At 33.5% G+C, this 72,089-nt stretch overlaps 1 protein-coding gene across 2 annotated transcripts; it reads left to right on the plus strand.

Annotated features, from left to right (window-relative positions):
- The first annotated feature begins 6,830 nt into the window (after window positions 1-6,830).
- Window positions 6,831-45,026, plus strand: LOC143057891 (A disintegrin and metalloproteinase with thrombospondin motifs like). Of its 2 annotated transcripts, XM_076231350.1 has the most exons (17): window positions 6,832-7,297; window positions 10,586-10,794; window positions 16,324-16,407; window positions 31,588-31,795; window positions 32,586-32,680; window positions 33,675-33,705; window positions 34,444-34,525; window positions 35,322-35,415; window positions 36,509-36,586; window positions 38,122-38,273; window positions 39,654-39,694; window positions 40,279-40,384; window positions 40,608-40,784; window positions 42,428-42,566; window positions 43,200-43,331; window positions 43,702-43,753; window positions 44,253-45,026. In XM_076231350.1, the coding sequence occupies exons 1-17, from the start codon at window positions 7,204-7,206 to the stop codon at window positions 44,672-44,674; spliced, it is 2,196 nt and encodes a 731-aa protein (XP_076087465.1). In that variant the 5' UTR covers window positions 6,832-7,203; the 3' UTR covers window positions 44,675-45,026. The 2 variants fall into 2 exon arrangements, with proteins under 2 accessions (XP_076087466.1, XP_076087465.1); XM_076231351.1 differs by lacking the exon at window positions 43,702-43,753 and having other exon boundaries at window positions 6,831-7,297; window positions 44,253-44,446.
- The last annotated feature ends 27,063 nt before the right edge of the window (window positions 45,027-72,089 follow it).

Consider the following 72,089-nt stretch of genomic DNA (forward strand, 5'->3'; position numbering starts at 1 on the left):
CTGTAGAAAGTTTGGACTTCAAAAGTCAACATAATCATTGACTTTATAAAGAAAATTCGCCTTTTTAAAACATTGAATGTTTCACAAATAATACGCGACAACAAAGCAAAATCATTTCTTAAAACACTGCAAAAAAAAAAAATTCTGATTGATGCAGTGGTATTGTCATAAATTGCACTGGAGTGAACAGTGGTACATCAAACGTCGAATTCCCTCACACAATGTTATAGTGCCTAACAAGATTGTGTGAGGTAGACGAAATTGACCTTAAAACGATCGTATTGTCTTTTGATGTCCAAAAATAGGCAGATCGTACATGTACATATAAGGACTTTATCTAATGACTACATAAATTTGGGATTTATTATTATTATAATATACGAATGAAACTGAAAAATGTATTTTTTTGTTAGGATAAACAACAATTTTACCTGGTGTAGCCGTGCGTAAAATGTTTTTCTGCAATTATCTTCGACAAATGGCGTTTTTAATGGAAAAGAACGTAAAAAAACAGTAAACTTCCCCTTTTTTCTCCGCAATAGACTTTCAAAAATATTTTATCTAATGTGAATTCGGAAAATTATGTGAAAATATTAAACAGTGGCAATTGTTACCTTTCATACCTTAAGTTTCATTGATAAAACGTAATATGGACTGGTCCAGTGTCCAGTATGCAGGTCATTTAATTTACTGTACACATTCACGCACGGTCTGATTTAATCAATATACTCGTACGAAAAGCATGAACAGTTTGAAGGTATCAAAAAGAACTTAATCCAATCAAATTGTATAAGATTCAATAACAATGTCCAGTCCAGTCCACATTAAGTAATAGGGGTAAACTGGGTAGGGAGAACATGACAGATATTTCAAGTTGATATTTATGCAATAACGAATTAAAATTTGTCGACCAAAAGTTTTGCTACAATTTCAAAAATATATCGTTCTGTATTGGTATAGTTTTCGGGCCTTTCATTGGCATATTTAAAGCTATAAAAAGTTTGAGCTTCAAAAGTTCACACAATTATTGACTTTATACAGAAAATTCGTCCTTGTAAAACATTTAATAGTTCACAAATGGTACGTGATTTTAAAGTAAAATTATTTCTTAAAACACTGCAAAAAAATTCATTCATATTGATAAAGTGGTATCGTCATAAAGTGCGTTGAAATGAACAGTGGTATAGCAAACATCGAATTCCCTCACAAAATGTTATCACACACTATATCACACACTTTTTTTTTTTTTTTTTTTTTATAACCATTACATAACAACACCTTTTGGTTTTAAGTACGCTTGTAAACATACAATTACCGCTCCTAATACGTTCGTTCGTCGAGATAGGTTCGTTCGTCAATATCCTGGTCATCTCTATTATGAGCGAACCGGTTAAACCCCGCCCAGTCAAGTGAAATAAATCGTGTAATAGTTTACGAAATAAGATTGAGTTCATTCAAAATTTCACAGAAGAGTTCGATATTGTAACATACACTGAAATGCACTTAGATCCAAACATAAATAACGAAGAATTAATGATAGATTTATTTTCACAAAATATATTCCGTAAAGATCGTAATAACGCCGGAGGAGGCTTACTTATTTATACAAAAGATGATATATCAGTCACCAGAAAAGGTGTACTCGAAAACCACATTGACGAAACTGTCTGGGTGGAGATCAGAGGTAAAGGTCAAACTTTTTTATTATGTTGTACTTATCGACCAGAATGGTCAGGTGTTGAATATTGGACACGGCTAAATCATGCTATTGAACTTGGTTATCAGTATACAGAAAACATTGTGATTTCTGGAGACTTGAATTCAGATTTGTTTTCGTATAATAATAACTAGATCACACCCGCGAAATCGCGGGCATACACAGTTGTAAACTGTTGTAGGATAATTTTTTGTAAAAAATATTATGTCTGGAGAATTTCATAAAAGGTATCAAAAGCCCTCTCACTTTTTTCCAAAGTCCGTTATCTTTTTCCTTTCTGTTAAATTCAATTATTTTCATGTTTTTGGCCTCAGACCACAATTATTCTTCCTATTTGCTACAACGCATTTTTTGGTAAGTCAACTCAAATTATCAAATTAAAAATTTGCACCGCTTCAAACATGAAATAAATCAGTGCAACTGCTTATATATCTTATAAAATTGAATATGCTTCTAGGACAATTCATGAGTGCTTTTTTCTTTTGAGAGCCCTACATGTACCACGTGTATTTTAAAACATGCCAATGGTAGGATTTGAATCTTGTAAAAATGACGGAGGCTAATTTGAGGGGTCACAGGTCGGAGGGGTCCTGATCCCGAAATTCTTCGCTTAACAACATAAAACCCCGAGGTACCGAATTAAAAGAAATTTATATCCCGACATCCCGAAGTTCGAAAAAAAAATTCCCGGAACACGTAAATATTTTGATATCAATCCCAAAATCCCAAGCTTTAAAACACCCGATCCCGACGTCCCGAAAAAGTCCTGCCTCCTTCAAATCTCTACCCTACTTTCATTTTGGCCAAATCACTACTTTCACTTTCAACAATAAATGTTTATACTCCATTTAAGGGCATTATGTTTTCTAGTATGTGCGTCTGTTCGTTTGTTCGTTCGTTCCTTCGTCCGTCTTCAGGTTTAACTTTTTTTCGAGGTAGTTTTTGATGAAGTTAATGTCCAATCAGTTCGAAACTTAGTAAATAATTATGTTCCCTATATTATAATCTTTCTAATTTTTAATTCCAAATTAGAGATTTTACCCCATTTCACGGTCCACTGAACATAGAAAATGATAGTGCCGATTTGGCATCCGTGTGCTATGGACACATTCCTTTAATTTTTTCCACATGTTTTACTTATTTCAATATATATTCAACTGGTATGACCCCTTAAATAGTAATTTCAAAGAAAACAGTAGACAGAATACAGAGAGTCTCTATATATAGTTATATATCATAGTAGTATAATTGTAGTTTACCATAGTAGTACAATTGTAGTTTATACATGTGGATAAACGCGAAAAACAATTGTCCTCTCTAAAAGGTAAAATATTTGTGGTTCTTGTGATCTAAAAACCATGAACGCTCTGATTGGCTTATTTATATTTCATTTTTGTTATCCATCATACGATTAGTTGTACTTGTGCATGTTTAAAACCGGAAAACCTATCTATAACTTAAAGTCATAAGAAACCTCAAATCAAAAAAAAATAATGCATATGATTTTAATAACTCAATGGATAGTTTTCATTATAAAACTTATGTACATATACTTTTTTCTGAAGAAAATTCTTTAATTTATTCATATTTAGAAGAAGTTTACTTTATTTGAATAGCTTCCTTCCAGCAAGCTATTCCCCCGACATATTTTCCGTATGCAAGGTGACCTCAGTGTGACCCATCTCGTAAAAATCCGGTGACCACAATACGCATGGATGTCCTTAAAATAAACTATTATCTGAATTTACATGTTAAACACGTGCTCAATTTCCATGCTTTTTTGTTTATTTTTCGTCAATTGTTGACAAACAGGTGACAATCGTTAAACTTCGGCTTCAAAACACGAACTTTAATTACCTGCCATATTTTCACAACAACACTGACCGATTGAGAAAAAAATTGACAATTATACGAAATTTACACGAAAAAAATGATAAATTCGAGCACAGAAGACGAAGTTTAGGATGTTTGTATGCATTAGTTCAAGAATTGGAAGAACATTATTTTTCACCGGTCACTCGTTTCTTATGACTTTAAAGTCAGTCAAATGACGGAATCAATATCCGGACACCTTTTTGTCGTTTTTCTACCAAATAACTTAATCCGGATAATCATAAGAATGGATTACAAATGCGACTATGCATGTTACCTATAGGACACAGAGGCAAGCTGATTAAATTATTGTGAAAGGAAGAGAAGCGACACACAAAATGAGGTCTTCTCGTTTAATAGTATAGATAAGTTATATGATATAATTCATCAATTTAATTTAAAACAAAGTCGTTTAAACGGGAAATATGGTTATATGAAAAAAACAGATGTTGATAAGTTTTCAAATATGTTGAATGCAATTGAATGGAATGAACTCTTTTCCAATGTTGAGGAAGTAGACGAACTGGTCACTATATTCACTGAAAAAATCCTCAGCATTGCAAGAGAGAGTATTCCAACTAAAATAGTAACTATACGTCGCAATGACAAGCACTGGTTTAACAGTAATATCAGAAAAGCAATTCGAATAAGGGATAGATTACGAAAAGAATCAATTAAATCTAAAAAAAAGAAACGGATATTAATAAATATAAGAAACAGAGTGATTAAGTGAATAATATGAAAAAATAAGCGAAAGAAAATTTTGAGAAAAACTTGGAAAATATAATACTAGATAACGCTTCAGATTCTAAGACTTATTGGAAAATTATGAAGATGCTGACTGAGCCAAATAGAGGATCTAATAACATACCCCCATTAATAAATATTCTTAATGATGATCGTTTCGAGGAGTTCGCCGATAGAGACGACGAGAAATGCGACATTCTAAATAAGTATTTTTGTTTCATTTCATCGCTAGCAGATGTTGATGCTCAATTACCCGATTTCGACAAAAAACTAACAATTTATTGAATGATATAGTGATAAGTACTAGTGAAATTGTTGACATCATAAAAACTATAAATCCTAAAAAAAGCGTCAGGCCCGGATGTCATTAGTCATAAGATGCTTAAAATTTGTCCCGGAAAAATTGCAATTCCATTATGTATTATATTTAATAAGTCCTTGCAGCAGTGCAAATATCCTTCCAGCTGGAAAATTGCGAATGTTATATCCTTATTTAAAAAGGGGGATAGTTCATTATCTTCTAATTATAGACCTATATCACTCATTAGTTGCATAGGCAAAGTCATGGAACGTGTTGTATATAAATATGTTTACAACCTCTTACAAAGATTTAAATTAATTTATGAGTATCAATCGGGTTTTCTTCCTAAATGTTCAACGGTTCACCAACTGTTAGAAATATATAATTGCATATTGAACTCACTTGAAAAGAAAGAGATAAGTTTTTTTGTTTTTTTGCGATTTCTCCAAAGCCTTTGATAAAGTTTGGCATGATGGTTTATTACATAAAATGAAGGCTTATGGTATAAATGGAAATCTGTTAAAATGGTTTAGAAGCTACTTAAGTGATAGAATACAAAGAGTTGTTATCAAGCAATCTTCTTCAAAACTTTGCAGTATTTCAGCTGGAGTTCCTCAAGGATCGGTCCTTGGACCATTACTTTTTATAATATATATTAATGATATTGCAGAAAGACTTATTTCTCTGTGCAGACTCTTCGCAGATGACACATGTTTCAGCTATGCAGAACTTGATGCTTTTCAGATAGAAACCGTGGTAAACCATGATCTGGAAAAGCTGAACGAATGGTTCAAAAAATGGTTAATGTCTTTTAATCCAGATAAAACAGAAATTATGTTATTTTCTAATGTTGAAACCCCAAAAATGAACTTTATATTCAATGATAAAAACATACCTTTTACAAATATTCATAAACATTTAGGGTTACATTTAGCAATGATGCTAAATGGAATGCTCACGTTGATAATATTATCTTAAGCACGTCTTAACATATAAATATGCTAAGGAAATTGAAATATAAATTGAGCAGGAAAAATTTAGAAAAATTCTATTTAGTTTTTATAAGACCTTTATTTGAGTATGCAAGTGAGGTTTGGGATAATATTGGGGTAGGTTATGTCAAAAAACTGGAGCAGTTGCAGCTCCAAGCTGCTAGGATAGTTACGAGGTTACCTATACTCACAAGCTCAAGAGTAATTTATGAAGAACTTGGATGGGAAACATTAGCTGAAAGAAGAGAGAGAAGAAAAATTCAAATGTTTTATATTCAAAATAATAATGTTCCTGAATATTTGTCAAATCGAATTCCCCAAAAAATACAAAGTATGACGGTCTATCCTCTACGCAATGGAAATGACATCATCATTCCATTCTGCAGACTAGCAGTAACTAATGATTCTTTTATTCCATCAACCATACGTCTTTGGAATAATCTTGATTTATTGTAAAATAGTTCATGTCAGAAACTTGTCTCAGTATTTGAAGAAAACTGTTTATAAAGTGTTTCAGATCAGTTCTGCTGGAAGTTCCTAACAGATTTTCTTTAGAGAAGTAAGAATTAATCCATTCTCAGTTTTATTTATCACCAGCTTAAATACTGAGGGAAAGATTCTTTGGACCGAAAAAGCTATTATTAGTCCTTTTTAAAATCTCTGCCTGAAATCATTAAAAACCCATTTAATTCAAACCTTTTATTCTTAATAAATATATCTGAGTGTTAAAAAGAAGTCTGTTCAACCAATAATATCAATACCGAACTTTCCATTTTCTCGATAAACAGATTATATTATACTTATAAATTGTAATCAACAATATGAATTTAAATGTATAAAAGGAGTATGTGATACGATAATACTATGAATGCCTATATTAAAAAAGACAATCCAGCAAGATCCAAATGACACAGGTACTTAAGTAATCAAATTAAGGTTCACAACAGTACTTTTTTCAGTTCTGTGTTGTCATCAGTACTTTTTCAGTACTGAGACATATACTGTTATGACTAGATGTACATGTAGTACCTTGATTACGTCACAAACTATAATTTTACAGTTCTAGCTTTCATCTCTTTACCTGCAGGTGAATTACAGGTACAGCGCATTACAATATAACAGCCATTCGTCTGTGAAACTGATTGTTATCAAACTTGGTATGTAAATAGTCATATAAAAAGTTAAAATATAGAAACGAACGACCGATAGCCCGCGGACGGTGGTTTTTAAATCTCTATAAAATTTTAAGTTTGTTTTACTTTAGACACCATGTATCTGTCTTTTCTGAAAAGAAATAGAACATCTAAATTCACCAAATTTTAAAAATTTATTTTAAAATAATAATTTGAATAATAATTCGGAATTATCTTAATAACTTTGTGAAAATCGACTAACATTTTTGATTGGATTTACGTATTACAGTATTACAAAAAGACATTAAAATTAGAGATTCGGTTGAGAAGATAAAAGGAAATACTCAAAATTATAGCACAAAAAGACGAACTCGTTACTCGGTGAATCATTGCAAAATGATATAACATAAACGAAGGAAGGTTTCTATTTGACAAAGGGATATGTATTTGGACCTTATAATTGTATCTTTTCTGACTTCTGTCTCGGGTCTTCCCTTCGGAAGAGATTGGAGTAACCTCGGAATAAAATCTACAGGTTGGTGTTTATTTATTTATTTAATAATTTTAATTCAATTTATTAATTTATCTATTTTAATTTTGTTCATTAATTTACAAATTAAAAAATATCCAATAGCGACATTTGCAGTGACAAAATGCCTTTATATATTATAATTGGTTGGGGAAAAAACTTTACGAAAAAGGAAAAATGATCTCAGCTTCCCAATACTGAACTTTCCATTTCTATATAAAGCGTGCCAACATGCCAGCAGTCACGCCTGTATATATACATGTAGGGCGTATCTCCCAGCTGATACGATATTCCGGGACTTGCATTTACTTTCATGCTTTTATTGACAGAGGGTTATGTTGAAATAATCCCTTCAAAAACTTACGGACACCATCCCGATTTGGTTGACCGTTATGAAAACTCTGTTACAGCTACACAGATGACGACATTATATGTTCCAATTGACGCCCACAATCATGTCCTCTTTTCTTCCAATGAGACGTACCAAAATAAGTCTTATTGACGCTTTACTTACATGAGCAACACGTGGATAAGGAGGTGCATACTGAAGCTCTCATCCCCGGTCTTTGTTTAGTTATTGCTGCTCATACTTTCTATTTTGTGAATTTTTTTTTATACTATAACCACATTTGTTTGTCGTTTGGTCGTGTATCGGTTTTTGCAATGACATTTTATTATCGATTAATTAGTTTGAATGTCGCTCTTGTATATGTCCTATAGATTAAAATAAAGAGGTTGAATATTTTGAATGCATTTATGTTGGTTATGGATGCGTGTTTAACATCTTGTATCCAATTTACATGCATATTCAGAACAAGAATACGATTGTGTTATGAATTTTAAGATACCTGATTTAAAGTTGAAGACTTGCCGTCGAATTTAAACATGCTAGCTAACTCAACACGTAACAGTCGACATGGAAATTAATTGATTGACAAACATTGCTTGTATCTTGACGTCCAATGATAAATATTTCCAAACATGTAAAGAGTCTATTAAGGACGATCGTTCCAATCCAATTAGAATATATCATTTCTACTCCACGGCAAGCTGACTATAATCTATACTTTCCCTATTTCGCTAAGCGGATAAGTTGTACATATCCCTCAAGCATTGTTGAGTCTTAAATTTAACCTGGTCCCGGACCTATCAAACCATCCCCAGCACTCAAGGCAAATATGCAAGAAACTTGTATGAAGCAAAGGTCAATGAAACAACAACCAATTTCATCATGTTTTTGGTTCATTTTTGTAATGATGATTATAAATTATAATATTATAATAAACATGCATATATAATTGTCTAATTCAAAATACAATCAGGGGTTTTCGGCTTCACTTTTAACAGTGATACATCTTAATATTATAATTTGAAGATTAATATAAAGTCACCTTGGTATACTACTTTAGGCGTACTTCTTGAACGAGTTAATTAAATTTAATCCACATATTTGCATTGGTTTGTTTAATTTTCATAAAATTTTGAATTTACTTTAATCTGTTGACAAACATATAAGGATTGCTAGAAATTTGAACCACAGAATTTAAAGGATATAGGAGTTTGACAAACATTAATGTTGATCATTGCATTGAGAAGCTTGTATTCTTTGTAATAGTATAGTACGGGATTAAAACATTCAGCAGATTTTTTAAGAGTTTCGATGTCCCCTAGGGATCATATGTCTTTTTCTCCTACATATATAGTATTCAGAACTAATGTGCAAAACAGTATACCTATATATGTTCCTGGCAAAACCAAGTAAATTTAAATTTACAATTATAATATACATTTCATGAATAAGACATTCCATGACCAGTCATCTATGATCAATAAATAAATATGAATATCTATTTATAATTTCAATTTGTTTTTGTATAAACATTTCACTTTAAATATGGATGATACATCTTTTAGTAAAAAAATGTATTTTTTAATCGAAATTGTGAAATTATCAGTCGGTTAAAGTGCTCTTAAGAACTCATGTTCCTTGTTACTATGTACATGTTCATATGCAACCGGACTTTAAATAAAGTTACTTAACTTTTACTTAACTTTAAAATGAACGACAAATAAATGTAGGCCGACAACGCAGCATGAGAAAAAAGAACATTTTGCTTTTCATCGTCACCGCAACAAGGTACTTGCTCTTACTTGCAAAATTAGTACCCTTAAAGGAACGTTCTATATCATATCAATTATTATGTCAATATTATGTCTTTCTTCAAAAGCTTAATAGATTTATGACTTGCAATAAAATTTATTTTACTGATTTTTCACAGGATAACCCACTGAACCGACCCATGTACTAATGCACAAGTCTAAATAGAACATTTATATGGCAAATTCATAATGCTAATAAGTTTCAGATAAAAATCTTAAAGGATAGAAAACCACAAATTGTGTCATTAATATCCGGCTGGGATCGGTACTGTAAAGTTCCGCGGACTAGAGGGTACTATCACCAACCCATTCGTGGCGCCATGAAGCTTGCAATGCACACCTAGGGCACTTCTCTTTGAACATGTTACATTCATTAATTTGTACTTGTTTAAATAAATATACTCTATACGTATACGTTTTTCGCAGGACTTCGTGTGACGATTATATGAGTGTCTGGAAAAGGTTTAGGGGCCAGCAGAAGGACGCCTCCGGGTGCGGGAATTTCTCGCTGCATTGAAGACCTGTTGGTGACCTTCTGCTGTTGTCAGTTCTATGGTCGGTCGGGTTGTTGTCTCTTTGACACAATCCCCATTTCCATTCTCAATTTTATTACAGAATAGGGAATGATTGGAAAAAGTGCAGAAAAAATACAAATTAAAGAAGAGAGAGAAAAAAGACAAAAAAAAGAATAAAGAATCATTGGGTGCTGAAATATAAAGATGATAGAAAATAATCTGCAAAAAATAAATAACAGAGAAAAAAGCATGAAAATATAAGATTACAAAAATGGAGCACCCTTTCCATTCCAGATCCTCTGATATCCCACATCCTTGTATACCTGCCTATTTGCAGTTTTTTTTAGACATTGTTTAAGCTCGATAAATATGGTTTTAAACAAAGTTTGATTAAAATAGAATTGATAAAAGTGGGTTTAACAACGTAATCAAAGTCTGTCAATAATCATTGCAGTTTAACATAAGGATTCTGAAGGAAGGGTTTTTATCTCTGTTTATTCTTCAATTTTAAGGTCACAAAATTAGTTTGTAGCAAGTTAAGATGTTAAACAGCCATCCATCAATATCATCATTATCATCCTTTTTTACCATACTTATTTTTTGTACAATTCTATTACAGAGAAAGTTTCGGTGAAACTGAAAACAAAAGACAATTTTCGTTTTAAGAGAAGTGCTAATAGTCACCCCAAACAACTGACATTCCAATACACATCAAAATCTCTTGGCGATGTGTCGATTGAATTAGAGAAAAATAATATTCAGAAAATACCACCAGTATTATTGTACGATGGGAATAATTTTAAAAATAAGACAGATATTAACATAGGGGTAAGTATCTATCTCTATAAGTCAGGGTTCTCACGAAGGATTTTTGAAGGCTAGTCGAGGGACTCTTCATTTTTAACCAAGACGAGTCCGGCAGTGAAAAGTCGAACTTTTATTGATATATGATACAATTTCAGTCTTCATTATAACATAGAACAAGGGAATGACAACAGATTTAGATTATTTTTCAACTTGTGTCCTAAACTGATGATATATGTGCTCAGTTTATACAACAATTTATAATTTTGATGCATCTTAGGACTCATCACTTTTGAAAATGATGATTCCAGACAGTTTTTTTTAAATGAGTCCTGGACTCATGGACACGCCTCATTCAGAACCCTAAAAGGTATCAATATTCTAGACTCGTTAGCCTTGATTCACAGACTCCAGATTTGGGACAGGCATGAACAAAAATGGCGGGGTAAATCCACCATCAACATGCTGTCAACATATGGGGGCATAATTAATATAACATTGGTGTGATAATCTAACATAACGACCTATTCCTCAAAGCAGTTTGAAATTCCGCCACTAATAACAAACGTGTTGGAGATATTATCATAGTACCCTCCAGCGGTATTGTCGAACTACAATTCCTTTTATAAATATGTTTTATTTAAGTGTAACTATGACTAATTTAGGACAGTGACACAGCTTATGTGTATTCACAGACCGGTTCTGTTTTAATGGTTCTAACAAATCAGTTAAAGATATAGTTTGACGTCTGTAAACTAACGCATACGTTTTTCATATATGTATTTTGCAACTTTGTTACATATCCAGATTGTTCGATAATTTAACATTTGTTTATTTATAAAGATTTGTTCATTGTTTTATATTTTATTTCATTATACTGGATCGATTGTTTTCGTGGTGACAATTATATATATGTTTGTTTCTGTTGTTATGCATACTGGGTGCTTGTAAAAGAGGTCGGTCATTTACAAACGTATCAACCGTATCGTATACGTTGACGTATCCGCATCTGCAGATATATCAAAAAATGTTATGTGATCCCGAGCTTATAATTTAATAAAACCATGCTTCATATAAAAAAAACCTAATTGGAATCTCTTCGAAACAATCAAACATACACTTTCAATATTTGTGATAGTGGTGTTTTGTAAAAAAAAATAAGGGGTTATGTCAACTACTTTTACGTGTCCTTAAAAAGGAGCCATGCAATGTAGGGCAGGTGCACAAATATCGTACACAATCCTTTAATAATCTAGTTAAAAAATTTCAAGATCTTACATGAATAATTACACAAAAAAAATCAAATGTACTACTTATATACATGTAAGGAACTTTGAATAATTTGTTCATTTGCAATGTTATCATAAAAGGTAATAGAAAAGTACTGAGTATAACTCTATTTGTCAATTAACAATTTGGTTCTATGTGAGCACAAGTTCATACACAAACAAACGATTTTACAGTATTCACTCCTATCAGGCCTGTAAAATGTTCCAAATATCCGGAATATCTTCAAAAGTCGGGTTACATGTTCCACAAAAACTTGATATTTCCAAATTGTTTTGTAAATTTCTGCATTAGAATTCAATCAGTCGCCCATTTGCATTAGTGAAAGTATATAAAATTAAAGCTTGGGATCACATAATGTTTTTTGGTATATCTGCAGATACGGATACGTTAACGTATATAATACGGTTGATACGTCTTTAAATGACCGACCTCTTTTAAAACTGACTGAAACACGTTCTAATAGAGCATTTGCATTAATCAAGTATTTGCTGGCGTATCCGTATCGACGTATCGTATAACACGTATATGAGGAAAGTATAAAATAAATCAAGTTGGTCCCGATGAAGATATTTTATAATCATTATGCATAAAATACAAAAGTAAGAAGAATCAATCATATATAAAAAGTCACATACATATAATACTTATAAACTCAATATGGAATTAAATAAACAAATTGCTTCTTCGTGCCGCAAGAGCTGCACACAAACAAACAACCCTACTTAAAGTATCCCTATGATGTCTGTACAAAGTTCCAACAACTTTAAAAAGTTTGAGTAACCGAATAACATGCTCTACATATACACGATACTTTCTCACAACACGGTTAAAATGTCTTAAACTTCGTCTACGGGCAAATGGACGTCGATTGATTTGAACTGAAGTAAATCGTGTAATCAGGGGATGTCTCGATGGATATATGTAGTCGCCAAGTAAAAAACAGTGTAGCGGAATAGGGAGCTTTCCATTTTCGGAAATCTCCGACATCAGAGCAAACGATTGAGCATCGTTGGTATGTCCTAATAATCCTGACTCTACATGTCGTATTCGCAATTCATTGCCAATAACAACTTGCGTATGTATACTATGAACGCGACGATGACCACTGTAATACATCTGTTGTATTTCGTTGTTCGGGCGATATATTTCGTGCGAGGTTCCATTTATACAACCTACAACCTACAACCTCGGGAATATTTCTCCATCTGCCCCGCATACCAAAACCATTCCTCGTTGCTTGGCCAAGTAATAGTATGGCATAAATGGGCCGCAAGTAATTGCCAGCTTGCGTGAACAAAGAAAGTTGGTTCATCAATGGGTATGATTTCAGCTACATAAATGTCATCAACAACTGATAGGCGCTGAAAAGTTTCGGAAGATTTCAAGGATTTGCATAGTGAAGTCCATACCGTCATCATTTCTAGAAGAAGAACGAAGAAGGAACCAAAATATTACAAATACCATTCTACGTTGATTCTAAAACAATAAGGAAAATGTAAATAAACATTATAAAGTAGTCTATAAAACACACACATAGCTTTTATGTTCTTAATCTCTCTGATCAAAATATATTTTTATTCGCAGTTGTTAAAACAAATGGGGCATTAAATTGAGCGTTTTGATACTTTTTTTCTGAATCGAGTACACCCATCATTCTTAAATATGACATATGAGGCTCTGAATGTTAACTGTGTCTGATTGTTTGAGTTGATCAATTCATATTGAAGAAGTTATAAAAATCCAAGTTTATAATGAAAATTTTTTTTTTTACTAGCGATATATACTCCCATTTTTTTTTCGTATGAAAAGATCCTTGATTGATGGTAGTGTTTGACAAAAGTTAGAAACTGTCCTCGTCCACCCAGTTTACACGTATCCGCGTACGTATCAGACGAGTTTAAACGAGTGCACCTTACAGACGTAGACAACTTGGAAAATGTCGAATAAAGATATGCGTATGTATTTTATGTATTAACTGTACTTTATTTACGATTTTTATGTATTATATGTATTATACTTAACAATATAAAAGTTAAACGTACTTACCATAATTGGTGCTAAATACAGTTTCAAGTTAAGAAAAGGTGTGCCGGACTTGATTGATACTCTCAGTCCAATTCAGTTGTCGAGGTGGACAACCCCAACCCCTTTTCCGGCAACTTGTATTTCATTTTTATTTTTATTTTGTAAAACACGATAAAAAAAAACATCTACTGTCTCTAGCGTCTCTCATTATCGAGGAATTAAAAATGACTCCACAAATTCATCATATTATTTAAAAGGGAGCGAGTTTCATTTTTCTAAAAACCCTGATCTTCGAAATAGCATACAGGGGGCGGAAGCATGATTGCTATTTAAGGTGCGCGCCCATGGAAAATATACATGTTGGATAAAACAAATTAGAAAGATAATTAAACGAGAAAAAAACTAAAAAAATAATGATTAAATGCTTTCTGATAGGGAAAGCAGGGGCGCAAAATATGAAGAATTTGGTAAAAGTATACTTAATTCCGAAAAAAATGTGTAGAATATACAAATGATGTTCTAGAATAGCCACTTTTTTTTTTTTAAAGATAAAGCGTACAAAAATGAAGCCCTACATACTCCAATCAATACCCTTGTGTCGAAATAACTTTAAATAGCTGGAATTTAGAGTTAACACGTACAGGAACAGATTAAAATATTAACTGGGATAGTAAAGCAAAACACATAACTTGTGTAGCAATCAGTGGTGGATTCAGATTTTTTTTTTACATGGGAGGTAGGTACTAGGGATAGTCTCGCTTAATTTTACGATATTATAAGCAGTTTGAAAATGGGGCCCGGACCATAAAATTCCATGAGAATTTTAAATAAATCGTAGATAAGGGGGACAGGGCCCTTTGTGTCCCCTCTTAACTCGCCTCTGGCAATAAACACACTTTTATTCACACAAAATGTTCCTGTAAATTTTTGTAAGCAAGGTGTGCTCGATTTGATCCTTTCATATTTGTATATGAAAAAGATATACTTATCACACACGGCTATTAAATACGAAGCTTGTATGTTCCAGGTCTAATAAAAACAATAAATATTTAGTGTTTTAACTATATATCAACAACATTTGGTTCATATTTTACATATGTTTAGTTTTAATTGAGGTCGGGACTTAAACATTATTTTATACAAATCTGCCTGATACGTATACGTCGATCCGTGCACGTATCCATAAACGTGAATAATGCAAATACTCTAATTAGACAACAACGTTAATGCAATTGCGAAAACGAAAACGCATACATATTTTTAGCAAAGTTAAAGTTTTAGTGCATTGTCCTGGCTTTTGATAACATTCCACTGAGTGCAAAAGAGGCTACACTCTTTGATTGTAATTTATCTAGAAATGCCGAGCATTTTATTAATAAAAGAGATATTGTGTACATAACAGATAACGGTTATTTGAGATACGCATCAATCCTAAAGAGATGCAAGTGCAGAAGTACGCTCCTTTGTATTGCGAATATTTCAAATGAAATATTTCAGACAAAAAATGACTTGACAGTTTATATCAAAGTTCACATACTTTAACCTGTTGCTTACGGTCTTTTGTAGTTATTGATTTTTAAGTACATATGTCACTTTGTGGCAATTAGTTTAGTCATAAAGATGTGAATTTCAATGCTTGACTTATACATTTACAAGGTTAATGATACATGTTACGACGTACATAAACCTATATAGAATTGTGACTCATTCAATGTATGTCTCGCTTTAACGTCACGATCAAATATATACTTTATATATATATATATATAAATAGTGAACAAAAACCAATAAGACATTCAGCAAGAACGATAATCACTGACTCGGAACAGGCACATGCTAAAGGTCACTGACTCGGAACGGGCACATGCTAAAGGTTGCAAGGTTTGCTGTTGTTTGATCCTCAACCTAACTCAGGACAGTTCAACATATGTCTCGCTATATATAATGTGACGTACAAATATACACTCTTCATATTAGCCTTTGCCTTTACCTATATATTAATGTTTCTCTATTATGTCTCGAAATTTTGGTTGACACCAAATAACTCTTTAAATCACCCTGAGTCTAGACAAGTCACGAAAAATAAAAGATAACCACAGATGTATTACCATGCTATACCAAATTAATCACGGAACTAAACTAAGATGAATGTTTCAGGACTCTATTTCTTTCCGTATCCACTATACCCTAGTTACAGTCAGTTTTATGTTTTATCAATGATTTGAATTTAAATTGCAGGATTTTACGTTGTACTACAATACAGAAAACAAAGCCTCAGCACTAGTCAAGTTTTATAGTGACGACTTATCACGTTATCATATTGTAAGTATTTCTAGTCCAGTTTTATAGTGACGACTTATCACGTTATCATATTGTAAGTATTTCTAGTCCAGTTTTATAGTGACGACTTATCACGTTATCATATTGTAAGTATTTCTAGTCCAGTTTTATAGTGACGATTTATCACGTTATCATGTTGTAAGTATTTCTAATCAAGTTTTATAGTGACGACTTATCACGTTATCGTGTTGTAAGTATTTCTAGTCCAGTTTTATAGTGACGACTTATCACGTTATCATGTTGTAAGTATTTCTAGTCCAGTTTTATAATGACGACTTATCACGTTTTCATATTGTAAGTATTTCTAATTAAGTTTTATAGTGACGACTTATCACGTTATCATGTTGTAAGTATTTCTAATCAAGTTTTATAGTGACGACTTATCACGTTATCATGTTGTAAGTATTTCTAGTCCAGTTTTATAGTGACGACTTATCACGTTATCATGTTGTAAGTATTTCTAGTCCAGTTTTATAGTGACGACTTATCACGTTATCCTGTTGTAAGTATTTCTACTCAAGTTTTATAGTGACGACTTATCACGTTATCATGTTGTAAGTATTTCTAGTCCAGTTTTATAGTGACGACTTATCACGTTATCATGTTGTAAGTATTTCTCGGCCAGTTTTATAGTGACGACTTATCACGTTATCATGTTGTAAGTATTTCTAATCAAGTTTTATGGTGACGACTTATCATGTTGTAAGTATTTCTAGTCCAGTTTTATAGTGACGACTTATCACGTTATCATGTTGTAAGTATTTCTAATCAAGTTATATAGTGACGACTTATCACGTTATCCTGTTGTAAGTATTTCTAATCAAGTTTTATAGTGACGACTTATCACATTATCATGTTGTAAGTATTTCTATTCCAGTTTTATAGTGACGACTTATCACGTTATCATGTTGTAAGTATTTCTAGTCAAGTTTTATAGTGACGACTTATCACGTTATCATGTTGTAAGTATTTCTAGTCCAGTTTTATAGTGACGACTTATCACGTTATCATGTTGTAAGTATTTCTCGGCCAGTTTTATAGTGACGACTTATCACGTTATCATGTTGTAAGTATTTCTAATCTAGTTGTATGGTGACGACTTATCATGTTGTAAGTATTTCTAGTCCAGTTTTATAGTGACGACTTATCACGTTATCATGTTGTAAGTATTTCTCGGCCAGTTTTATAGTGACGACTTATCACGTTATCATATTGTAAGTATTTCTAGTCCAGTTTTATAGTGACGACTTATCACGTTATCATGTTGTAAGTATTTCTAGTCAAGTTTTATAGTGACGACTTATCACGTTATCATGTTGTAAGTATTTCTAATCAAGTTTTATAGTGACGACTTATCACGTTATCATGTTGTAAGTATTTCTATTCCAGTTTTATAGTGACGACTTATCACGTTATCATGTTGTAAGTATTTCTATTCCAGTTTTATAGTGACGGCTTATCACGTTATCATGTTGTAAGTATTTCTAGTCAAGTTTTATAGTGACGACTTATCACGTTATCATGTTGTAATTATTTCTAGTCCAGTTTTATAGTGACGACTTATCACGTTATCATGTTGTAAGTATTTCTAGTCCAGTTTTATAGTGACGACTTATCACGTTATCATATTGTAAGTATTTCTAATCAAGTTTTATAGTGACGACTTATCACGTTATCATATTGTAAGTATTTCTAATCAAGTTTTATAGTGACGACTTATCACGTAATCATATTGTAAGTATTTCTAATCAAGTTTTATAGTGACTACTTATCACGTTATCATGTTGTAAGTATATTTCTAGTCAAGTTTTATAGTGACGACTTATCACATTATCATATTGTAAGTATTTCTAGTCCAGTTTTATAGTGACGACTTATCACGTTATCATATTGTAAGTATTTCTAGTCCAGTTTTATAGTGACGACTTATCACGTTATCATATTGTAAGTATTTCTATTCCAGTTTTATAGTGACGACTTATCACGTCATCATGTTGTAAGTATTTCTATTCCAGTTTTATAGTGACGACTTATCACGTTATCATGTTGTAAGTATTTCTATTCCAGTTTTATAGTGACGACTTATCACGTTATCATATTTTAGAACATACTCGACCTTCTCGTCCAATGAAAAGTCAGTTTTTCCAACGTAGTCGGTATAGTTTCGGTTTGTGCCCTTTGAACTTAAAGACGCTTAACTATGGCAACAGAATACGCATGCTCCAAAATCCTTTCTGTGATTGGACAAAATGCTGTCATGGTGGATGATTTGGTTGTGTTTGAAAAAACGTCTCGTTAATTATATCGTGATGGAAAGCAAGTGAAAAACTATAAATATTTGAACTAGATCTTACAATGATTTATATTTTTATTAAAATAATTGTTTCTCCAATAGCTCTTTGCATCCGTGACAGCTGTTTATGACAATTATATAACTTTTAATGTAAACTTTGTTGTACGAACGTACATGACTTTTAGAACGCACCTACGCATGTGAGATTTCCGCGGGGTTTTGGTGAATGTAAACAGAAAGATACGAGGACCGAGAATACTGAACACAAACAGAGAAAACGTTATTTACATGGTATCTTTGTGCTTATGAAGGTTATCGAAATGATAGTTTTAAACATATACTCAATTTTAAATACGTCGGATATCTTTTTTAAAGATAGTTCTTGTTTACCCTCTAATTTTCATAGTGCATGGTTTTCCATGCACTATGAAATGCTATACATGAATGACTTTTTTCATTGTCAGTTAATTATGAAAGTGAACTCTTAATAACTGCACTAATAAAGTGTACAATCCCCTGAGGCATTTTCCCTGGGAAAAGAGCCTACCGATTAAACATGAAAGAGCAAAGATTAAAACAAGACATTTTGAATTTTAGAAATTTTTATACATTTTCTAATGGTACACATATTAAAAACAATGGGGGTCAGGATGTAGGTAAAATAATATTTATTTATTATATACCTGGCATTTGAGGGTTTTTTTTTCTTTCAAGAAAACAATGCCAGACTGCTGATACATAAAGCAAAGGATTTTTTTTAAAGAGAAACACAATACATATAAAATTATCAATAAAAAGTAAGCATTTAATGTTGAATGGTCTGAATTTAAATGGGTATACAGAGAGTTTTATATTTATAAACAAAAAAATCAAATTTCAAAAAGGGGATTTATATAACATTGTGTTGTTTTTTAAAATAAAAAAAAATCTCAAGATATATAAATATTAAATTTTACCTGAAGCAGAAGAAAAACAATTTATCTATTCGGTCCTCACAAACTATGTCAGTGCTGTTTCATTCCATCAATTGAAATGATGATTACCTATGTTTTACATTTGTTTCATTACAAAAAGTGAACTCTTATAAGCTTTGAATATTACAATGGGAAAGGCTAATTTTGTAAGGTCACTCGAAAGTGTGAATATGTTCTAAATTGGGCTTAAATCTTCATAAAACATGACCAAGTATTGTCTAACCTATAAGTAAGTATTTCTAGTCCAGTTTTATAGTGACGACTTATCACGTTATCATGTTGTAAGTATTTCTAGTCCAGTTTTATAATGACGACTTATCACGTTTTCATATTGTAAGTATTTCTAATTAAGTTTTATAGTGACGACTTATCACGTTATCATGTTGTAAGTATTTCTAATCAAGTTTTATAGTGACGACTTATCACGTTATCATGTTGTAAGTATTTCTAGTCCAGTTTTATAGTGACGACTTATCACGTTATCATGTTGTAAGTATTTCTAGTCCAGTTTTATAGTGACGACTTATCACGTTATCCTGTTGTAAGTATTTCTACTCAAGTTTTATAGTGACGACTTATCACGTTATCATGTTGTAAGTATTTCTAGTCCAGTTTTATAGTGACGACTTATCACGTTATCATGTTGTAAGTATTTCTCGGCCAGTTTTATAGTGACGACTTATCACGTTATCATGTTGTAAGTATTTCTAATCAAGTTTTATGGTGACGACTTATCATGTTGTAAGTATTTCTAGTCCAGTTTTATAGTGACGACTTATCACGTTATCATGTTGTAAGTATTTCTAATCAAGTTTTATAGTGACGACTTATCACGTTATCCTGTTGTAAGTATTTCTAATCAAGTTTTATAGTGACGACTTATCACATTATCATGTTGTAAGTATTTCTATTCCAGTTTTATAGTGACGACTTATCACGTTATCATGTTGTAAGTATTTCTAGTCAAGTTTTATAGTGACGACTTATCACGTTATCATGTTGTAAGTATTTCTAGTCCAGTTTTATAGTGACGACTTATCACGTTATCATGTTGTAAGTATTTCTCGGCCAGTTTTATGGTGACGACTTATCACGTTATCATGTTGTAAGTATTTCTAATCTAGTTGTATGGTGACGACTTATCATGTTGTAAGTATTTCTAGTCCAGTTTTATAGTGACGACTTATCACGTTATCATGTTGTAAGTATTTCTCGGCCAGTTTTATAGTGACGACTTATCACGTTATCATATTGTAAGTATTTCTAGTCCAGTTTTATAGTGACGACTTATCACGTTATCATGTTGTAAGTATTTCTAGTCAAGTTTTATAGTGACGACTTATCACGTTATCATGTTGTAAGTATTTCTAATCAAGTTTTATAGTGACGACTTATCACGTTATCATGTTGTAAGTATTTCTATTCCAGTTTTATAGTGACGACTTATCACGTTATCATGTTGTAAGTATTTCTATTCCAGTTTTATAGTGACGGCTTATCACGTTATCATGTTGTAAGTATTTCTAGTCAAGTTTTATAGTGACGACTTATCACGTTATCATGTTGTAATTATTTCTAGTCCAGTTTTATAGTGACGACTTATCACGTTATCATGTTGTAAGTATTTCTAGTCCAGTTTTATAGTGACGACTTATCACGTTATCATATTGTAAGTATTTCTAATCAAGTTTTATAGTGACGACTTATCACGTTATCATATTGTAAGTATTTCTAATCAAGTTTTATAGTGACGACTTATCACGTAATCATATTGTAAGTATTTCTAATCAAGTTTTATAGTGACTACTTATCACGTTATCATGTTGTAAGTATATTTCTAGTCAAGTTTTATAGTGACGACTTATCACATTATCATATTGTAAGTATTTCTAGTCCAGTTTTATAGTGACGACTTATCACGTTATCATATTGTAAGTATTTCTAGTCCAGTTTTATAGTGACGACTTATCACGTTATCATATTGTAAGTATTTCTATTCCAGTTTTATAGTGACGACTTATCACGTCATCATGTTGTAAGTATTTCTATTCCAGTTTTATAGTGACGACTTATCACGTTATCATGTTGTAAGTATTTCTATTCCAGTTTTATAGTGACGACTTATCACGTTATCATATTTTAGAACATACTCGACCTTCTCGTCCAATGAAAAGTCAGTTTTTCCAACGTAGTCGGTATAGTTTCGGTTTGTGCCCTTTGAACTTAAAGACGCTTAACTATGGCAACAGAATACGCATGCTCCAAAATCCTTTCTGTGATTGGACAAAATGCTGTCATGGTGGATGATTTGGTTGTGTTTGAAAAAACGTCTCGTTAATTATATCGTGATGGAAAGCAAGTGAAAAACTATAAATATTTGAACTAGATCTTACAATGATTTATATTTTTATTAAAATAATTGTTTCTCCAATAGCTCTTTGCATCCGTGACAGCTGTTTATGACAATTATATAACTTTTAATGTAAACTTTGTTGTACGAACGTACATGACTTTTAGAACGCACCTACGCATGTGAGATTTCCGCGGGGTTTTGGTGAATGTAAACAGAAAGATACGAGGACCGAGAATACTGAACACAAACAGAGAAAACGTTATTTACATGGTATCTTTGTGCTTCTGAAGGTTATCGAAATGATAGTTTTAAACATATACTCAATTTTAAATACGTCGGATATCTTTTTTAAAGATAGTTCTTGTTTACCCTCTAATTTTCATAGTGCATGGTTTTCCATGCACTATGAAATGCTATACATGAATGACTTTTTTCATTGTCAGTTAATTATGAAAGTGAACTCTTAATAACTGCACTAATAAAGTGTACAATCCCCTGAGGCATTTTCCCTGGGAAAAGAGCCTACCGATTAAACATGAAAGAGCAAAGATTAAAACAAAACATTTTGAATTTTAGAAATTTTTATACATTTTCTAATGGTACACATATTAAAAACAATGGGGGTCAGGATGTAGGTAAAATAATATTTATTTATTATATACCTGGCATTTGAGGGTTTTTTTTTCTTTCAAGAAAACAATGCCAGACTGCTGATACATAAAGCAAAGGATTTTTTTTAAAGAGAAACACAATACATATAAAATTATCAATAAAAAGTAAGCATTTAATGTTGAATGGTCTGAATTTAAATGGGTATACAGAGAGTTTTATATTTATAAACAAAAAAATCAAATTTCAAAAAGGGGATTTATATAACATTGTGTTGTTTTTTAAAATAAAAAAAAATCTCAAGATATATAAATATTAAATTTTACCTGAAGCAGAAGAAAAACAATTTATCTATTCGGTCCTCACAAACTATGTCAGTGCTGTTTCATTCCATCAATTGAAATGATGATTACCTATGTTTTACATTTGTTTCATTACAAAAAGTGAACTCTTATAAGGTTTGAATATTACAATGGGAAAGGCTAATTTTGTAAGGTCACTCGAAAGTGTGAATATGTTCTAAATTGGGCTTAAATCTTCATAAAACATGACCAAGTATTGTCTAACCTATAAGTAAGTATTTCTAGTCCAGTTTTATAGTGACGACTTATCAAGTTATCATATTGTAAGTATTTCTAGTCAAGTTTTATAGTGACGACTTATCACGTTATCATGTTGTAAGTATTTCTAGTCAAGTTTTATAGTGACGACTTATCACGTTATCATGTTGTAAGTATTTCTAGTCAAGTTTTATAGTGACGACTTATCACGTTATCATGTTGTGAGTATTTCTAATCAAGTTTAATAGTGACGACTTATCACGTTATCATGTTGTAAGTATATTTCTAGTCAAGTTTTATAGTGACGACTTATCACGTTATCATGTTGTAAGTATATTTCTAATCAAGTTTTATAGTGACGACTTATCACGTTATCATGTTATAAGTATATTTCTAGTCAAGTTTTATAGTGACGACTTATCATGTTATTATGTTGTGAGTATTTCTAGTCAAGTTTTATAGTGACGACTTATCACGTTATCATTTTGTAAGTATTTCTAGTCAAGTTTTGTAGTGACGACTTATCACGTTATCATGTTGTAAGTATTTCTATTCCAGTTTTATAGTGACGACTTATCACGTTATCATGTTGTAAGTATTTCTAGTCAAGTTTTATAGTGACGACTTATCACGTTATCATGTTGTGAGTATTTCTAATCAAGTTTAATAGTGACGACTTATCACGTTATCATGTTGTAAGTATATTTCTAGTCAAGTTTTATAGTGACGACTTATCACGTTATCATGTTGTAAGTATATTTCTAGTGAAGTTTTATAGTGACGACTTATCACGTTATCATCTTGTGAACTATGTCCAGTGCACGATGTTTTGTCGATATTGTCAACATCGCAATGTCAACTTTATAGGGTCGTTATTGTGTTTACATTGTATCCTATCAATATGTTCTATACCTTTCTGTTTACATCGTTCACATCGTATACATTGGGATGTTGACAATATCGTGTCGACATCGTGTTTATATTGTATATATATAGAGTCTATAGCTTTCTGTTTACATCGTTCATATCGTATACATCGCGATGTTGACAATATTGTATCAACATTGTGTATATATAGAGTCTATACCTTTCTGTTTACATCGTTCACATCGTATACATCGCGATGTTGACAATATCGTGTCAACATCGTGTTTATATTGTATATATACATATATATATAAAGTCTATACCTTTCTGTTTACATCGTTCACATCGTATACATCGCGATGTTGACAATATTGTGTCAACATCGTGTTTATATTGTATATATATATGTAAAGTCTATACCTTTCTGTTTACATCGTTCACATCGTATACATCGCGATGTTGACAATATTGTGTCAACATCGTGTTTATATTGTATATATATATGTAAAGTCTATACCTTTCTGTTTACATCGTTCACATCGTATACATCGCGATGTTGACAATATTGTGTCAACATCGTGTTGATATTGTATATATAGAGTTTATACCTTTCTGTTTACATCGTTCACATCGTATACATCGCGATGTTGACAATATCGTGTCAACATCGTGTTTATATTGGATTTATATATATATAAAGTCTATACCTTTCTGTTTACATCGTTTGCATCGAATACATCGCGATGTTGACAATATCGTGTCAACATCGTGTTTATATTATATTTATATATATAAAGTCTATACCATTCTGCTTACATCGTTCACATCGTATACATCGCGATGTTGACAATATTGTGTCAACATCGTGTTTATATTGTATATATAGTGTCTACACCTTTCTGTTTACATCGTTCACATCGTATACATCATAATGTTAACAATATAGTGTCAACATCTTGTTGTTGTTGTTTATACATTTTTTTTCGTTCTTTTTTTTTTAAATAAGTTAACATGGTTAAGCAGTTAGTTATATAGTTAAAAAAAAATACCATTTTTCATGTCAGCGTCTTTTATTGTTAACTATGCCATATAAACTTTGCTCAATGTTAAAGGCCATACGGTTATCTATAGATGTGCCAGTTAGTATGTATGTACTGGAAATTTTACTTATTTGCAATCATACCACTTCTTTTTTATATATATACCTTTCTGTTTAAATTGTTCACATAACAATGCTAACAATATTGTGTCAAAATCGTGTTTATATTTTATATTGAGTCTATGGTACGTATATAAACGTTAAACTAACTGCATTTGTTTGCACTTGTCCTTAGTCAGGAATCTGTCGTTCAGTAGTTGTCGTTTGTTGAATTGTTCATACGTGTTTCTGGTTTCATGTTTTTTACATTAGACCTTTATTTTTCCTGTTCAAATAGTTTTACACTAGTGTTTTTTGTGCCTATCATAGCTTGCTACTCGATAAAAACCAAAACTCCGTATTAATGACAAACCTATAGGGGTTTATTTATAAAAGATGTAACTTAAATAAAAAGTTGTCTCATTTGAACTTATACCGCATCTTCTTATATGTATACATCGCTATATTAACGATGTCAACGATGTAAGCAATATATAAGAGTTCAAACAATGTCAACGATGTTCACACGACATCGTGTTAACCTTGTAAACATCACGATGTTAACGATGTCAACGATGTAAACAATATATATAAGTTCAAACAATGTCAACAATGTTGACAAGACATCGTGTTTACATTGTATACATCGCAATGTTAACGATGTCAACGATGTAAACAATATATAAGGGATCAAACAATGTAAACGATGTTGACACGACATCTTGTTAACATTGTTAACATCGCGATGTTAACGATGTCAACGATGTAAACAATATATAAGAGTTCAAACAATGTCAACGATGTTGACACGACATCGTGTTTACATTGTATACATCGCAATGTTAACGATGTCAACGATGTAAACAATATATAAGGGTTCAAACAATGTAAACGATGTTGACACAACATCGTTTTAACATTGTATACATCGCGATGTCAACGATGTATACATTATATAAGGGTTCAAACAATGTAAACAATGTTGACACTTTATCGTGTTAACATTGTAGATATTGCGATGTCGACAATATTGAATAAACATCCTTCACTGGACATGCATGTTGTAAGTATTTCTAGGCCAGTTTTATAGTGACGAATTATCACGTTATCATGTTGTAAGTATTTCTAGTCAAGTTTTATAGTGATGACTTATCACGTTATCATATTGTAAGTATTTCTATTCCAGTTTTATAGTGACGAATTATCACGTTATCATGTTGTAAGTATTTCTATTCAAGTTTTATAGTGACGACTTATCACGTTATCATGTTGTAAGTATTTCTATTCAAGTTTTATAGTGACGACTTATCACGTTATCATATTGTAAATATTTCTATTCCAGTTTTATAGTGACGAATTATCACGTTATCATGTTGTAAGTATTTCTAGTCAAGTTTTATAGTGACGACTTATCACGTTATCATGTTGTAAGTATTTCTATTCCAGTTTTATAGTGACGACTTATCACGTTATCATGTTGTAAGTATTTCTAGTCAAGTTTTATAGTGACGACTTATCACGTTATCATATTGTAAGTATTTCTAGTCAAGTTTTATAGTGACGACTTATCACGTTATCATGTTGTAAGTATTTCTAGTCAAGTTTTATAGTGACGACTTATCACGTTATCATATTGTAAGTATTTCTATTCCAGTTTTATAGTGACGAATTATCACGTTATCATGTTGTAAGTATTTCTATTCAAGTTTTATAGTGACGACTTATCACGTTATCATGTTGTAAGTATTTGTAGTCAAGTTTTATGGTGACGACTTATCACGTTATCATGTTGTAAGTATTTCTAGTCAAGTTTTATAGTGACGACTTATCACGTTATCATGTTGTAAGTATTTCTAGTCAAGTTTTATAGTGACGACTTATCACGTTATCATATTGTAAGTATTTCTATTCCAGTTTTATAGTGACGAATTATCACCTTATCATGTTGTAAGTATTTCTATTCAAGTTTTATAGTGACGACTTATCACGTTATCATGTTGTAAGTATTTCTATTCAAGTTTTATAGTGACGACTTATCACGTTATCATATTGTAAGTATTTCTATTCCAGTTTTATAGTGACGAATTATCACGTTATCATGTTGTAAGTATTTCTAGTCAAGTTTTATAGTGACGACTTATCACGTTATCATGTTGTAAGTATTTCTATTCCAGTTTTATAGTGACGACTTATCACGTTATCATGTTGTAAGTATTTCTAGTCAAGTTTTATAGTGACGACTTATCACGTTATCATATTGTAAGTATTTCTATTCCAGTTTTATAGTGACGAATTATCACGTTATCATGTTGTAAGTATTTCTATTCAAGTTTTATAGTGACGACTTATCACGTTATCATGTTGTAAGTATTTCTATTCAAGTTTTATAGTGACGACTTATCACGTTATCATATTGTAAGTATTTCTATTCCAGTTTTATAGTGACGACTTATCACGTTATCATGTTGTAAGAATTTCTAGTCAAGTTTTATAGTGACGACTTATCACGTTATCATGTTGTAAGTATATTTCTAGTCAAGTTTTATAGTGACGACTTATCACGTTATCATGTTGTAAGTATTTCTAGGCCAGTTTTATAGTGACGACTTATCACGTTCTCATGTTGTAAGTATTTGTAGTCAAGTTTTATAGTGACGAATTATCACGTTATCATGTTGTAAGTATTTGTAGTCAAGTTTTATAGTGACGACTTATCACGTTATCATGTTGTAAGTATTTCTAGTCAAGTTTTATAGTGACGACTTATCACGTTATCATGTTGTAAGTATTTCTATTCCAGTTTTATAGTGACGACGTTTCACGTTATCATATTGTAAATATTTCTAATCAAGTTTTATAGTGACGACTTATCACGTTATCATGTCGAAGTATTTCTATTCCAGTTTTATAGTGATGACTTATCACGTTCTCATGTTGTAAGTATTTCTAGGCCAGTTTTATAGTGACGAATTATCACGTTATCATGTTGTAAGTATTTGTAGTCAAGTTTTATAGTGACGACTTATCACGTTATCATGTTGTAAGTATTTCTATTCAAGTTTTATAGTGACGACTTATCACGTTATCATGTTGTAAGTATTCTTGGCCAGTTTTATAGTGACGATTTATCACGTTATCATGTTGTAAGTATTTCTAGTCAAGTTTTATAGTGACGACTTATCACGTTCTCATGTTATAAGTATTTCTAGGCCAGTTTTATAGTGACGAATTATCACGTTATCATGTTGTAAGTATTTGTAGTCAAGTTTTATAGTGACGACTTATCACGTTATCATGTTGTAAGTATTTCTAGTCAAGTTTTATAGTGACGACTTATCACGTTATCATGTTGTAAGTATTTCTATTCCAGTTTTATAGTGACGACTTATCACGTTATCATATTGTAAGTATTTCTAATCAAGTTTTATAGTGACGACTTATCACGTTATCATGTCGAAGTATTTCTATTCCAGTTTTATAGTGACGAATTATCACGTTATCATGTTGTAAGTATTTCTAATCAAGTTTTATAGTGACGACTTATCACGTTATCATATTGTAAGTATTTCTAGTCAAGTTTTATAGTGACGACTTATCACGTTATCATGTTGTAAGTATTTGTAGTCAAGTTTTATAGTGACGACTTATCACGTTATCATGTTGTAAGTATTTCTAGTCAAGTTTTATAGTGACGACTTATCACGTTATCATGTTGTAAGTATTTCTAGTCCAGTTTTATAGTGACGACTTATCACGTTATCATATTGTAAGTATTTCTAGTCCAGTTTTATAGTGACGAATTATCACGTTATCATGTTGGAAGTATTTGTAGTCAAGTTTTATAGTGACGAATTATCACGTTATCATGTTGTAAGTATTTCTGTTCCAGTTTTATAGTGACGACGTTTCACGTTATCATATTGTAAATATTTCTAATCAAGTTTTATAGTGACGACTTATCACGTTATCATGTCGAAGTATTTCTATTCCAGTTTTATAGTGATGACTTATCACGTTCTCATGTTGTAAGTATTTCTAGGCCATTTTTATAGTGACGAATTATCACGTTATCATGTTGTAAGTATTTGTAGTCAAGTTTTATAGTGACGACTTATCACGTTATCATGTTGTAAGTATTTCTATTCAAGTTTTATAGTGACGACTTATCACGTTATCATGTTGTAAGTATTTCTCGGCCAGTTTTATAGTGACGATTTATCACGTTATCATGTTGTAAGTATTTCTAGTCAAGTTTTATAGTGACGACTTATCACGTTCTCATGTTGTAAGTATTTCTAGGCCAGTTTTATAGTGACGAATTATCACGTTATCATGTTGTAAGTATTTGTAGTCAAGTTTTATAGTGACGACTTATCACGTTATCATGTTGTAAGTATTTCTAGTCAAGTTTTATAGTGACGACTTATCACGTTATCATGTTGTAAGTATTTCTATTCCAGTTTTATAGTGACGACTTATCACGTTATCATATTGTAAGTATTTCTAATCAAGTTTTATAGTGACGACTTATCACGTTATCATGTCGAAGTATTTCTATTCCAGTTTTATAGTGACGAATTATCACGTTATCATGTTGTAAGTATTTCTAATCAAGTTTTATAGTGACGACTTATCACGTTATCATATTGTAAGTATTTCTAGTCAAGTTTTATAGTGACGACTTATCACGTTATCATGTTGTAAGTATTTGTAGTCAAGTTTTATAGTGACGACTTATCACGTTATCATGTTGTAAGTATTTCTAGTCAAGTTTTATAGTGACGACTTATCACGTTATCATGTTGTAAGTATTTCTAGTCAAGTTTTATAGTGACGACTTATCACGTTATCATATTGTAATTAATAGTTATCCCATAAGGACGCGGTGTGTCAGTGTAAGATCACCCCGATGGCCGGAGGCCAGAGGGTGATCTAACACTGACACACCAAGTCCGACTGGGATAACTATTTTACATCCCAGCTGTTTTAGATTAGACGAAAAACCATTTACAATTTATAAAATCTAGTTTAGAACGCCACACAACCATAACAATATACTTTATATATTACTATATGATGTATACCCATTTTGAACCCCAAACACGATGAGTAGATATCAAACAATGTCAACTCGCCCCACTTGCCAATCGGCCCACACTATATCGCCACTTTTTGAAAATATCGTCCCACTCTTGTTTACCGACTTGCCTCACTTTGAAAGAGTGTAAAATCAAATTGAACAATCAGTCTGAAAACTCACTAATTAACGAAAATGGTTAAAACACCACAGAATAAAGGTTTGACAACTCGCCCCACTTTTAAAAAATTCTTGCTTCCTTTAAGTACGTCAAATTACTATTATTTCGTATCAAGTCGTCCTGGTGTAGTGGTATGTGTCGTGGCTTGATATGCTAAAGGTCTTGAGTTCGAATCCCAGCATATACACTGGATTTTTTCTACGTGAATTTTAATAGATAGTTGTATAATTAATTATAAGTTTTATAGTGGATTTTACATTCCCGCCAAAATGTTACAGAACAAAGGAAAGCATGCATAACAAAGAAACTCAAACTGGGGTGATCTGGTAGGGGTGATCCGGCTCAGATCACCCCTGTTAGAACAAAGGAGCTGGGATGTAAGTATTTCTAGTCCAGTTTTATAGTGACGAATTATCACGTTATCATGTTGGAAGTATTTGTAGTCAAGTTTTATAGTGACGAATTATCACGTTATCATGTTGTAAGTATTTCTGTTCAAGTTTTATAGTGACGATTGCCAAATAAAATTGATCACAAGATGTAACAAAATGGATCTTAATATAAATTTAATACTAAACAGAAAAAAAGTTTTTTAACTTGTGGCCATGATGTTATACCACAAACATACGTTGTCAATATGTTTTTAGTACACCAGATCCGGATTTCGACAAATAAATGTCTCTTTAGTGATGTTAGGGATTTGGAAGGTATTTGGAAGGCCATATAAAAAGTACTCTCATTTTTAGAAAAAGTACCCTCATTTTTAGATAGACTCTTGAGTTTTAAGAGTCGATATAGGATGAACGGATCATATAAACCGGAGGGAAAATATGATACAAGCTTTTGAAAACATCGATACCAAAATGTTGAGATTATGATTTATGCCTAGAATTTTTATTTTTTGCTAACAGTTCATATTCTTGTATTAATCAATGAAGTGTTAAATTATGATACGGGCTGATTCAGCGAAAAGATCAGATGTTTCAGACCATGTTTTGATTCTTTTCTTGTTATTGCATGTGAACATAGAACTTTACATAGTTGTATAGATAATATGATTTAAACTTTTATTGAGTATATGAAATAAATTCTTATGGTATATTATTACAGCATGCCACATACATAATAGGCTCATCATGGTTTACACTTGAGCCATCAGAAACAGCAGGATCTCGGACCAAGAGACAAGTCGTCGTATCGCCACAAATTTCATCCGAAAAGACAACAGCCCATCCTGCTCTTGACAGGAAATATTTAGTCTATGAAACGCTTTTTGCAGAAGGTCAAACGTTCTTTAATGATACTTTCGTCTTAAAAGGTACATAGTGTTAGATAAAAGCCATCGTCATGAAAAGTTTATTATTCGGTTAAAGACTACCTTTATTTGTTCTTATTGACCACACTTTTAATGTTAATTTGAACCAGCTTTTCTTGTCCTTGGTGGACTAAAAGATGGTCCAATGACATCCAATTGCAAGTCGAATAAAACCCTTCCTCTGACACACATAGACACAAACACGAGTCTGTTAATATTAATATTGTAATGTTAAACCCCGATCTTGACAGGTGTTTTCGACTCAATATTGCCAGTATTCCTGCATGAAGACTGTTATCAAGTAGTACATGATCAATGGTATTTTCAAACCCGTTGCAACAGTTAGACCAAGAAACGTTACTATATCCTTTTCGCAGTCAAGTAAATCATTTGTACAAGTCATGTAAAGAAAGAGCAGAAAAGATTGGAAGAAAAATTCAGCTTTCAACATGTACAAGAGTCTGACTGATGTTTACAGAATAGAGAATGATAGATCATTACTACAGAATAATGTGCCCAGAAAATAAAGAAAAGAGAAAAATCGTCTTTAAACATGATAAAGAAGAGAACAAAGAATTATTGGGAAAATATGAAAAGGATAGAGATAACTGCCATGCAATATAATTTAAAAAAATACAGACACGATGGACGCAAAAACCTTAACATTTGAAATGCAGGATTCATAAATACGTAGACACGTTGGGCATTTTATCAAAATTTTAAATTGAAAACATTAAATTACTCAATATATTTGTTCGTTGAATTTCAATGTTTTACTCATTATATTTGAAAGAGAATCCAGGTTTTACTACAGACCCACAATTAACAACAGAAAGAATCACAGAATCAAATTCAACGACCAACTCAGTACCCGTATTTAATTTCCGTGTAAGTATATTCTTTCGAAATTTTACTCTTTAATAATTTTATATATATTTATTTTGGGAGAAAGTTAGACAAAACAGACGTTTATAAACGCTTTCTCTGTTTGCCATTAATTTGTTTGGTGGTGGCGGGATGTTGTTTGTTTTGTTTTGTTCTTGCTTTTTCTTTTAGGAAATTAATTTTTGGTTGATGACAATGAAGAAAGACGAAGACTACAACCTTTCTCGGTTTACTATTTCAAAGTTAAGTTTTCAGCAATCCTCGCATTTTAAAGCTTTAAAGTTGTACCATCATAAGAGGATTTATATCTTTATCAACGGGACTGCGTGTTCAAAATTTTTTACTCAGTTTCGCGGATCCTTTTGTTTTTAATATTAACTTTTACTTTACTTTCCCCTATATTGATGTGAACCTATATAGATGATGTTCTCTCACTAAATAATTAAAAATTTGGTGACTATGTTGAACGAATCTATCCAATCGAACTAGAGATAAAGGATACAACTGATACAGTTAAGTCGGACTCATATTTTTACTTCCATCAAGAAATTGACAATTAGATTCGGTTGAAGTATTTAATGGATTTGTAATAACATGATCTACACGACGGGTGCCACATGGGGAACAGAATTTGCTTACCCTTCCGAAGCACCTGAGATCTCTAAGTTTTTGGTGGGGTTCGTGTTGCTCAGTCTTTAGTTGTCTATGTTATTCTTGTGTACTATTATTTTCTGTTTGTCTTTTTCATTTTTAGCCATGGCGTTGTCGGTTTATTTTCGATTTATGAGTTTGACTGTTCCTCTGGTATCTTTCGCCCCTCTTTTTTGACATAAGCATTTTTCATCTCACAAAATTGGCTTCATAAGATTACTCGCGAAAATAAGTTGGTGTAAAAATCTGAATTCCATCATATCTGGGCGATATTGGCCTGTTTGTAAATAATCTGCCAAATATTTCAACGGCCAATAAAAGATTGTAAATTTTGGTTATTTTTCAGGATAGAGGAAAGAGGTCAAGTCCAACAAAAGGTATTTGTTAGTAATGTGCATTTGTATAATTCTGTAAACATTAGTTTTATATATAAATAAAGTTTTCAGTTATATGCGTTGAACTGAAATGTATGGATTAAAGTTCTTGTTGGTTAACGTACAGTGGCAAATATTTCGTGAACATTTGTTCAGTCTATGCGGAATTTTTTGGAAGAGCCAGAGATAATGATAAAAATATAACAGATGAATTCTTAAACACCCGACATGTGCAACATTTAGTAGTATATTTACTCTTTATGTTATTTTCTAAAATTTTATAAAGTATGTTTTTCCTGTTTATGACCTAGCTTTTCACCATTTGTTTGTATTGTATCTATTTGTGTGTCATCCTGAATATTTTTGAAATATTTGGACGTTTATTAAAAAGCAACAAATTACCATTGCTATCTCATGAGCTTAAAAACAAAAAAACAAAATTGTTGAAAATCCTAAAAATTAAGATCAACGATCAGAAATGCGAAGAAAACGACTTAATAAATCTATAAGGATCGCTGAATACATGAAGTCGAAATTAAGGGTTTTCATAATGGTTGAGGAAAACGATAAATTTGCGAGGAAAACTAATAAACGATAAAATCATTAAGAACATTTCTAGTTATAGCATACAGCTGGATAATTATACTACTCCGCAGCATAAGCTTCCATAATAAAAATTACTAGAGAACAGTTACCCTGTTACTTTTATTATTTTATCTGCATTATTGTGATATTTTTTAGAAGGAAAGAAACGTACAAAAAGGCAGATTCCACTACTATACGTGGAGTATTTAGTCTGTATTGATTATGCAAACTATGTCATGTAAGCATACACATACCTTCATTATTTATAGTAGAACGTGTATACCAATATTGATCTTAAAATCTAATAAATGATGAAAAACAGTTCTTATTCAAAGATGAAATTTTGAGAATGTAATTTTTCCTGAAAATCAAAAATACGTATTAAATATAACTTGTTTTATGTCTTTCGTGTCCGCAAGTTATGCAGTAGTTGCTCCATTTATTAAAAGTCATGATCCTCGAGGATACTGGACTAGACAACTACATGAAACTTTATCTGTACAAACGTATATTATGCTCATTGTATTATTTTATAAATTTGTTCTATGCCATCAAACCAATTGAAATTTACCAATGCATACATGTAAATACGCATTATAGATAAAGTAGTGATAAAAGAAGTTTTTAATAATAACTTGCTAAACCTACTCAAAGGTTTAAAAGAAAAAATATAGAAACATAAGCAAACTCTACAATAGCTTGATTTCATTTAGTTTTTCTAAATGCCTTTCATTCAATTGATTGTTAGTTCAACTTGAAATTGCATACAGAAGGGTCTGGATGGTGGTCCTTAATTTCTGTATTTTTTTAATCTTTAGGCATTTTTCTCTATTGACTCTTTTTGCTTTTCGCCCTTTAATCTCTATTCTTTTCATTCGAGTCATTCTCTATTTTTTATTTGTTTTGCTCCATTTTTCTCTATTTTCTCTTTTTTTGTGATCATTATTTTTATAGTCTGTAAGCACCCACCTACACCCTCATACATGTATTTTTGAAATGATTTATATTGGTACATATTTATATTTTATTTACAGTTGGAAAGAAATGTCTACAGCAACAGACGATGCACAAAAGCATGCAGACGCAGAAAATATGATTATACAATTTTACTTGTTCGTTACCAACGGGGTGAGTCAGTATTGAATATTAAAATATATATATATTGATATATTGATAGTATTTGTGATTAAATCAGATCAAACATGCCGATCTCAAAGTAAAAAGCCAGTTCATATATGGCACATCATCAAGTTAACCGACATTTGTACATGCATATGGTAGACCAAGACCAATAGAATTCTGTGCGTTATGCAGGGAAAGGGGGCATCGTATTTCTGAAACATTTTGATTCATCTTTTGTGAAATAATATAAACTTAAATTACCTGAATATATCATAGTTCATTATACATGTTATACAGTCAATATTAAATATGTTAGAACATTGGTAAGGTTAGAGTTTTAGGCTGATTAAAAGAAATCACTGAACTTTGCTATTCACCAAGAGCTAATACACTACGTTTATTTATATTAGCTAACAGCATTCTGTATTATGATAAGGTTCATCGATAAACTAATACTGGATTGAGGTTATCTTGATTTCAATCAGACCAAACCTCAAAAATGTTATTACGTATATTGAAAAGTGCATTTAGCTGCTGTTATGGCGACACGACAGCTGATACATAGGGTATAAGTCATCGCTTATTATTAACAACTCAGAACACCAGAGATGAGTGTCTATACAAGATGTCATGTTCTTAATTGTCCGACATGCGTGTCAATCAATTTAACAAAAACAATCTAAGTTTAAGGGCCATCGCCATATTTTTTCAAATATTATAACCAAACCAAAATTGAAACAAATAATAAGATATGATAGAAGACAACTGTTGATGATGCTAATGCTTTTGGTTGTGAGTGCATATGGATGGATTAAACAACTCTGACTTTTAGATTTTAACAGTTCTATGCTAAACGTTTGTCTATGGAAAATATGTACAAAGCACGTGCGCTTGTGGAACGAACACACCTTTTTATTTTTATTTTGTTTTGGTTTTTTATTTTATTTTTTAGTAAATATTCCTTAATATTTTAATTGATTTTCATTTGTTTAATATGTTCTTGGTCCTATCCATACAATTTTACCATAAGAGTAGTTTATTCACGATGCCCCTATATTCTTATTATCTTTCATTTTTGTTTCAAATCTTTTATTTTTAGATAAATACAAGATATGAATCATTAATGACACCGGAAGGAGACGTCAAGGTCATATTGGCAGGGTTTGTTATCGCTACGGTAAGTTTTCTTACAGGTTTGCTAAAAACCCAGTAAAATTTTGACATTGTGCAAATAAGCCTCGTGCTTACACTGACCAAATTAGATTTGAAGTATAAAGCTTATTCATTCAATTTAATTTGAAACAAAAAAGCATCAAAGTTAAAGTATTTTTACAAAACCGCCTGTGTAAATCCTACTATGAGTTCAGTTAAGTGAAGCACTTGCTCAAAATTAAATTAAGAACGTGCTATATTCAAATATTTGACTTTTCCACACCATAGTTGTTTTAAAGTTTTTTTTTCTTATTTTTCATTGCATTATAGGTAAGCCCGGTTCTAGTAAATTTTCCTCTGGATTAGTAAAATTGTTTATTTTTTTTAAATTATGTATCTTCTAGGTATATCTTTATTTCATTTGATTCATTTTAAATTCGAAAGGTATTGAAACATGTTTCTCTGAATCGGTTATCTGAGACAATGTTGGGCCAAATGACATACAAATATAAAGTAAGAAATGTTTTATTTGGCAAAAGTACAAAATTGTACGGCCACGGCTTGACAAAGAATGGGACTGCCGAGACACATAATTGGCAAGTCCCTAGTATATATAATTAAACCTTATATTCCATTCCTTATTCCGTATTTCCACATTATTGTCCATTCCTTATTTCCACATTATTGTCCATTCCTTATTCCTTATTTCCACATTATTCTTATTCCTTATTCCCACCTTATTGTTATTCCTTATAATGTCATTTCCTTATATATATCAACATAATATCCTTATTAACATTATTGCTTCCAAAATATATCGGATGCTGGCCCTGGGAAACAGAAGCTCAGCGGATACATAATTCCATTATAAGAAGCATACTATATTTGTAGATGTTGTATCGCTATTTTCGCCATTAAATGGTCGGAGTCTTTATCTCAAGCCGTGACGAAGGATTGGGATTACAATCGGAATAAACTACCAGTCATTTCAACCTGAAAAATAGAACAAAAACAGGAGAAAAACGAACAACATGATATATAATATTCAACACGTGCATATTAATTACATTTTAGAAGTATATCTTTAATTTAAGTGGTGGGTGGGCGGGTAACTTTTGAAACAAACATTAGTTAATTCATACGGAACCCAATTTTTTGCGTCTTCTCTCTGCTGTATCGTGGTAAAGAAAGAATGATGACGTCACAGTTATCAAGGTTAAAATAATTAACGTGATTCATAATACATAACAAGTTCCACCACGTGTGCAAAGCGGGACAACTCCCAAAACGTAAGCCCACTTTCCTCCGATAACCGGATTTATTCTTCATAGGAATGAATCTTATTATGTGTCTACAACTTACTGTTATTATTTTAAATAGAAACGTTGAAGTCTCAGATTGAACTTCTTATTTGAAATAGTTTCCCCATTTTTGCATAGACAGCTAGATATTTTCTACCTAGAATTGTTGCTGATTTTTTTTTACCATTATTTGAAAAACCATGGAAACATGCATGGTCCTTTCAAGTGATAACATAAACCTTACTGTATTTTCAAATAGAATATTGAAGCCTCACGATGGACAGAAGACAATGTCATCAGTTCGAATGTAGTTAATGATGGAAATACATTACTGACATTTTCACAATGGATAAATGCCAACAGAAACACTGGTGCCATTCCACCTCACGATCATGCTGCACTGTTTACTGGGTACGTATAGAGTGAACACTGACTGTACAAGATAAAATAGTATCATTTATTAGATTACCTAAGCTGTATTTTGCAAACTCTTTGTAAATTTTGGATTCTCAATGCTCTTCAAATTCTTGGTTATACTTTATTTGGCCTTTTAACTTTATATGGTTCAATGGTTTGAGCTTCATCGGTGTCTTTTGTTGAAGAAATTGAGTCTCACTTACAATATTAAAAGCCTGGTATCTTTGATGGGCTTTTTTATGTACAAGACATGCATCGAGAGTTTTTCTAACATCAAGGTGGCATTCTGTGGTATAGGGAGGTAATTTGTCAGGTTCAATCCATCATTTTCTACATTTGAAAATGTCTGTACCAACTCATGAATATGACAGTTGTCCATTCGTTTGATGTGTTTTATCATTTGATTTTGCCATTTGATTAGGGACTTTCCGTTTTGAATTTTCCTCAGAGTTTTTATACGCCCGTCAAAATTTTGACGGGACGTATTATGGTATACAAATGTCCGGTGTTCGTCCGTCTGTCTGTCCGTCCGTCTGTCCGTCCGTCCGTCTGTCTGTCCGGCGTAAACATGTCGCACCGTAACTTGAGAACGACTTATCTAAATTTCATGAAACTTAATATAGTTGTTTTTTATGATGGTCAAATGATCTGTATACTTTTTGGTGAAAATAAGATTTAAACTTTTTGAGTTACGGCACTTTGTAACTAAAACAGGGGTGTGTTTTTTTTTCACATGTCGTACCGTATTTCAAAAACGATTCCTGATTATTGCTTAAAACTTTACACACTTCTTAGTTATATTAATCTTAATATCTGTATACTTTTTGGTGATGATTCAAAATTTCATTTTTGAGTTATTGAGTATTTTGTAAAAAAGGGGGAGGGGGTTTTTACATGTCGTGCCGTATCTCAAAAACGATTTATGATTATTGCATTTAAACTTTACACACTTCTTTGTTATATTAATCTAAAGATCTGTATACTTTTTGGTGATGACTCAAAATTTTATTTTAGTGATATTTGTAAAAAAAAAACAGGGTGGGGGGGGGGGGGGTTACATGTCCCGCTGTGTCTCAAAAGCAATAAATGGTAATTGCTTAAAACTTTCTCAGAAACTTTTTATGATTATTGCATAAAACTTCCACACAAGACGTCGGGCGTATCATGCGCTCATGGCGCAGCTGTTTATTACTTTTCACAGTGCATGTTTTTTGGGTGTGTTAGTCTTTGTTTACTCCTTTGTTTTGATTACTATTGTCTCATAAGAGTTTTGTCTCTTGAGCAACTTTTCCAAAACATAATATTGTTTTAGAAATCTTAATTGTCTTCAACAACTTATGTATAAATTCTTTAAGTATTTTAACTTTTTTGTAGGTATGATTTGGCAGAGAAAATAACAGATAAAAGGACAATAGGTATTTGACTATATATTAATTTAACAGTCATTGTCAAAATTAGTAATTAAACTATGCTGAGGTATTAATATATTTAAGCAAAGTTGACATCTATTGAAGATTTGGTATTCTTTCAAGAGTACATCGACGTCATCTCCAACTAAAACAATTTCAGCTATTTATCTCGGCATGTGTCATTTTTCACATGTTTTTTTATGTAACAGTAGGTGTTTGCCTTTTTCCGTTTCAGACTAGTTTTGTCTTAGGAGACAACAATTCCATTTGCTAATCTATGGAGGAACGGTGGTCAAGAGGAGTTTAAAAATCTGCCTTGTGCAAAATTTAAAAACGATAAATCTTACCAAGGACAGGATAAAAAATATTAATCTGCAAAACCAACACAGTTTTTTGTAGGAAATAATTTTGTACAAAATAGAAAATCAATTTTCTACACAAACCAATGCGGAATTCACAATGTGATAATAAATATTTTATAAGACCCTACCCGACACAATATCAAGCTGTAGTTCACTTGAATAATTGTATCTAATTGATTAAGCTTACCGGTCGCACACAAGTATTTACATGTGTTTCTTTCTTTTCAGGGATAGCTTACCTTTCAAGAGTGTGTAACTCGTATGCATCATCTGTCAACGAAGAAACATTCAACGCCATGATTATACACATCGCTGCACACGAACTTGCACACAAGTAAATTTATGTTATTGTCTTCTTTTTTTTTCATTAATGTTTACAGTATTTCTCAGCAATATTTATTTGAACCTTGCAATTCAAAATGGTATGTTAAATATTGGCAATTGAAGAATTTTGACAATATGAACACCTATTGAAAGACTTCGAATATCTTCTTCGTTGCTTTTCAAGCCTTTGAAATCCAAAATATGTATAAAGTTGGTTTTTTTTTATCTTGTAGCCTAGGAGCATCTCATGACAGCTATCATTCCAACGGATGTTCAGCAGAGTTTGGATATGTAATGTCTCCTTCACTCCCCAATAGTGAATACAGCTCAGCCACCTCAGCATCCAGAAATTTTATATTTTCCTCATGTTCAAGGGCAGCGATTGGAGCATACATAGCGGGTTTAGAAACGTAAGTAACATTTGGATATAAGTTGGATGGGTCGATGCCACTGCTGGTGGAGGATATCACCAGCCCAGTAGTCAGCACTTCGGTGTTGACATGAATATCAATTATATGGTATTTTTTTTTTATAAATTTCCTGTTTACTAAAGAATGGATTTTTCAAAATATTGAGGATATTCTTATTCCAAGCATAGATAACCTTAGTCGTATTTGGCACAACTTTTTGTAATTAGTGGTCCTCGATGCTCTTCAACTTTGTACTTGTTTGGCTTTATAACTAGTTTGTTCTGAGAGTCACTGATGAGTCTGGTGCAGACGAAACGCGCGTCTGGGGTATTAAACTATAAGCCAAGTACTTAGATAACAATTTACATCACTGGGTCGATGGCACTGCTGGTGGACGTTTATTCCCCGAGGGTATCACCAACTCAGTAGTCAGCACATCGGTGCTGACATGAATATCAATTATATGGTAATTCTTATAAATTTCCTATTTACAAAACTATGAATTTTCAATATTTTAAGAATAATCCTATTGCAGGCATCGATAACCTTAATCGTATTTGGCACAACTTTTTTGGAATCTGGGGTCCTCAATGCTCTTCAACTTTGTACTTGTTTGGCTTTATAACTATTTTGTTCTGAGCGTCACTGTTGAGTCTTGTGTAGACGAAACACGCGTCTGGGGTATTTAATTGCCAGCCTGTTACCTTTGATAACTATTTACAACACTGGGTCGATGCCACTGCTGGTGGACGTTTCGTCCCCGAGGGTATCACCAACTCAGTATTCAGCACTTCGTAGTTGACATGAATATCAATTATATGGTCATTTTTATAAATTTACTGTTTATAAAAGTATGAATTTTTCAAAATTCTAAGGATATTCCTATTGCAGGCATAGATAACCTTAATCGTATTTGGCACAACTTGGAATTTGGGGTCTTAGATGATCTTCAACTTTGTACTTGTCTGGCTTTATAACTATTTTGTTCTGAGCGTCACTGATGAATCGTGTGTAGACGAAACGCACGTCTGGTGTATTAAATTATAAGCTTGGTACCTTTGATAACTATTTATACTAGATATGATACGAATGTCTATATGAAGTCAGGAATATAACATTATATTCCGTTTGTACCTTCGTAATTCAAGTCTGACGTTTGATTTGACAGGTTTTACCTTAGAGTTCGGTATTTTTGCTAAAATCTTTTATTTTAAGAAGATCTCTAAATATGCAGACACAATGAAGCATGTTCCTTGTGCAACATTTCATTTAATTAGCTGTTAGTTAGAAAAGTTAAGCAGAGAGGGGAACAAAAGTTGTCCAGAAAGATCTCTAAATATGCAGACACAATGAAGCATGTTCCTTGTGCAACATTTCAGTTAATTAGCTGTTAGTTAGAAACGTTAAGCAGATATATATTTTCGAGTAAGGCCCATTGACATATTGACAGAAATCAGCTCGAGACCTGGACAACTTTTGTTCACCTCTCTGCAAACTTAAACATCTGAATTCGATTTTTTTTATACAATTGTCGAAGGAATAAAAGGTATACATTTATCAGTTAGTATTAACTGTTCTTTGAACAAGTCTAAGTTGCTACTTAAATGATATCTTGTAACTGTGAAAATGATTGAATATTTTAGAAACTGTTTGGAAAATTCTCCCATGGATGGATTGGTAGATTTGACACTTGCTGCATTCAACCCAGGTGAAACGGTATACGGTGTTGATGATCAGTGTAGACTTACATATGCCCCAAACGGTGGGTCAGCAATGTGCAGGGTATGTGTTTAAGTCCAGTATGCTTACAGTATGGAAGAGTAATATTTACAAAAACACAATATAACGATATAATTTACAGCAATTTATATGTATATATAGCCTTCTCGAACTGAAGATTTCATTGTTTTCGGGTTACTATGCAGTGAAGAGGTAGTTGACTGAATAGTGGGGAGGAGGACATTGCCGTATTTGACATTTTGGGTCCTCAATGCTCTTCAACTTTTTACCTGTTTGGCTTTACAACTATTTTGATCTGAACGTCACTGATAAGTCTTATTTAGACGAAATGTGCGTCTGGCGTATTACATTATAATCCTGGTACCTTTGATAACTATTGAAATGCAAAATGAGAGAAGTCTTTTTATAGTCATAAAGGAAATGAGTGTCCTTTTTTAGTTAAATTTTTTTTTCCATATTTTTTTTTGTATTCCTCCATTTTCCCTCAGCTATCACGCTTGTGCTATCTACCAGGAATTTTACAAAGAGTAATTATGTATAGCATGCAATGATGTTCGCTTATTTTCCATTATAATTGAACATAACGTTATAAACCATAAAAAGGTTCTTAAATGTTAAAAATATGTGTGTTCAGTTTGTTTGTTGTCACAATGAGGTTTCTTCCATTTTTTTCAGGAAAACTATCCTTTAACAACAATGAAATGGGCCAGTGTATGTTACAGATTACAGTGTAGAAATCCTGCAAATCTGAATGGACCTTGTTCAAGTCAATTTGCACATGACGGCACAGCTTGTGGAAACTATAAGGTATGGCTGTAATTCGTGAGCCTAGATTCGTGATCTGTTTTCTGAATTTTTGTTTAATAATCAGTTTGTCTTGTCTTGTTTATGCCTTAATCATATGAATTTTGCTTGAAGCTGTTGGCTTTCATACTTTCATGTTATGTTTGATTCTTTAAAAAAGCTTTTTGATACATATATTTAAATGATAAAACCACAAACTACATTTTGTGCATTTGAAACACTTCTTCCGAATTAACCATCACCAGTTACGCTAAAACATGAAAAAAATGAAAGTCAAGGGTATATAGTACCTGAATTATTCCAGCACAACAGCTCTTGTTAATTTACTCATAGAGTCAAACTTAACTTATCCAATGTATTTGACTGTTTTCAGTGGTGTCAACAAGGCCAATGTGTTAGCTCTGTAGACGCGCCCAATGTCCCAGGTAAGAAGTGAAATCTACATGCATGATCTACTTGCAATTTGGATTTTACTGAAATATTCACGTAGATGGTGCATGTAGTATCTAGATTATTGAATGGAAAAACACCATCAATTGTATGCGTCCGAAGCGGTTTTCTGGGTTAACCTTCATCAGGAACGCTCTACGCATAGAACAACAATGGAAATCGCCATATAAATAAACAGGTTGTTTAGTTGTTGATGGTGTAGTTCCTACCATATGTATTTCAAATTTCTCGTTTCTTATTTAGATTAGATCGTTGATTTTCCTGTTTGAATTGTTTTACACTAGTAATTTTAGGACCCTTTATAGCTTGTTGATCGATGTGAAGCACGGCTCGGTGTTAATGGCCGTACACAATGTATAATGCCAATGTGACGTTTTTCACTGTTTATGGTTTAAAAACAAATAATTTTATGTCAAGGTTTGGTTATTAGTTTCAGCAAGAGTTCTATCTTAAATCTATTCAGTTCTTCTTCAGATATTTGTCCATTTGGAGATGACCCACTGTTCAATTGTGACATAAACCAATGCAGCCAGTATGGTCAACAGATCCGTTCTGGGAAATGCTGCTATACGTGCCTGGTTCCAAAGACGACCACTTCAACTAGTACCAGCACGACCACGACGACGCCACCAACTACAATAACCACGCCCATTACTACAACAATCACGCTCACCACAACAACACCTACGACCACGCCCACCACTACAACCACGCCCACAACGAAGACAACAACAATGCAATCTACAACAACAAGAGTAATAAAAACAACCCGTCAAACATCAATGAATACACCAGTGACAACTGATAAACCATTTTCCCAAAGTTTCGATGAACTTGCGGATCATGACTTGAAAACGGCAATGGCTTTATTTGTACATTTAGTTGCTATGTTATAGATTCAGATTTGCAAAATATTTTAACAGTCAGTGTCTTTGTTAAAGACGATATTGTTCATAAAGAATGAATCCAATGTTCACACCTTTTTTGAAAACACTGCTTGATTTGACATTTCAGAAACTATTGCAATCTGAAAACATTTTCAAAAATCAAAGTGTTGTGATTGGTGAAAACTTTCTAAGCAAAGCGAATTCAACCAACGACATTGCAAAATCATCTTTTTTGTTTCAAACATGTGTTAGAAACTCGATTTAAGATGAACTTTAGTTTTTTATTTAATGCGTATTTATTGTTGGCAGTAATGTTGTAAATGTCCTATTGTTTGGTTTTTTTCTCAAATAAACGAGTACTTCCGTGTTCTTTTGTTCTCCATATTTCGAAATTTGATAATAAAATCAGAATAACATGTAGACTGATCCTCTACTTTGCATGCAACATACGGTATCTCAGAGCCAAACTGACAAAGGACAAGGAACAAGTCTAGATAACATGTTGCACAAACGGTAAGAGGTCTATAAATGGACCATCTTCCGAAAGTCTTTAATTTCTTAATGCAAAAAGCTTGTGAAACGGTATTTGGATGAGATGATATAATAAACTATTGTTACCCCAGAAATAGAGTGATTAAGTGTGGTGAACGTATAGGTTTACATTTATATAGACGCAAATTGTGTCACTGGAATTTCCATTTCTTATTTTTTCTGTATCAAATGAATTTTGTGATAATATGAAAAAGACAAAAGAAAAGCCAAGCGAAGTGACGGTTGTGAATGTAACTATAATAAACATCTCAGATCATAATGCTCTGTAAATTAAACATTCATTGTCAAAAGATAATTCAATTTAAAATCATTACCATAACTTCTCTGTCTTAACATCTAAGAATGAAAAGCCGTTTTTATACGAAGTTAAATTTTACCGAATGTGTCTGATTAAACCGAACAATCCAAAACGGAAACTAGCTCCAAAAGATCTTAAATTCAATAGAAAATCTTCTGATTTCTCCCATCCCAATTTATCAATTGAAGGGCTTGATTTCACTCGTATAACCTCCAATAAAACACCTTAGCAAACAACAACGCATACCGTGAAATTTCTGCAAGGGAAGGTTTTCCAAAAACCAACAGGAAGCATTCCCAATACAAAGTATAGAAGAATAATTAATCATTATAAACGGCCATAATTTATCGAACTCCTTAGTCTACATTAAAACAATACTACAAAGTATTTCAACGCTTACATAATTGTACACTCTGTAAATGTCGTAAGTATTCATTTATGCCTACTTAAATAAAGTTTCAAAGATAATTTACATTTAATTTATTAAATCAAGAAAATGTTATTCAGACAATAATTTACCGGATGTATGATGAATGCTCCAAATATACTAACATAGGTTCAATCAAGGATTTATATATTAATAGCTATATGCAATATATGTAATTTGTTTGACATTAACGTAACTTTCTTTCAAATTTAAACAATTTTCAAAGGACAACTGTTCTTATCTTGTACGACAATTTTAGAAAGCCTTTTCTGATTTAAAAGACGGATATAAGTGTTATTCGTATACATATATATTAGAAAGCAAATTTACAGATCTAACATTGTTGGGTTGATGTTTAGACGAGTTATATATATATATATATATACAACTCGTCTAAACATCAACCCAACAATGTTAGATCTGTAAATTTGCTGATCTAACATTGTTGGGTTGATGTTTAGACGAGTTATATATATATATATATATATACAACTCGTCTAAACATCAACCCAACAATGTTAGATCTGTAAATTTGCTTTCGCAAATTTTTGGTTCTTCCCTCGCCGGGATTCGAACCCATGCTACTGTGATATCGTGACACCAAATCGCCTGCACTGCAGCCGTCCCGCTAGACCACACGACCACCTGGGCTCTCAAAAAAAGAGCTTTCGCTGGCCGTGTGTTACCTTTCTTCGTCAGTTTTAATCTAGCGGCGTACTACAGTACATGATATATAAGGCATGAAGATGTTATTGTTACAGATCAGCTAAATTATCTATAGTAAAGGATCCTACAAATTAATGTAATATACAGTCACAGAAAATAATTATATTTATAAGTACGTCTGAGTCAGTGACAACTCTACAACAGATGTATCCATCGGATCGCCATCAATGATGGTGATACATGGCTGTGTACATAATGTATATACAACTCGTCAGGTAATATCGATGTGTGAATATATATATATATGTGTGTGTGTGTGTTAAGGCAGAGAACCGATTTAGCCGAAATGGTGCTTTGTAATGAGAAACACTGTATATCTTTTTATTAGGGATAAATTTACCTCAGGCATAGATTACCTTGCTGTATTTGGCAAAACTTTTAGGAATTTTGTCCTCAATGCTCTTCAACTTCGTACTTTATTTGGCCTTTTCATTTTTTTTGGATTCGAGCGCCACTGATGAGTCGTTTGTAGACGAAACGCGCGTCGGCGTATATACTAAATTTAGTCCTGGTATCTATGATGAGTTTATTTACAACCACTGGGTCGATGCCACTGCTGGTGGAGATTAATTTCCCCGAAGGTATCGCAAGCCCAGTAGTCAGCACTTTTTGTGCTGACATGAATTGTCATTGATATGGTTATATTCATAAATTTACTGTTTACAAATGTTTGAATTTTTTGAAATACTAAGGCTTTTCTACCTGAGGCATAGATTACCATAGCTGTATTTGGCAAAACTTTTAGGAATTTTGGTCTTCAATGCTCTTCAACTTCGTACTTTATTTGGCCTTTTTAACTTTTTTTGATTCGAGCGCCACTAATGAGTCGTTTGTAGACGAAACGCGCGTCGTCGTATATACAAATTTAGTCCTGGTATCTATGATGAGTTTATTTTCGACACTCATCATTAGTAATAATAAATACTCAAATTAAACTAGATGACAATTTATTTTTATGCCCCGCCTAGTGAAATTATGTTTATTGGTCCTTGCGTCCGTTCGTCTGACCGTTCGTCCGTTAGTCTTTCTGTCCTGCTTTAATTCTAAGTTATTGGTCAAGGAGTAGGGTATCCGTGTACTCTGGACAAATTATACTTTATAATGTTTGTATGAATACTATTTTCTTAACTAATCTCTTGTGATTGTTTTGCCACGATTTTGATTATCTGATACACCTTTAGATCCTTACCTTTCTTCTTTTGTGAGGTTTAAGTATAAATAAGTCTTTCGACTAAAAGCAAAAGCAAGCTATGTTCTCAATAACACTAGAACACACCCGCGAAATCGTTGTGAAATAGAGCGTATGTAAACTGTAAAAAAAATATAACTGGAGAATTTCAGGAGAAGTATCAAAAATCGAAGGTACTTGGGGATTGGTTACATTTTTTTTTGCCCTCCCCCTTTTTTCCAATTACCAATTTTTATTGTAAATTATACCAAATAAAATTTAGTCATAGTATATGTTTGTAGTATACAGACATATATCAGTGACCGCCGTCGTTAGTAAACTATTGGAATTGATAGTAAATAGCAAATACACCAGTAGATGTATGAAAAACGCGAAAATAATTGTCCTGTCCCATGGACTTATGCAAATTATGTTTAATTTTAAAACAGGCCTAAAGGGCAGCGGAAGTCTTTTATATTTCTTCAAAAGTCAGTCTGATGACGGAAACGGAAAACGTATCAAAAGATATAGGTATATCTCTACTCCTGACTATTGAATTTTAATATTCAAAGCGCCAGACTTTTCGAGATTTTTAAAAAGTAAAATTTACTGTTGAGAGTGAAGAAATATCGTTATATACGAGTTAGAGTGGTGGAATCTGTGTTTCGAATGATTTTTATCTTCCTGTTCGAAGATTTGTAGAAAGCTGTGTTCTTTATATGTAACGCTATCAGAAATGCTAACCAATTATCTACCTATTATACTAGTGATGAGAAAGATCGTTAATTCAAATTCAGGCCGGATTAAACTGGAGGTTTGCTAATGTTTCTTCTCCGCAAATAACATGACGTTTCGGACTAAGAACACAAGCATCGTCCGGAGTTAGATCATTTGTCCGATTACGGTGACATATTTCCCTGCACATAGTAGTACATATGTATGAAAAAAAAATCATGTGATCTTCCACAGATTTGAATTTCGGAATTTATTAAAAGGTTCAATTTAATTTCTGTTTAGTGTATCTATGTCAGCAATCTGCATCAGAAATGGTCGGCCTTTATTATGACAATACAATAGGGAATTCAGAAGAAACCAAGAAAATTTGACGTCATAATTAAAATTTAACCAATCATCTGCCTATTTTACTAGTGATGAGAAAGATCGTTGTTTCAAATTCAGGCCGGATTAAACTGGAGGTTTGCTATTGTTTCTTCTCCGCAAATAACATGACGTTTCGGAATAAGAGCACAAACATTGTCCGGAGTTAGATCACCTTGATCTATGTGCATATCAAGATACAAGTAACTTGTCTAAGGGAGAGATAAATCCTACTGTGCACCTCTTCTTGTCGACGTATTTCTTTATTATTATGAGCCTGACTTCATACAGAAACTTCTTCATAAGAAAGAAGTTGACCTTCATGGAATAACCGTTTCACAGATGATATCGGATATGATCCAAACGTTTGACCTTCCAAATTAGACTATTTACCGGGTTTGTTATAACATGAGCAACACTACGGGTGCCACATCTGGAGCAGGATCTGCTTTCCCTTCCGGAACACCTGAGATAACCCCCTGTGTTTGGTGGGGTTGTGTTTCTTAGTCTTTAGTTTTCTATGTTGTGTCATATGTACTTATATTTGTCTGTTTGTCTTTTTCATTTTTTACCATGGCGTTGTCAGTTTATTTTCGATTTATGAGTTTGACTGTCCCTCTGGTATCTTTCGCCCCTCTTTCACACTCCAACATGGATGAAAATAGATTTCATGACAAAAATATCTATTTTGTTGATCTTGTCAAATTGGTTTTCTTTAGATTTTGCTCAAAACACAAAACAGGTAAGAAAATCCTAATTTAAGGTCAATCATTCCAGATGAAGAATGACAGTCTACTTACTATATCGGCAAAGTTTAACTTTAAATAAATCTCGCCTTGATGATAATGTTTGTGATTTAAAAGTGTTTATTTGTCTATAATAATTCAAATTTTATATGGCATAACTGAAAAAAAATATGTCTTTCTAAATATCATGATAATAGTAAAAAAAATGGTAAAACTTGTCAATTATGGTCAACAACTCCTACTAAAATTTGTGTAACAGTTTTAACAAATATGGTCAATTGTTAGAGCTCATTATTCTGAACATTTTTGCTCCTTTCAGATTTATATTTATAAAGGTAAAAAAAAAACAATAGAAAAAACCTGCATTTTTAAATAGGCCGGATCATAGGACACATTTTAAAATCTAGATACCCAAATAACTATTGTTGCCAAGTTTGGTTAAATTTGTCTCAGTAGTATCAGAGGAAAAGATTTTTACAGAGCGATTACAAAATTAAAAAGAAATTGTTAAAAATTGACTAGAAAGGTAATAACTCCTTAAAGCCTCGGTCACACCTTACCGGATAGCGCGAACGGACGACAAAGGGATAACTTTTTTTCAATCTGTTACTGTTCGTTAGACGTTTGTTCGTATACGTTAAACGTCCGTCCATATCCGTTGCATGTCTGTTCTGCGTTCGTTTTATCCCCTGACGTCCGTAATATTCGTTGGAAATGTTTGCGCATGTTCAAAACTTCGTAAGGCGTCCGTTTTTTACGGTATTCGTCCATTCCGGTTTCGTTTTATATCCATTACTTGTCCGTTATACATCCGTCGAACATCCGTTAAGCCTCGGTTATACCGGATACCTCGAACGGACGCCTAACATATAACTTTTTTTTTCATTCCGTTCATGTCCGTTAGACGTCCGTTATTATCCGTTAGACGTCCATCCATATCCGTTGCATGTCCGTTAAGCGTACGTTTTGTCCGTCGACGTCCGTTCTGTCCGGTGGAAAATTTTGAGCATGTTCAAAACTTTGAACGGACGTCCAACGGATAAAATGTCCGTTGAACGTCCGTTATGCGTCCGTTTTGTACGGTACTCGTCCGTTTCGTTTCCGTTTTGTATATGTTACATGTCCGTTATACTTCCGTTAGAGGTCTGGAAGATAAATTCACCAACGGACTTCTACCGGACGTTTAACGGATAAAACGGATGCTGAACGCATCGGAAACGGATAAGTGCCAATTGAAAAATTTCGCGTCAGAAATGCCAATTATTGGTATGTCAGATTTCTTAAGGTTCATGAATTCCTATTATTCATAATCGATCTTACAGTAAAAGCACGTCTTCACAATCAAACAGCTCTTATTCAGACCAGACACTGTCCTTTGGCGGCATTTTGAAGAACAAACCAAAACCAGTTACACAGAAACATTTTGAATATTTATGCAATTTACATGTATTATTATTGTCGCCTTTAATTTTCCGTATATCTTGGTTATCCGTTTTATCCGGTACTCTCCCATTAGGTGTCCGTTTTATGCGGTACTCGTCCGTTGGATGTACGTTCGACATCCGTTCTGTCCGTTACGTTTCCGTTTCACGTACGTTGCATATCCGGTGTGTGTCCGTTATGCATTCGTTACACGTCCGCTTTATTCGGTCAATACACCAACGGACTCCCAACGGATAACAATTTTGTCAACGGCGTCCTTTCGAGCTATCAGGTAAAGTGTGACCGAGGCTTTAGACAAATTCACCAACGGACTTCTACCGGACGAATAACGGATAAAACGGACGAATAACGGATGTGAAACGGACATAAACTGATGTGAAACGGACATGAACAGAAGGATAACAGATATATACCGAATGTAAAACGGACAAATGCAAATGAAAATTTCTCGTCCGAAATACCAATTATTGGTATGCTAGATTTCTTGAGTGTCATGAATGTAAATTATTCATGATGAATCTTGTAGCAAGAGCACGTCTTTTCTGTCAAGCAGCTCTTTTGTAGGCCAGACTAAACTTAAATGTTGCATATATAAACCTTCTAGCTGTCGAAAGGAGGAAAAGGACAAAACGACGGAAATTGTGTACAAAATTTTGGCTTTGTCCTGAAAGACGACGTTGTTTTTGGTCTATATGACCAACTCATGACCGTACTTAAGCAGGCGGACAGGCAATTCTATAGTTCTATAGATATAAGAAGATGTGGTATGAGTGTCAATGAGACAACTCTCCATCCAAGTCACAATTTATAAAAGTAAACCATTATAGGTCAAGGTACGGTCTTCAACACTTTGCCTTGGTTCACACCGAACAGCAAGCTATAAAGGGCCCCCAAAACATTACTTATGTACAACCATTCAAACTGGAAAACCAACGGTCTAATCTTTATGCAAAAAACAGAAACGAGAACCACATCAACAAACGACAACTACTGAACATCAGATTTCTGACTTAGTACAGGCGCAAACAATTGCAGCGTGATTAAACGTTTTAAGGGTATCAAACCTTCTCCCTTATCTGAAACAATAGTGTAACATCACAACAAATGTACACTTTCTTCGATTTCACCAAAGATGTTTAAAGAAATATCGCAGAGGATCGCCCCTCGCATAGTAAAGCAAAACATAGTTTACAGTAATCCGCTAGAAACATTACTTAAGTTAACACTTACACTTAACACCCTTGCTATTGGAGCAAGATATCGTAGCATGCAGTACGGTTGGGTAGTTCCGCATAACACCATATTCGTTTCATACCAGAGGTACATAAAATTAACAGATTGGAAATAACAAATTGAACTTTAAAAGAATAAATTACTACATTGTCTCACAATTTACAAATCGGAGTAGAACTATATTTGCACACATATCATGTTAAACAAAACGTAATACAAAAATAAAATCAACTTAAAATGTGCCTCTCAAAAAATCGAGAAATTGTTCTATTTGTTTGGTACGTGTGACCTCACTTTCGCAAAAGCAAATGTTATAATAAACAGTTGACTTGTACTAGTGTTTCATGTCCATCTGACATGCTCTCTTCATCTCTACGGACGTTTACCCCATATTGCATATTGATGCACAAGACACACGTATATATAATATACATATTAAAAAATGAAATTAAGGTGTTATGTCATGCGTAAATAAGCCAGAGAAAGAAGCAAATGAGAGACTCAAAGAACTCAATAGAAAAAGACGAAATGATCTGATATTTAAGAATGACCTGTTTGGCCGCTCGTAATCGGTTGCCTATGAATATAGTTCCTGTAATTTTTTATGAAGGTAAGCTATTTATGCTGTGGTGGGTTTTTTTTTAAATATAAAAATCTATAATGGCTAAAAGTTTTATCCATGTTATTTCTTTAATAGTGAACTTTGTGATATTTTTATTATGCTGTAGATCATTGAGCCATTGTTGGACTACGTGTTTAAGTTGTACGAAGGGCAACTCTGCCTTTTCAAGCAGCGACTTTTCGCATGTCTTGTGACTTCATTTCATATCTAACCAGTTCCGATTAAATCAATTTTTGAGTTTACGCCAAGACTAGCATCATCTTTTCAATTTTTGTTTCATTCTACAGACTGTGTACCTCGAATGTTTTAACTAAAAAAATATGTCTTCACTGGGAACCACAGTGTACCTCGAATGTTTTAACTAAAAAAATATGTCTTCACTGGGAACCACAGAGCTGAAACATGCACACTTCAGTTTAGCAGGGACAATACTCTGTAAAACCTTTTTGACATTTTTTTCACATTGGATCTTTAAAGACACTGTCAGTCGTTCACAATATTGCTTGTCAAAGACATGTCTATTAAGATAGTGAATGCTGCATTCGAAGAGGGACTGCTCGATTCTTTCTCGGAAATTTTGCAATCGTCAAATATCTAAAACACCCTTTTCCATTCAAAAAAGATATTCTACATTATAAGGTGTCGACTTTAAGTTAGCAATGGAACTTAAATAATCACTAATGTTTAACTTAGTACAAGACTTTTACAAAAGGTTGCCACATATGTAATATGATGGAGACATCAACCTTCAAAAATAGGTCCCTTCTATGTTGCTTGGTCCTTACAATTAATGGTAGATAAAAGTTGAACGCTAAGTTGCTTTAATTTTCTCCTATTCTTCTAGGTATTACAAGGTCACAAAGATTTAAGATTCATGTCCAGTGGCACATATTACAGTCATATCGGGATTTATCATTACACCATGCTGGAAAATTCCTATTGTCAAATTCAATTTCAAATGCATAGATTCTTGCTCAATAAAGGATAAGATCTGTGTGTGAAACGTCTGATATATACAATGATTGATTTATTCATTATTGGTCTTTAACGCCACTTTTATTATTATTTGCTATTTCATGGCGACCAGCTATATAATGGTGAAGAAGCTGGTGCACCAGGAGAAAACTACTGACATTCGGCTGGAAAATTGTCAAACATAGTTTTGGAGTCGGACCAAGCTTCGAACTCTGAAATAAGCAATGAAGCAATAATTTGTACTAATGAAAGAAGCTTTTTCTCACTTGGTCCAGTTTTCGTTTGATAGATAGTTTTGTTTTTTTATCTTTCAAATTGAATATAGCAAGAGGTTTTAAAAAGAGTGTAAAAAAAGAACAGTAGCCGAGTGCATAGTTCGTTTTAATACATTTTTGTCGTTGGGATGCTATCTCGTTGAGTGAAAAAAGGTACGAAAATATTTGAAATAAAGTAATCATTATTACCTAGTCATATATAATGGATATACATTTGTAGAAAAAGAGAAAAGCAACGGTTACGACTTGGTATTTTTAATAGCATTATCATTTGTCCATAATTTGGAATATATATACTGGATGGAGCTTGACCTTAATATTATTGACAAATGGTTGCAAGAAATGAATGATGGTAATTTAAACCTAGAAGATCTTAAAAAAGCTTTTGATTTGGTAGATCATGACATTCTTTGTTTAAAGCTTGAAATTTATGGGTTTAGTTAGGCTGCTGTTAGTTTTTTTTCAAAAACAGATAACAACAGGTAAAAATTTGTAATGTTTATTCTGAACATTATGTAAAATTTGGTGTCCCTCAAGGTTCTATATCTTGTCCTCTATTGTTTGTGCTATTTATAAATGACCTTCCCTTATTCATTGAAAATTGTGAAAAGACCTTTATGCTGATGATACTAATCTTCTTAAATCAGGGAAAACATATAGAAAATATACATCATGATGTTCAAGAAGATCTAAACAGGGTTGAAGAGTGGTGTAAAATGAATAACATGTCCATTAATGCAAATAAAACAAAATATTTGATTGCTTAAACAAAGCAGAAACTATCAATTCAGACTTTTCAACCAAAGTATTACAAAATTCTTCATGTTAAAATTATTAGGTGTTAAAATTGACAGCACACTTAACTGGAGAATTCAAATTGACCAAGTTTGTGCTATATATCATCCAGAATATTTACATCTATATAAATGCATTGTATGGAAACACCAATGTACGTAGTTCAAAATTTAAACTGAAACCAGATATTAATCCTTACTCCTTGAGAGGTGTCACCCAATGTAATCTGACATTTCCTAAGCCAAAAGCTGAGCTATTTAAGAAATCTTTAACTTGTTTATTCCGGACCAGTTTTATAGAATAGACTATCACACAAAACATGTAAACACTTATACTTTTGAACAAAGAACAAAGCAGTACTTGATAAGATTATATTTTCCTACAATGTATTTGTATATTTTTGACTTTTATTTGACTTTTATTTGATTTTTTGGCTACATGTACATCTTGAACAGCTTTATATCTTATTGTCATGTCATAATTCCATAAGCTTGATCTAAATGCATCCTCCTTTATAAAATGATATAATTTTTCAGTCTACTGAAACAGGCACTTTTTTTTTTTATTGAAAAGAACAATAAAACAATCATTGGAAAAAATTATTTAGCCTGTTAAGCTGATAGACAAATACTGTTGATAAACTGTATAAAGGAGGACTGTATTGTATGTAAACCACAGACGGTAGGTATAGCATAATACTGTTGATTATGAATAGACGGTAATATAGGAGCGCTAAATTGTATGTTAACCACCGACGGTAGGTATAGACAAATACTGTTGATAGATATTATATAGGAGCACAATAGTGTATGTTAACCACCGACGGTAGGTATAGCCAAATACTGTTGATAGATGGTATACAGGAGCAAAATAGTGTATGTTAACCACCGACGGTAGGTAAAGTTACTGTCGATAGATGGTATAAATGAGCACAATAGAGTATGTTAACCACCGACGGTAGGTTTACCCAAATACTGTTGATAGACGGTATATAGGAGGACTGTATTGTATGTTAACCACCGACGGTATGTATAGACAAATACTGTTGATATACGGTATATTTGAGCACTATATTGTATGTTAACCCACGACGGTATGTATAGACAAATACTGTTGATATACGGTATAAATGAGCACAATAGAGTATGTTAACCACCGACGGTAGGTATAGCCAAATACTTTTGATAGACGGTATATAGGAGGACTGTATTGTATGTTAACCACCGACGGTATGTATAGACAAATACTGTTGACATACGGTATAAATGAGCACAATAGAGTATGTTAACCACCGACGGTAGGTATAGCCAAATACTTTTGATAGACGGTATATAGGAGGACTGTATTGTATGTTAACCACCGACGGTATGTATAGACAAATACTGTTGATATACGGTATATAGGAGCACTGTATTGTATGTTAACCACCGACGATATGTATAGACAAATACTGTTGATATACGGTATATTTGAGCACTATATTGTATGTTAACCACCGACGGTATGTATAGACAAATACTGTTGATAGAAGGTATATTGGGGCACTATATTGTATGTTAACCACCGACGGTAGGTATAGACAAATACTGTTGATAGAAGGTATATTGGTGCACTATATTGTATGTTAACCACCGACGGTAGGTATAGCCAAATACTGTTGATAGATGGTATATAGAAGGACTGTATTGTATGTTAACCACCGATGGTAGGTATAGACAAATACTGTTGATAGACGGTAATATAGGAACGCTAAATTGTATGTTAACCACCGACGGTAGGTATAGACACATACTGTTGATAGATGGTATATAGGAGCACAACAGTGTATGTTAACCACCGACGGTGGGTATAGCCAAATACTGATGATAGACGGTATATAGGAGGACTGTATTGTATGTTAACCACCGACGGTATGTATAGCCAAATACTGTTGTTAGACGGTAATATAGGAGCGCTAAATTGTATGTTAACCACCGACGGTATGTATAGACAAATACTGTTAATATACGGTATATTTGAGCACTATATTGTATGTTAACCCACAACGGTATGTATAGACAAATACTGTTGATAGAAGGTATATTGGGGCACTATATTGTATGTTAACCACCGACGGTAGGTATAGCCAAATACTGTTGATAGATGGTATAAATGAGCACAGTAGAGTATGTTAACCACCGACGGTAGGTATAGCCAAATACTGTTGATAGACGGTATATAGGAGCACTGTATTGTATGTTAACCACCGACGGTATGTATAGACAAATACTGTTGATATACGGTATATTTGAGCACTATATTGTATGTTAACCACCGACGGTATGTATAGACGAATACTGTTGATAGAAGGTATATTGGGGCACTATATTGTATGTTAACCACCGACGGTAGGTATAGACAAATACTGTTGATAGAAGGTATATTGGAGCACTATATTGTATGTTAACCACCGACGGTAGGTATAGCCAAATACTGTTGATAGATGGTATATAGAAGGACTGTATTGTATGTTAACCACCGACGGTAGGTATAGAAAAATACTGTTGATAGACGGAATATAGGAGCGCTAAATTGTATGTTAACCACCGACGGTAGGTATAGACAAATACTGTTGATAGATGGTATATAGGAGCACAATAGTGAATGTTAACCACCGACGGTGGGTATAGCCAAATACTGATGATAGACGGTATATAGGAGGACTGTATTGTATGTTAACCACCGACGGTATGTATAGCCAAATACTGTTGTTAGACGGTAATATAGGAGCGCTAAATTGTATGTTAACCACCGACGTTAGGTATGGCCAAATACTGTTGATAGATGGTATATAGGAGCACAAAAGTGTATGTTAACCACCGACGGTAGGTATATCCAAATACTGTTGATAGAAGGTATATAGGAGGACTGTATTGTATGTTAACCACCGACGGTATGTATGGACAAATACTGTTGATATACGGTATATTTGAGCACAATATTGTATGTTAACCACCGTCGGTAGGTAAAGCCAAATACTGCTGTTGATGGACGGTATATATGAGGACTGTATTATATGTTAACCACCGACGGTAGGTATAGCCAAATATTGTTGATAGATGGTATATAAAAGGACTATATTGTATGTTAACCACCGACCGTATGCATAGCCAGATACTGTTGATAGACGGTATATAGGAGGACTGTATTGGATGTTAACCACCGACGGTAGGTATAGCCAAATACTGTTGATAGACGTTATATAGGAGGACTGTATTGTATGTTACCCACCGACGGTATGTATAGACAAATACTGTTGATAGAAGGTATATTGGAGCACTATATTGTATGTTCATCACCGACAGTAGGTATAGCCAAATACTGTTGATAGATGGTATATAGAAGGAATGTATTGTATGTTAACCACCGACGGTAGGTATAGACAAATACTGTTGATAGACAGTAATATAGGAGCACAATAGTGTATGCTAACCACCGACGGTAGGTAATCCAAATACTATTGATAGACGGTATATAGGAGGACTGTATTGTATGTTAACCACCGACGGTATGTATTGACAAATACTGTTGATATACGGTATATTTGAGCACAATATTGTATGTTTACCACCGACGGTAGGTATAGCCAAATACTGTTGATAGACGGTATATAGGAGGACTGTATAGTATGTTAACCACCGACGGTAGGTATAGCCAAATACTGTTGATAGACGGTATATAGGAGGACTGTATTGTATGTTACCCACCGACGGTATGTATAGACAAATACTGTTGATAGAAGGTATATTGGATCACTATATTGTATGTTCATCACCGACGGTAGGTATAGCCAAATACTGTTGATAGATGGTATATAGAAGGAATGTATTGTATGTTAACCACCGACGGTAGGTATACCCAAATACTGTTGATAGACGGTATATAGGAGGACTGTATTGTATGTTAACCACCGACGGTAGGTATAGCCAAAAACTGTTGATATACGGTATGTAGGAACACTATATTGTATGTTAACCACCGACGGTAGGCATGGAAAAATACTGTTAATATACGGTATATAGGAGCAGTATATTGCATGTTAAGCACCGATGGTAGGTATAGAAAAATACTGTTGATATACGGTATATAGGAGTATTGTATTGTATGTTAACCACCGACGGTAGGTATGGACAAAATCCGACAAATACTGTATATAGACTGTGTATAGGAGTACTGTATTGTATGGTAACCATTGATGGTTGGTATGGACAAAATCTGTATCATGCATCAATTATAAATAAAAGTATTATGTGAGTGACACAGGCTCATTGGAGCCTCTAGTTTTGATATTATTAATGTGGAGATCTGATCTAATTTATCATTTTCTTTATTACATGTATGCTAATTGCAACAATTGAATTGAAATAAAAGTGATAATATTTCTGTTTTAGGTTATCAAGATTTAGTGTTTCCGTACAAGTGTCAAAGATTGAACAACAAAACATCTCAAACTTTACAGGACAGAGTAGACATTTTTCACTGTGCTTAGTTTTGTTTTTATGTCTAAATTATGATACCTTTTAAAAAAACAATAAAATATGGAATAACATTTACTTGTATCTTATAAAGTGGAGTGAAGAAATAAGGGGTCATTGAAAACATAAGAATATATAGCTATCATATATGCAGATCAGCAGCCTATGCATTTGCTATAGCACATAAATATGGGACCAATAATTTCAAGTTGCCTTTTAAAAAAAGACCTTATTAATGTTATGCAAGATACCATCAAAGATCACTAGGTGTTGATCAAATGATATTGTAAATAAGAGGGTTGTCCAAAATATTTCCAAAAGTTGTTTGGTATACACTACCTTAATCAAACCACAATGGTAAAAACAGTTTTGGTCAGTCTTAAAAGAACCAAATATGATTTAGAAAAAGTGCAAGCTGTTGACAAAAACTACAAATAACTGCCAGTCCTAAATGAGGGTGGAGATTACCATTTAGCACAAATGAGTTTCTGGACTAAAGAAAGTAATTTCGGTACAAACCGATTATAGGTGTAATACCACCATTGATTTTCCCCTATTAGTCTTTGTTAAATTTGCACTTTTCAAAAAAATGTACAGAATTTATCCTTGTTTCAAATAAAGAAATACTTGGCTAGAGTAAAGTTTTATCCTATCCAGTTCTATATAAAAAAAATGCACATAACATTTCATTGCGTATAAGAAAATATCCATCATTGGAAGTTAACCAATTCTTTTTTTCTACATTGGCTAGAGGTAATGGGGCAGGTTGAGATCTCAAAAAACATGTTTAACCCCGCCGCAATTTTGCGCCTGTCCCAAGTCAGGAGCCTCTGGCCTTTGTTAGTCTTGTGTGATTTTTAATTTTAGTTTCTTGTGTATAATTCGGAGTTTAGTATGACGTCCATTATCACTGAACTAGTATACATGTTTGTTTAGGGGCCAGCTGAAGGACACCTCCGGTGCTACAGTTTCTCGCTACATTGAAGACCTATTGGTGGCCTTCGGCTGTTGTCTGTTCTATGGTCGGGTTGTCTCCTTGACACATTCCCCATTTCCATTCTCAATTTTATAGTATGATTTACATGTGCAATAATCACGAAACAATCAACGGACAAAACGACGGCAAAAAAGAGACAGATTAAAAGACAAACAACAGTATGCAAAACACAACAAAAAAACATATTACACTGAACAAAACGAACCTCGCCAAAACTGGTGTTACCAAATGACTAATTTATCTCAACCTAACATTGTTTAGCAGACCCTTTATTATGCCAAAGTAAACAAAGTTCTTTATGGTAAATGTTTTTGATCCATCGGTCTGTCAGTCCTGTTCTCGTTATTGCAACTCCTCTGAAACCACGTAACAGAGACAAAATGTCTGCCAATGTAAAATATCTCCCGAAAAAGGAGGCAAGCCTAACTTTGGTAGTCTGTGATAGAAATTCGGAGAAGGATTATAAGTAGCATTTGCTCCGTGATTTACAAAAGTGCTTTGAATAGCATCCTGTGTCTGATTTGTGTTATGATTAATATTACTATATGTGTTGCAAGTGTTGAAATATGTGCTGCTGGACCTTGATTTAAAAATTCACTAACCGTTACTCCCGAGTTTGATGTTATATCCATGAATTTATGAATAGACACTTCTAAATGTAAATTGAATTCATCACTGTCCAAAATTTCCGATTCCATGTCTCCGACTGTTCCATCAAAAATCTGTGTATCCAAGTTTTCAAGTAAGGTCATCTTCTTCAGCAGTGTTTCTATGGCTGCCGATAGTTCTTGATTTTCGATGTTATTTTCTGCAATTTTCTCTTTTGTCCTGTTGATTAGTCTTGAGACGGCGCTTCTGTGTCCACCACGAAGCTCTCAACTTCTCAATAGGTCACGGCACCAATGTTTGGGATTAATGTCCGGTCCAACCTCCGGCGGAAAAACTTATTTTATGAAAGATTTGCTTCAACACATAGAAAGGCTTGTAGTCCTAGTCCAGACAGGATCGTTTGGTTGTAAAAAAGATGGCAACCTCTTTACGAGGAAATACAAGGAACAGTGCCTCCACGCGTTGAATTCATTCGTGGAATTCTTTTTGATCTCGAAAGGGACGATTTTATTCGATCTCAACATTCGAAACATGATCCTATTAAATTATCTCATGTCGACATCGGCCAAAGACTCTAGAATAAATGATTTGTTTACGGAAGGGAGTCACCATAGGAATTCATCGGTCGTCGTTTTAAATCAGAATCTATACTTTGGCAAAGACTCCCCCCATAGACGAAAGTGTCATTATCTCGTTCTCTTTAATAACCCCATTGATCGACAGCCCATCATGACTCTTGGCCGATAATGTATCCTTCTCGAGGGGACTTCTTTCTCCGGAAATTTGAAGAGGAAACGAGACACCTTTCGGGTACCTTCTTGTTGACCTAAAAGCTAGAGCCCCAGAAGCCTCCAGATTGCACACAGAGGTCTTGCAGGTCGGTCAAGGAGAGAAACCAGACGGACAGAGGGAGGACGACCGTCTCTCTGATACTTTTGAAGACTATAGTTCGGTCTCATCAGACGAATAAATTGGTGACGAGACATCACATAGTTCGTCAGAGGATGCTGAAACACGAGAACTTCTCATCACCTGTCGGGATTGCGGAGCAGTGTTTGTTCACCTTCGTGGATTAGAAGCCCATAGTCAGCAAGGATGTGGGAAGAAAAACGGCATTGCTCTCCCAATGACCGGGAAAGATGTAGAGGATGCTTTGAGTGGATTGCCCATGACCGTTTGCTGTACAGAAGACTTGCATAGCTATGTGAGCGACAGGCCTAGAACGTTTGTGGTCAATACAGACAACTGTTGGAGTCATTGGGTTGCATTGCATTTCCCCTCATCGGGTCCACCCGAATTTCCCGACTCCTTAGGAAGATTACCGGAAAAGTACCAACGCTATTTACTCATCGTCAATGGATCGAAATACTGTGTGGTTTGCAATCAAATCTAACCCTATGATTCAGATACTTGTGGCCTGTATTGCATTTATTACGTCAAATTGAGATGTCGGGGACTCGAGATGAAGAACATTATCAACAACTTTTCATCCACTGACTTGATTCAGAATGACAGTAAACTCGTAGCCCTATTTGGTTAAACTAAAAATATTGATACCAAAAAAAAAATGAAAAAAGAACGAAAAAAAACCAGAAGAAAAGGAAAAAAAAATCTTAAAACACCTACATGGGGGTGTAGCAGGTCTCAAGTCTTGAAAACCTCTTTCTAGGGTCACTTATAGTATCCACATCAGAGGGTAGTCTGGTCCAAAATAAAGATATAGCGTCCAGGATTTAAGCCCAAATATGGCGTCGGCGTCTCGATGTCCGAGTCACATGGCACAACCCTAAGTTCGCGTCCCGATTTCAGGGTCGACTATGGCGTCCGCGTTAAGACCCAATATGGCCAGCGTCCGACGTCCACCTATATTCTACTTCTATGCACTGTCTATCAACAGCATTTGTCTTTACCTACCGTCGGTGGTTAACATACGAGACAGTACTCCTAATCACAGTCTATTAATAACATTTATTCATACCTACCGTCGGTGGTTAACATGCAATATAGTGCTCCTATATACCGTCTATCAACAGCATTTGTCTATACCTACTGTCGGTGGTTAACATACAATACAGTGCTCCATTACACAGTCTATCGACAGTACTTATCTATACCTACCGTCGGTGGTTAATAAACAATACAGTACTCCTATATACCGTATATCAACAGTATTTGTCTATACCTACCGTCGGTGGTTAACATACAATACAGTACTCCTATATACTGTATATCAACAGTATTTTTCTATACCTACCGTCGGTGGTTAACATACACTATAGTGTTCATATATACCGTCTATCAACAGTATTTTTCTGTACCTACTGTCTGTGGTTAACATACAATACAGTACTCCTATATACCGTATATCAAAAGTATTTTTCTATACCTACCGTCGGTGGTTAACATGCAATATAGTCCTCCTATACACCGTATATCAACAGTATTTGTCTATACCTACCGTCGGTGGTTAACATACAATACAGTACTCCTATATGCTGTTTATTAACAGTATTTTTCTATACATACCGTTGGTGGTTAACATGCAATATAGTGCTCCTATATACCGTCTATCAACAGTATTTTGTATACCTACCGTCGGTGGTTAACATGCAATATAGTGCTCCTATATACCGTTTATCAACACTTTTTTTCTCTACCTATCGTCGGTGGTTAACATACCCTGAATACAGTACTCTTATATGCCGTATATCAACAGTATTTTTCTATACCTACCGCCGGTGGTTAACATGCCATATAGTACTACTATATACCGTCTATCAACACTATTTTTTCTATACCTACCGTCGGTGCATGCAATATAGAGCTCCTATATACAGTCTTACGACAGTACCTGTCTATACCTACCGTCGATGGTATACATGCAATACAATACTCCTATACATCGTATATCAACAGTATTTGTCTATACCTGCCGTCGGTGGTTTACAAGCAATACAGTGCACCTTTATATCGTCTATCAACAGTATTTTTCTATACCTACCGTCGGTGGTTAACATGCAATATAGTGCACCTATATACCGTCTATCAACAGTATTTTTCTATAACTACAGTCGGTGGTTAACATGCAATATAGTGCTCCTTCATACCGTCTATCAACACTATTTTTATAAACCTACCGTCGGTGGTTAACATGCAATATAGTGCTGCTATATACCGTCTATCAACAGTATTTGGCTTTTCCTACCGTCGGTAGTTAAAATACATTATGGTGGTCCTAAATACCGTCTATCAACAGTATTTCTTTATACCTACCATCGATGGTTAACGTATAATATAGTGCTCCTATATACCGTCTATCAACAGTTTTTTTGTCTATACCTACCGTCGGTGGTTAACCAACACTGTAGTTCTATATACCGTCTATCAACAGTATTCATTCAGTTATACCTACCGTCGATGGTTAACGTATAATATAGTGCTCCTATATACTGTCTGTCAAAAGTATCTGAATTTACCTACCGTTGGTGGTTAACATACAATATAATGCTCTTATATACTGTCTATTAACAGTATTTCTTTATACCTACCGTCGGTGGTTAACGTAAAATATAGTTCACCTTTATATACCGTCTTTCAATAGTATTCCTTTATACCTACCGTAGGTTCTTTATACCTACCGTTGGTGGTTAACATACAATATAGTGCTCCTGTATACTGTCTATTAACAGCATTTCTTTATACCTACCGTCGGTGGTTAACGTAAAATATAGTTCACCTTTATATACCGTCTTTCAATAGTATTTCTTTATACCTACCGTAGGTGGTTAACATAGAATTTAGTGCTCGTACAGAATGTATATACCGCCCATCAATAGAATTTTTTTATACCTATCGTCGGTGGTTAACGTATAATATAGTGCTCCTACAAAATGTATATACTGTCTATTAAAATTATGTGTCTCTACATACTGTCGGTGGTTAACATACAATATATTGCTCCTTTATATACCGTCTATCAACAGTATTTCTTTATACCTACCATCGATGGTTAACGTATAATATAGTGCTCCTATATACCGTCTATCAACAGTTTTTTGTCTATACCTACCGTCGGTGGTTAACCAACACTGTAGTTCTATATACCGTCTATCAACAGTATTCATTCAGTTATACCTACCGTCGATGGTTAACGTATAATATAGTGCTCCTATATACTGTCTGTCAAAAGTATCTGAATTTACCTACCGTTGGTGGTTAACATACAATATAATGCTCTTATATACTGTCTATTAACAGTATTTCTTTATACCTACCGTCGGTGGTTAACGTAAAATATAGTTCACCTTTATATACCGTCTTTCAATAGTATTCCTTTATACCTACCGTAGGTTCTTTATACCTACCGTTGGTGGTTATTATACAATATAGTGCTCCTGTATACTGTCTATTAACAGCATTTCTTTATACCTACCGTCGGTGGTTAACGTAAAATATAGTTCACCTTTATATACCGTCTTTCAACAGTATTTCTTTAAACCTACCGTAGGTGGTTAACATAGAATTTAGTGCTCGTACAGAATGTATATACCGCCCATCAATAGAATTTTTTTATACCTATCGTCGGTGGTTAACGTATAATATAGTGCTCCTACAAAATGTATATACTGTCTATTAAAATTATGTGTCTCTACATACTGTCGGTGGTTAACATACAATATATTGCTCCTTTATATACCGTCTTTCAATAGTATTTCTTTATACCTACCGTCAGTGGTTAACGTAAAATATAGTCCCCCCTTTATATACCGTCTTTCAATAGTATTTCTTTATACCTACCGTAGGTGGTTAACATAGAATTTAGTGCTCGTATATACCGCCCTTCAATAGTATTTCTTTATGCCTATCGTCGGTGGTTAACGTATAATATAGTGCTCCTACAAAATGTATATACTGTCTATTAAAATTATGTGTCTATACATACTGTCGGTGGTTAACATACAATATATTGCTCCTTTATATACCGTCTTTCAATAGTATTTCTTTATACCTACCGTCGGTGGTTAACGTAAAATATAGTGCTCCTGTATATACCGTCTTTTAATAGTATTTTTTTTATACCTACCGTCGGTGGTTAACATAGAATTTAGTGCTCCTATATACCGTCTATCAACAGTTTTTTGTCTATACTTACCGTCGGTGGTTAACCTACACTGTAGTTCTCCTATATACCGTCTATCAACAATATTCATTTATATCTACCGTCGATGGTTAACGTATAATATAGTGCTCCTATATACTGTCTGTCAAACTAATCTGAATTTGCCTACCGTTGGTGGCTAACATACAATATAGTGCTCCTATATACTGTCTATTAACAGTATTTCTTTATACCTACCGGCGGTGGTTAACGTAAAATATAGTTCTCCTTTATATACCGTCTTTCAATAGTATTTCTTTATACCTACCGTAGGTGGTTAACATAGAATTTAGTGCTCGTACAGAATGTATATACCGCCCATCAATAGTATTTCTTTATACCTATCGTCGGTGGTTAACGTATAATATAGTGATCCTACAAAATGTTTGTACTGTCTATTCTATACATACTGTCGGTGGTTAACATACAATATATTGCTCCTTTATATACCGTCTTTCTATAGTATTTCTTTATACCTACCGTCGGTGGTTAACGTAAAATATAGTGCTCCTCTATATACCGTCTTTCAATAGTATTTCTTTATACCTACCGTTGGTGATTAACATAGAATTTAGTGCTCCTATATACCGTCTATCAACAGTTGTTTGTCTATACCTACCGTCGGTGGTTAACCTACACTATAGTTCTCCTATATACCGTCTATCAACAGTTTTCATTTATACCTACCGTTGATGGTGAACGTATAATATAGTGCTCGTACATGTATATACAGTCTGTCAAAAGTATCTGAATTTACCTACCGTCGGTGGTTTACATACACTATAGTGTTCCTATATACCGTCTATTAACAGCATTTCTTTATACCTACCGTCGGTGGTTAACGTAAAATATAGTGCTCCTTTATATATATATATGTTACAGGCATTTTTTAAATTTAGGCATTTTGTAAAATGACTGAATTTTCAGGCAATTTAGAAAATGCCTTACCTGTCGACAGGCATTATACAAAATGACTAAAAATACCTAGTCATTTTGTAAAATGACTGAAATTTTGATGCAAAATTCCACAAATTGCCTGTTGAGTTTCAGGCAATTTGTAGAAGGAAGATATCATTGAGATGCATATGACAAAGTTGACAAAAACACAATATCTTACAAAGATGTTAACTAATGGTTTGGCAGAACTAATTTATTCTCAAAAAAACAGATCGGAAGTGTTTTTTTATGCCTTATGATATGTTCTTTTTAGGGAAACTACGTTAAGTACGTACTCACTCTGTATTTCAGATACCAACAGTGAATTTATGATTATTTTGTCAATATGGCAAACAGACAAATTGTTCTGTCAATAGAACAGAATTTACAATCACAATTTTAGAAAATATAGATTCAAAACAGTAAAGTGAAACATATGAAATAGAGAATGTTCGTTTTGCTGGTTTTTTTGTTGCTATCAGTTGCAAATATGTCATGCATTTTTTAAGATGTGAACAATTTGGTTATAATACGTATGGATTATTTTACAGTGGATTGACCTGGATAAAGGACATACATTTAGACTGCAGCTTGCAATTAAAATGAAGGTATTTAGGACAAGAACAGAAAATACCCCTTCAGAACAACCTTAGCGTTCTCAAAAGAGTTGTCCGATCGTCTGAAAATGTCAGGGCTGATAAATCTTAACCTGAAGAACTTTTGAACCCCCATGTCAGATTTGATCTAAATGCATTAGATTTAGAAATATATCAAACCAAAAAATGTATTTTACCCCTATGTTCCATTTATAGCCATGTTGGCCATATTGTTTGGCAATCAGGGATTAAACAAGATACTCTAATGATCAATTGTGGCCAAGTTTGGTTAAATTTGACCTAGTAGTTCCATAGAATAACATGTTTTAAAAAGTTAACAGACAAAGACGGAAGGCAGCCGCTGAGATGAGAAAAGCTCACTTGACTCCCTTGGCTAGGAGAGCTAAAAATCGACAAAGAAAAGAAAAATAACAGTGCTTTGACAAGAGAAGCGTTTCCTGCTAAGATACTTTGATTTTTTTTTAGAACATCTGAAAAAAAAGATATGCATCTGAGATGTGTGTGCTTATTGCGAAACTTTATGTTGCCTAACGTTAAGTACTTTATCAGTAAAGAACAGTAAAGGTAATGAAAGACTTGATCCAGATTTCTCCAAATGTGGTCTGAGTGCTAAATCAGATTTTACGCCAGACAATATATTTGCAAACAATCAGGACAAATATTATGTAGTTCTGTCGTGCAAACATTTTTAGAAATTAAAAAAAAAAATGTCAGGTTCTGTGCTTGTGTGAATTGTAATTATTCAGTAAAATGTATTCTTGATTATTTAAGCTCTTCTTTTTTTAATTCAGTAATTATCACAAATAAAACAGCTCTGGTTTTCAAAGCTTTCAAATGTTTTTCTTAAGATTTTATTCTATAAAATAATTTCAGGCATTTTGTAAAATGCCTTTCAATTTTTCTAGGCATTTTGTAAAATGCCTAGAAAATTTAGTCATTATGGATAATGACTGAATCTTGCAGGCATTTTGGAAAATGCCTAAAGTTTTCAGGCATTTTACAAAATGCCTAAATTTAGAAAATGCCTGTAACATATATAATGCATGGAGTCTTTCAATAGTATTTCTTTATACCTACCGTCGGTGGTTAACATAGAATTTAGTGCTCCTATATACCGTCTATCAACAGTTTTTTGTCTATACCTACCGTCGGTGGTTAACCTACACGATAGTGCTCTTATATACCGTCTATCAACAGTATTTGTCTATACATTCTGTCGGTGGTTAACATACAATATAGTGCTCCTATGTACCGTCTGTCAAGAGTATCTGAATTTACCTACCGTTGGTGGTCAACATAGAATTTAGTGCTCCTATATACCGTCTATTAACAGCATTTCTTTATACCTACCGTCGGTGGTTAACGTAAAATATAGTGCTCCCTTATATACCGTCTTTCAATAGTATTTCTTTATACCTTCCGTCGATGGTTAACATAGAATTTAGTGCTCCTATATACCGTCTATCAACAGTTTTTTGTCTATACATACCGTCGGTGGTTAACCTACACTATAGTGCTCCTATATATATACCGTCTATCAACAGTATTTGTCTATACCTACCGGCGGTTGTTATCAAAACAAATTATGTTCAATCGGCAGTCCAAAGTTTCGTATCTATACTTCACTCTGAACGACCGATGACATTAATGTGACCAGTAACATTAAGTCCCTATTGTATTCATTATTTAGTTTTCTCCCCGAACTTTTCTGAAATATTTGCGGCTGTATTGATGGCAAACAACAATCAATCAATTTCTTAAAGTGCTTCTAAATCTAAATATCATATTATTTTTTAATCTTACCAGTAATATGTGATCGGTGAATGTACATATGACAATTACGCCAATTTTGAAAAAGCATATTTTTTTTCATTTGCGCACATTGACATTTTTTTATTTGCGCCAAATTAATTCGAAATGTTAGGTCTGATCAATTTAGATGATAAAATTTTACTTTTTTAACCAAACACAGCTGTTCAATGAACACAAGCTACAACATATATAAATGTGCATATAGACACATGTTGAATACATGGGTATCATCATGTAAACACACTTCTGGTACCCGAACATTTACTTTCATATATGGAACCGATGCCATAAAGAAAATACAGGCATTTACTTGTAAAAATGATAATCAGATCTCTCAATGTGGCAGCAAGTATACCATAACATGAAAAGGTTTTTTCTTAATAAAACTAGAGGCTCTCAAGAGCCTGTATCGTTCACCTGATTCTACTTGGGTTTTTGAAATCATATAAAAAAAATATAAAATTTGGCTAAAAGTAACAACACTTGGTCAACACCTCACAAGGAACATGCCATGTTTGGTTTCATTCCATTCAATGGTTCTCTAAAAGAAGTCATTTGTATGCATTTCCCATAGGGTCCTATGCTAAACTAAGTCCCCCGCTGGCGGCCATCTTGGATGATGGATCGGCTACAAAGTAACAACACTTGGTCAGCACCTCATAAGGAACGTTCATGCTATGTTTGGTTTCATTCCATTCAGTGGCTCTCTAAAAGAAGTCATTTGTATGCATTTCCCATAGGGTCCAATGTTAAACTAAGTCCCCCGCTGGCGGCCATCTTGGATGATGGATCGGCTACAAAGTAACAACACTTGGTCAGCACCTCATAAGGAACATTCATGCCTATGTTTGGTTTCATTCCATTCAGTGGTTCTCTAAAAGAAGACATTTGGATATTTCCTATAGGGTCCTATGCTAAACTAAGTCCCCCGCTGGCGGCCATCTTGGAAGATGGATCGGCTACAAAGTAACAACACTTGGTCAGCACCTCATAAGGAACGTTCATGCTATGTTTGGTTTCATTCCATTCAGTGGCTCTCTAAAAGAAGTCATTTGTATGCATTTCCCTTAGGGTCCTATGTTAAACTAAGTCCCCCGCTGGCGGCCATCTTGGATGATGGATCGGCTACAAAGTAACAACACTTGGTCAGCACCTCATAAGGAACATTCATGCCTATGTTTGGTTTCATTCCATTCAGTGGTTCTCTAAAAGAAGACATTTGGATATTTCCTATAGGGTCCTATGCTAAACTAAGTCCCCCGCTGGCGGCCATCTTGGAAGATGGATCGGCTACAATGTAACAACACTTGGTCAGCACCTTATAAGTAACATTCATGCCATGTTTGGTTTCATTCCATTCAGTGGTTGTCTAAAAGAAGTCATTTGTATGCATTTCCCATAGGGTCCTATGTTAAACTAAGTCCCCCGCTGGTGGCCATCTTGGAAGATGGATCGGCTACAAGTAACAACACTTAGTCAGCACCTCATAAGGAACATTCATGCTATGTTTAGTTTCATTCCATTCAATGGTTCTCTAAAAGAAGACATTTGTATATATTTCCCTTAGGGTCCTATGTTAAACTAAGTCCCCCGCTAGCGGCCATCTTGGATGATGGATCGGCTACAAAGTAACAACACTTGGTCAGCACCTCATAAGGAACATTTATGTCAGGTTTGGTTTCATTCCATTCAGTTGTTCTCTAAAAGAAGTCATTTGTATGCATTTTCCATAGGGTCATATGTTAAACTACATTGTAAGTCCCTCGCTGGCGGCCATCTTGGATGATGGATAGGCTACAAAGTAACAACACTTTGTCAGCACCTCATAAGGAACATTCATGCCATGTTTAGTTTCATTCCATTCAGTGGTTCTCTAAAAGAAGTCATTTGTATGCATTTCCCATATGGTCCTATGTTAAACTAAGTCCCCCGCTGGCGGCCATCTTGAATGATGGATCGGCTACAAAGTAACAACACTTGGTCGGCACCTCATAAGGAACATTCATGCCATGTTTGGTTCTATTCCATTCAATGGTTCTCTAGAAGAAGTACAAAAATTAAAACGTTAACGACGACGGACGACAGACGACGGACGCCAAGTGATGAGAAAAGCTCACTTGGCTCTTCGGGCCAGGTGAGCTAAAAATTAAAAAAAGGGCGGTTATCTGACTGACAGCCGTGTAACAATATCCGATTGTAATGTTTAACTGAGGTATGGTTGAAAGATATAGTAAAGATATGTCACGTGTTCACCATCTGCAGAAAAAAAAACTTCACTTGTAGAGGCTTATGTAAGTATACGTCAAACTGACATAGTTTATGTTAAACCCTAATGTTAGATACAGACATCAAAAGATGCAATAAGACAAAGTAAAGTATCTGAAAAACCTGACATATAAACAAAAATTCAAGACGAAGCGTAA

This window comes from Mytilus galloprovincialis, chromosome 13 (genome assembly GCF_965363235.1).
Source record: "Mytilus galloprovincialis chromosome 13, xbMytGall1.hap1.1, whole genome shotgun sequence".
NCBI classification, from domain to species: Eukaryota; Metazoa; Mollusca; class Bivalvia; order Mytilida; family Mytilidae; genus Mytilus; species Mytilus galloprovincialis.

Excerpts from the sequence above, each read along its gene's own strand:
- LOC143057891 (XM_076231350.1), top strand. The coding sequence starts at position 7,204 with ATGTATTTGGACCTTATAATTGTATCTTTTCTGACTTCTGTCTCGGGT. Across the intron at positions 31,796-32,585 it reads TGATACTTTCGTCTTAAAAG|AGAATCCAGGTTTTACTACA; the intron begins GTACATAGTGTT and ends TATATTTGAAAG. Across the intron at positions 43,754-44,252 it reads AGACGCGCCCAATGTCCCAG|ATATTTGTCCATTTGGAGAT; the intron begins GTAAGAAGTGAA and ends GTTCTTCTTCAG.